Below are 72,089 nucleotides of genomic sequence, written 5' to 3'. Positions count from 1 at the left end.
TGACAACCGGGAGGAAGACTGAAGGTAGGAAGAAAGGTTGATGGATCATTATGCTATAAAAACCAACAGTTACAGCCTCAAACTTATTTCTCTTGTGAAAAATTGCATACCTCAAAATAAATCTAAAGGTAAACCAGATGCTATGCATTCTGGCCTATTTCCACACTTGACACAATATGTTGGCTTGTGTGAACCTGAGTATATGTCTGTGATCTAATCGATATGTGAATTGGAAGTTAGATAAGTCATTAAAAAGAAAGACTCCAAGTGACTGTCTCAAGCCACTCAAACACCTGCCTTACAGCAGGTAATTTGTCCATGATTAGAGTGTAAGAGCCTCTGTCTTCAATGATTTGGAGGAGATCCATAGCCACACTTTCTAAATGATTTTGTTAGTAATATATACAGCACCTTTCATAAGACTCAGAAGTCCTTTGTGACTTTAAAAATTAATACATCTAAGAATCATTCCATTCTATACTGCACTGAAACACAACTGCCTCAAGGGCTTCCTTCTCTTCAAATGAAAGACAGCATTTATTACTTTTTAAGAGACAGTGAGCAAAATTCACATTCAAAAATTACCAGAGAAGACTGACTTTGGGCATAAGTCCTTATCTGTTAAGACTTTGAGATGTCATACGGTAAAGACCTACACTGACAAGTGTCAAATCTAAATACTGGTTTTTCCTGTGAGTATGCCAGATCCTTTCCATACTCTTAAATATCCAATGATAGTAATTATTGGATAAATAAGTGTTGTTATTGTCAGTGAATAAGCAGAAAATTCAAGTATTTTCTATGTGAAGATACATTCATGAAAGTTGTGATAACTGCTTGCATTGCTTCCTGCCAAATGGTTGGGTACTAGTATTTAGTTACATCTAACTAGTCTAATTAGCATTAGCATGTTAGATATAGCAACTCAATAAAGAAATTCTAGAACACTTTTCCTGGCAACTCCTATCAAAAATCTTCTGTCACTTTCATACTGAATTTCAAGTCACTTTAATATCAAAAACTGTTATCCTATTTGGTCACATTCCCTCTTACAGCACAACTGTCCTTTGTGAATCAGTCCCTTTGATGGAATATATTCACCACAAAGCACCCTGTCACTCTAAAGAATGCACTGCGTGATAGTCCAGCCAATGTAATATCTAATTCAGTCAATTGGAACAATACTATTGGAGGCTATCTTACAATTATTTTGAGGGAGTGGAACACAAGAGGGAAATGAAGATTTATATTGAACTTCTTTGAAATTACATAGAATCTGAATATGCTGAATCTGCACAGATTCCTCTGAAACTCTTCAATTTTTTTCCAAAGTAAAACTGTAATTTCAACATCAATTATTTTTTGCTGCAAATTTAAGTCTTTCAGAAAATACTGTTGTGTTAATAGTATTATTTTATCTATAATAAGATGTTCAAAACCAGTTTGTAGTGGCTATTATTCGCTACTATCATAGATTTGTACCCACACAAATATTTTCAAATTTTCATTGAAAGAAAAACATTCATTCTTTTAGCTTTACTTGAAAGTCAAAATTTTCTGTAGGTAGGAAAAGAAGACCCATTTTTAATGCGTCCAGTTACCAATATATACAAAATATAAAAGTCTGCATAGAATTCAACAATTTAGAAAAGGTCTAGTCATCTTTTGTTGTTCCACAGAATTAACCTAGAGGATTAATGATGTAATTATTTAATTCTACATTTAAAGTTGATGGAGTAATTTGTAGAATGTGTAGAAGTGATCAGTGATATTTTACAGATGTTCCACTTCACGGGATTTTCCCATAAACAAATTTTGTTGCCGTGAGTATGAACGACCAAGAAATATAGTTGGCATGCATGTAGCTCTGGCTTGGCCCCAGCATGTTTGTGTGAGCACAGGTGCCACAGACAACACGCAAGAAAGTTACAGTTATGCTCAGAGCAACTTAGGGGACAAAGGACACATGTGCAGGAATCCCAGGCACATGAAAAATGTATTTTTTCTTTTAAAGATTCTAAATTTTGCCAACAATTGACATTAATGACCTATGCCCCTTCTAGGAATGACCCTCCCCACACCTCCCAGTGGTCAACATTTCAGGGATTACATCTTTTTTATTCTCTAGGAACTATTATACTGAAATAAATCAAAACAGACAACTTTAGAAATAAGTCTTAAGAACGTGACACCTTTGAGTCAGGCAAAGGTCCATCTTACCCAGTTTCCCATCATTTCATCTTTGATGGTGGTGAGTAACAGACATGGGCAACCTCTAAGTACCGAAGAATAGGGAATATATGAACAAATCTGTCTTCCACCTTTTAACAGTCAACCAAAGATAAATCAAGTTATTTCAAGAGAGATTTTACTAAGCAATAGCACCTCTTATAAAAATATATGCATCCATCTATCTTCATCCATTTAGAGTTACAGAATATATGCTGTTACATGCTAGGAATCAAAGAGTCATTTTTGATACAACTGTTACATATAATAACTGCAATTAAAAGCTTACCTCATTTCAAACTTTAAAGAAAGTAGTCTTAGAGAAGATAGTTGAAGGCTAGTGAGGGAGGAATGCAAATAATTTGTTCTGGAGTATTTAAATTCTTAAGACACTTCCAGAGTAAGCAAAGAAACAAACCTCCAAATCAAAAAAATAAACAGACAGAGCCTTTCCAGCTTGACAGTTGATATATTATAATTCAACTTTCCACTTATTTCTAGGACGTGTGTGCTACTCAGAGTTAATAGGGGAAAAGGGATATTTCCTGTGTTTCTAAAACACATTTTTCCAAGTACTTTGTGTAGTTTCCAGAAAACAAGGTATAAAATATTAAGCCAGTTACGCTGAAAACAAAAGCCTGCTGTTCTCTCACAGTACAAAGATGTGGCATGTTACACTGAGATTTGTTTGAGTGATGTCACCACATTTGTTTTGATGGGCTCTTATTAACTACTAAGTGGGAGGGAGGACTGTTTTTTTTGTTTTACAGAGGTCCACAGAGGCAATGGCATCTTATGCAAGCTGCCTTAAGAGGGTCAGACTTCTGATAATGTTTATAGTAATAAGTATTAAGCTTGACAAAGAAGTGTTGCAGCTTAAACAGACAAGCTTGCAAGACAAAAGATCTTACTGAGTTCTTAAGTAAAGCAGCCTATTACTGATAGACTAATGCTAGAAATTATGCTGAAACAGGTGTAATGAGTGGGAGATTCAAATGAATAAAGCTATTTGCTTGACACTTTTTGGGAGGGAAGGGATTTAAAGTAGTGATATGGTAATGATGTGATATATTTCTTATCTTCTGCACACATAAAACAGATTGTATTTGAATAATGTAGAATAGCTTTACTAGAGCTTCTGATCAAAAAGAGCAAGGACTGTATCACTCAGTTAGATCTTGTTTAGGATGCACTAATACTGTGAATGTTAGCTTTAATCTATATTATTTACATTGACTATGTATAAAGTGACAGACTGATTAATATGTGGTTGATCTTAAAGCCTTAAGTGATGCATGTCATGTTTATATCCAAGTTTCCCATTGATTAGTAGCAGTACATGCATTCTAATGTCTTTTTATGCTGTGTTCTGAGTTGGTAAATGCCCATACACATTGGCAGTGGGAAGCTGACTCTAAAATATTTTTCTCCCCTGAAGTCTTCTCTTCTGTTTTGAAATCCATTTTAAGACTTTTCTATTACAAATATAATAATCCTGGCTATTAGCTCTGCATTCAATCTTTTTAATTTTGCATAGAAAAGAATTTTTATTTTTTGATTAGATTTTCCCTTTCTAGGTCATAGATAGGTCTAAGTTACATTTGCCTTCAACAGATATCAGTAAAATAATTTATTTAAATATCTGGCTGAATTTAAAAGAAAAAAACCTTAATAATCAGATCAACCCCCCCCCTTAAATAATTACATTCAGGCTAATGTCTCTGCAAACTACAAATTTTTGTTTATACTTAATTAGTAAAAGTATATATGGAATAATCAAGATTTATATGAAGCCATACATGAAAACACCTAATTCTGAGACATGCAGAATGAAACATTACCTAGAAATGTAATTTTATCTCCTATTAAGGCGGAAATTTTTTCATCTTGAGTATATTTCAAGTTATTTCATAACAACAGTTGCTAGTTAAACCTGCTTAGAAAAATGGTTTCTTAGAACTGGTTTCTGATAAAGTCAAAATACACTCATGAATTTTCTACTTCACATATAATGGTTGCATATAAAACTATGGGTTGCTTTTTTCTGACTTTACTAATCCTTCTTAGTAGTTGGGAGTGTTACCTTTCATAAGGGGCAGATTTCTCTTAAAAGTATATATATACTATAAGTTCTCTTCATAAAAATTCCATAAGTTTATACTTGCAGTATATCAAGAAAATCTGCAATCTTCCTAAGTAGCCAGGGAAAAAGATGAGGAAGACCAACCCCACAATCCCTTGTTCCAAACTCTCATATCAGTTGGCAGAAACAGAGGAGTCACTACTTCAGCAGATGGGACCCAAGTTTCTGGAAGGGCTTTATTACAGCTTTACAGCACTGAAAAAATGGGTGCTGCAAACTGGCAGAGTGTTTACAGTAGCATTTTCCCTCTTAGTGTTGGACAGGATGACAATCACGTGAAATTTTAAGGGAAAAGATCCAAGTTAGACAACATTTTCTAAAGGGACCAATATGCTTAGTTGTTCAAAGCAATACCACTTAATTGTGCTTTGGAAAGTGTGAAAGTGCTTTGCTTCTGTTTCTCAGATGTCTTAAATTAGGCACCTAGACTAAGTAGCAACTTTGGAAAATCCTGGCCCTAAACCTTTGCCACCTTTTTCATTATTCAGAGCTATTGGCAACTATGTTCTCCCTCTCATCTGGTAAAACAATCCCTTAGAACAAATGATAGATACATTGTGATAGACTGAAAAGACTTCTTAGCTTGGGCAACTGATTTAACAGTTATATGTGCCAGAAACACAAGTATAATAAAAGGCTAAATTCAACACTCTCATTGCTTAGACTGTTGTTGGTAAATTATTTCACTATGTCATAACATGCTGGATTTAGTCATCTATTGTACTTTCCCACACACTTTTGGATTCAGCACAAATTTTTATTATGTAATACTGTTGGTAATAACAGAGGGAGAATAACATGGTTAGTGTACTTTCTTTTGATGAGAATTGCATATGTCTGCTCTTGTATGTTGTTTATTGTTAATTTAAGGTACACTGTTAAAAATCTCATGTATTTCTGTGTATTAATAATGTGCTAAACTAATTCATAAGTATTATTAAGTTTTTCCTCTTCCATTTTTGAATGCTGTATTGTGATAGTTGATTTTTATCAGTAGACAATGAAACAATAATTGTAGCAAATTGAGCAGAACATTTTGAAAAGTAAAGAAAAATACCTACATGTTATAAAAATCAGTATGAACTATTTTGTATATGCCTGTGCATATTATTTTGTACATTTTTTTCTATGCCTTTACATCTTGGTCTTGTTACAAAACTATGCAAGAAGACCTGTGACAGGTGTTTCTTTTCCAGTCATGTATTTGAGCATACTTTTGCTGCATTAACATCATTGCTCTCAAATCTTTGTCCATGAAAGTTCCTTCAAGATGACCACTGTTTTTAACATCATCTGTAGAGGGGATATTTGTTATTTCCTTGTTTAACTCTAGAATTCTGGTTTCATTTTGAGGGTGACAGTGTTCTTCCTGTTTAGAAAGATCTTAATTAGACTTACACCTGATTCACTTATCACATTCTTTTTCCTTGGATCTTATGGAAATACTGTGATTTCTTCTAATTTTGGTGCAAGGCTTGGTAGGTGGGTTGCAATCTGTAGTACAGTTTCCAGTTATCTGAGGAAGCAATTGAGTTTAAATGTGTGAACACTTTCCCTTATGTGGTTCATCTCTACTGCCTCCTTTAGTAGGAAGTATCAAAAGTAACCGATTGTCTGAAACTGATTTGCATTTGATGGGATTCAAGGTTTTCTTTTAAAACAAAGTTGAACTTTCCTGCAGGTTTTAAATATAGCTATTTGTGTTTGTTTTTTTTTCATGTTCCTTTCTGTTATACAAAGTCACTGATGATAACTTTGACTCCTGTTAATGCTGTTACTGTGTTATGCAGATGTTTCCTGGAATATCTCTTGGACAAATGATAGATTAACAGGAGTTCTCTTGAAGTATTATTTTCAAAACAGTATAATGAAAATATTCAGCCTGTTCTCTTTATCTGGTCTCACATGCAATGCAAGTACACAGGCTGATACACACCCTGTGAAGACCCTGTAGATTACGCTGTTTGGGTAGATAGCTTACAGCTCTTCCACACACGACTATTTCCGTACCAAAGATCTGTACTTATGCAGATCTTAGGATGATATTTCCCCCAATTGCAAGCACTGCAGAGTATACCCTATTGATACCAGCTTGTAATTAACTTGACATTTAAAAAGTGTAATGTAATCAGATATCTTGAAAAATATCAGAAAACACATTCTTAACTTTCTGTGCTTAGCTTGCTTTTTTGATTTTATTTTTGTTAGGCTTTTTATCAGGTTTAATGATTTGAAGACCTTTTTGCACTTATTATATAGAAACCTAGATTTGGAATACAAAGGACATGCTTTCCCCAAATAACTGATGCTAATGGCAAATTCTTATTATTCTTATCCTCTGCCATATCAGAGAGATAGTTTATTTGTACCTTTAATCAGTTTTGACTGTTTTAGATATTCTTTCAGACTTATTAAGGTAGCTTGGTATTATTATGACTGTCCTTTCCCTTATCCTGCGTTTTAACTTAAAAGGATATTGCATCACTGTTACAAAGTTGCTTCCCGTGCAGACATTCTTCAGTTGTACAGTATGCTTTTGTTTGCCTTTAAACATGATTATTTAAAATGTTTTTGGTGCTTTGTTCACTGTAGATTTCTTTAGCTACACGTGAATCAGTGGATGTCCAATTCAGATTAGAAATACATGCTTTTGTATCCATTTTTAAAAAATATATACTTGGTACCAAGGACACTTGTTGATATTGGATACATGTCTAGAGAAAAAAAATGTGAGAAACATGGTTTTAACGTATATGCATTGTGCCTTACTCAAACAAATACTTTCATTTGTCCTTTGAATATCTTACAGTTCTTGTTATTTAATGGCTTTTATAATATTAAATTTTCATCACTCAGTAATTTCTCTCATTTCAAATTTTATCCTATTATGATCCTATCAGAAGTCAAAGCATACCCATGCATCATTCGATTACTCTCCGTGCTCATTTTTCCTTTGGAAACAAAATGTCTCATTCAGCATACACAAATTTCCCCTATTTGCCTCAGTGAACTTAACATTGAAGATCTCTGCTCCAAAGATATCGTTGATTTTTTACCCTTGACTTTAAAAAAATTCAGCTTTTTTGGCCTGTCTCACCTCCAGCAAAGAACTACTTCATTAGGTCTTGCTAGTAATCTAGTCCCTGCAGTACTACTAGTTTCAGAGTCTGCAGATGGTATCTTTCTTGAATTATTCTGCAAGAAAGTTAGACGATTCCTTTTTATTATTCTTTGCTAAGCTTGTGGGAGCAGAGATAGATTTTTCTAACAGGCTTTTCATACAGGCACTGCACTATCACCTCAAGGCCAACAGAAAAAGAATAAGAAATAATTTGCTGTCTCTTTTTAGAGGAGGATAAATATTATATAACTGCATGAATACACTGCATTTACTCAAATTCTCAAAAAAAATTACTAAGGTGTTAATTAGAGAATACTGCCATTTCAAAATGCATTAGCAAACAATCCTTTCTTTAAGGTGTTTGATGGCAGATGAACATGAGAGGCAGCCATAGTTAAAGACAGAAACTGGTATTTCCAAAAGCTGTATTGGAAAACTACTTAAAACATGGTTTGTGAAAGAAAGAAAATTCTCAATTTCCTCTTATAGGTAGTTTATAAAAAAAGTGATTTTATAATTTGCTAATTCAAGAGCCTTATTAAGTATTTAGAGTTTTAATCTTAAAAGTATTATTAACACCTGTTCACACTCTTATTAATAGTATGTATCCTTCAAATTATCTGGAAGTGCAGCTTGTTTATACAAACGTTTTAAAATGATTCCTAGTTTCCTAGTCTACCATTGTATTTAGTACGATTTCCTAGTCTGAGCAAAGATCTTCCTCAAAAGCTTACTTCCTGCTAAAATAAATGGAGGTTTTTCAGAGAACATGGATTTTTTTTCCCCAAACTACAAGCAAGCCTCCTATGGGATGATCAGAAACATCAAACAATTAGAAATCCCCCACAACTGCAGGCAGTTATGCTTAGGTTCTGCTTCCAAATTGAAGGGTTTGGTTTTCTCATTTCATACCTGACAACAGCTTTAGTTTTACATGGCTCCACTGTAGTCACTAAATAAACATTTCAAGCATTGCCTGGCGCATCATCAAATCACAGAATAACTTAGGTTGGAAGGGACCTCTGGAGCTCATCTAGTCCAAACTCCCGCTCAAAGCAAGTCCAGCTAGAACAGGTTGTGCAGGGCCGTGTCCATTTGGGTTCTTACTGTCTCTGAGGACAGAGATGCCACAGCCTTTCTTGGCAACCTCTTCCCACCTGTTTGACCACCCTCACTTTTTTCTTATATCTAACTGGAATTTCCCGTATTCCAACTTGCATCTGTTGCCTCTTGTCCTATCACTGGGCACCTCTAAGCAGAGTCTGGCTCTGCTGTCTGTACTCTCCTGTTAGCTACCTGAATTCACCTGAATGCAGCAATAAGATCCCCGCTAAGCCTTTTCTTCTCAAGGCTGAGTAAACCCAGTTCTTGCAGCCTTCCATCAGGCATCATGTGCTTCAGTCCTCTCACCTCCTTGGTGGCCTCTGCTGGACTTGCCACAGTACATCTATGTCTTTGTTTAACTGGGGAGCCCAAACCTGGACACTGTACTCCAGATGTCTCACAACAGTCAAAATAGAGGGGAATAATCACCACTGGCTGAACTCCTGCTAATGCAGCCTTTGCTGTTCAACTTATTATCTACCAGGACACAGCAAAGCTGCTTTCTAGCCAGTCAGCACCCAGCATGTACTGCTGCACGGGACTGTTTCATCACAGATGCAGGACTTTGCGTTTGCCTTTGTTGGACTTCATAAGGTTCCCGTGAGCCCATTTCTCCAGCCTGCCAAGGTCCCTCTGAATAGCAGCCCAACCCTCTAGCATATCAACCACTTCCTGCAATTTGGCATCATCTGCATACCTTATGTGAGTGTACTCTGTCCCATTGTCCAGGTCAGTAATAAGACATTAAACAGCGGTGGCCCCAATATTGACCCTTAGAGATGCCACTAGTAACTGACGCTTTACATCTGCCCAAACATGTGCTAAGTAGGAAACAAAGTAATTCACAAACAGAAGTACATTCTCAAGTTAAATTCAAGGAATATGCTTTTAACGATAATTTGAAGTATAATAAGCCTTCTTCAAAAGGGATTTAAGGAAAGGAAATACCAACAGAAGCTTTGTGAAATGGTGAAAAACTGTGGGTTAAATATATCAGAGCTGCTGCTAAGTGGAACTGACAGAGCTGCTGGGATAGCTCAGTGACCTGATTAAGATAGTAGTGAGAAATCATGTTTTCTGTCCACTTCTACAGGATTTTATCATAAAATATTTTATTAACTTGGTACACATAGACACCTCTCTCTTAAAATAGATCTCAGATTGCCATGAGTTGAGGACTATATATAGATACCACTAAGTCCCATTACTTTTATGAAAGCAAATAGAGGAACATCCTCTTCAAAGGTGAAGAAACATTAAATATAATATAGTCACAGTGCAAGAAAAAAATACCGTAAACATTTCTGTCTCCAGAAATTTTCAGATGGTTACAACAAGTCATCATTAAAGTGAGAAGAGATCTTAGACTAACTTCTGGAGATATATAATTGTCTCTTTTACCCAACAGCATTTTCATTTATTCATTTACTCTCCATAAATTTGGTAAAAACCCCAAAGTTTGGAAGCAGCTTCTTTATTAGCTCATATTCTCAATAAGCTCAAATTGAAATCCCCTATTAAATCCCACATAGAAGCCTTTGTGTACCTTCTTAATATACCTTCTTAGAAATTGAACAAGTTTTCTAATTTCTATCCTTCCCTGTAACACTGAAAATGGAGTCTTTTAAGAATATATTTCATTAACATTTCCTTCTTTCATTTCAATTTCCAGTAAATAAGACACATAGGATTGTAAGAAAAGGAAGTGAAGACTATAATAAAGAGATCATGAGATACATATATATATATATATGTTTCAAATATATTCGTACATAAGAATACACAGTTTGTCTTAGTGAATTACTGTTAAATGGAGTGCTGTATTATTTTTACAGGGGAATGGCACCAACTTGGGATGCCAGAACGTGGCAATGTGGCAGTCTTTGCCACACTCTGTGTAAGTCACAGCAATGGGAAGAACAGTAGCAGAACAGAATGGTTGCTTGCATTGCAGCTGCTGAAACTCACAGTTTGGTGTCTAAGCAAAAGCTAGCTTTTGCTGGATGTTTGTGACTTTCAGCTGAAGCGGCTAAGGTACATGCAAGTTCTGACAACTGCTGTGAGAACAGGAACCTGTGGCAGAGGAGCGGGATCAGCAGTTGGAACAATCATATCAACGCACCGCGGCAAGGCTTGCCAGGGCTTGCATTTTAGCTCCCACAAACAGTTTATTCTCTCATGTAAGAAAGTGAGCTCCTACACCCTGTAGTCTTATTTGCAACCAAATTTCAACTACTTCTATCTGTCATTGGCACCTACCCTGCCATCTAAATCACATGTTAATGTACATTTTATTGTAATAGCTCAGCATCAATATTCTATGTAGCAATGAAGATATGTTGGTTATGCCTTTCAAATAATCCTCTTCCCTCAGCCTTTTATTTTCTGCCTTTTATGGCCAACTCTCACAGTTTTTCCTCTGTATAAAGTCTTTTCTTTCCCTCTGTGTATCTACGCTATGTAAAGAGCATAATTTCTTTCAACTATTTTACAGTTCCTTCCTTGTCCTTTCATTTATTTCATGTTCATCAGACCATGATATTTCATATATCATTTGCTTGAATCTCATGAATAGGATTGGAGTTTGAAAGCCAGCATAACTGCTATTGCTTTCCTAGTCCTCTCATTTTGCTTTTTCTTTCTAAAACTCTCACTTCACATTTCACTGTTTGCACTATATGCAGCCCAAAAAGAAAGCAGATTTCAGTCTTGGAAGGTTCAAAAACCCATTAGTGGAGTTAAAAAAAAAAAATCAGAAGAGACACACAGAGAAAAAGGAAGTTACTGTGGGAAGATTTGAAGAAGAGCTGTAAGAAGACATGCTAGAGAGGGGTACCTTCCTTTGCTTCCCAATCGTGTCTTACTGAATCTGTATTACAGCTTTTTTTTTTTTTTCTTTTTCTCTGCACATTGCTTGCAGTTTTGTAAATAATCAATAGCAGACAGTATGTGGAGAATGTAACACGAGAAGAAAATCCAGTCCATTTAATTATTTTGAATTTGCATGTCAAAACATTGTGTACATTATTTCAAAACACACAGTGAACAGTTCTCACAGCTCTGTGTAATAATGAACAGAGGAGAATAAATCTGTATCATCTTTAAATCTGCTGAAAACATGTTGCACTGTACACTACCAAAAGAAAGGGTTTTTTTTGTTTTTTTTTTGTTTTTTTTTTTAAATCACACTCTTTTCATGGATCGTGAGAAATTAAGAGCAGGATGGCAAAGGGTGTTTACACAGGCACTTAGCCAGGAAACACTGTGTTTTCCACAGATACAGTCATTTGGGGAGCACATCTCCTCTGATTTTTACAAGCTCTCTCTCTCTCTGTTCTCATACCCCTGCGATTATATCGAAAATTCTATCTGTAGGTGAGAAAACACACACAGCTCTGCACAATGTATTCAAATGCTGCCTCTTTCTTTTAGGTAAGTACTACCACACTGAGGCCATTTGTAGGAATTTTACAGAGCAAGATAAACAAATGCAAACCTCTTAAGGAAACACATGAACTGCAGGATGATTTCACTGTGAATCGTTACCAAAAATCTGCGTAAGAACAACACAGAAGAATGCACTATAAATCTTACGTGAAATGCAGTACTGCGTATTAGCAAGCTTCAGGGAAAACCTCATGAGATAGAAAGTCTTATTACTTTATTTCTGTGTGCTTTCCTGCATCTTAAGTTGCAGTTTAAGATCCCTTAGGATCATGTGAGGCTAGGTTATATATTAGAGAGCTGTGCTATAGTGCCGTGAGTGTGTAAGCCTAGCAGCTGGGTAATGTTATGGTTGCTGCTTTCCTGTGCTAAGCTGATTTACTTGTTTAAGGTCTGACCTCATCATCCTGTCAGTATGGATTCCCACCTATACAGTTAGCAGCAGCTTAGCATCGGCTTGAGGAGCTTGCAGTATATTAATCAGAAGAGAGAGAGAGAGAGAGAGCTACCGGTATTTGTTCTTTTGTTGTCTTTTCTTAAGAAGAGGAGTTGAAACACAAGAGATAACAAAGAATCCATTTCCTTTCTGAAAGAATAGGCTTTTGTCTTTTTTTTTTCCCCCCTCCTCTCTCTGAAAAAATGTCAGTATCTGGAAAGAAAGAGTTTGATGTGAAGCAGATCCTGAGGCTCCGCTGGAGGTGGTTTAGTCACCCCTCGCAAGGCTCCACCGGCACTGGAGGCTGCCATCAGCAGGAAGGATATGAGCATAGAGGGACACCGGTTCAGAACAGGTTGAAGAACCACTCTCGGGACAGAAATGGGCTGAAGAAAAACAGCAGTCCTGTCCACCACAATATACTGGCACCTGTGCCGGGTCCAAACCCGGTGCACCACCGATCTATTCAAACCTGGCATCAACAAAATCTCATAGAACAGCTTCGATCAAATGAGGATATTCCCAAAACAAGCACAGAGGAAAACTGTGTCAAAGAAGATTCAAAAACCACACAGGAATTGCAGATGATCACAGAGGAAAATTCAGATGAATCTACAGAGAGGTAGGAGTTTTAAAGTTTGCACTTTGAAAACCATACTTCTATCCAAGTTATTCCCTAAAACCACCTCTGTTTTCACCTAGAATTCCTTCTTGCGTTAAACTCACTTTATATATGTGCACACCCACACTCACATGAATAAAAACACATTCACATTAAAAAAAAAAAAAAGGAATATTGTCATGACCTTTTGATATCTTTGCTTAACATAGATCATTTCAGAACTATTCTCTAAAAATAAAATCTGTTTGTCAAATTTTCTCTATTACAGTTTACAGCATATTAATTTATTGACTTGATTTATTATGCATAAGCACAATGAAAAAGTGAGCCTTCTGAAATACTGTCCTCATTCTGACGTTATCAATGGGTACAACTTTGACAAATGGGAACTGCTGGAGATGCACAAGCTGTGTGGTTGCCATCAGTCTGTCAGATTTCTCACTGTCTTTTCTTACTGCCTTCTTGACAAATACAATTAACCTTGAACTAAGTGAAAAGGAGGCACCATTGCTTGATTTTTCAAAGGTTTATTTGAAATCATATTACTTTCACAGCTTGTTTAGCATACTAGGAGACAAATACTTTTTGCAAGGTCAGATAATAAAATATTACAGCTATGAGACCTTAAAGGTATAAGCACAAAAGATGAGCTATTTTTAAAAATGTTAACAAAGAGAACAAAAATATGAATACAAGGCATTTGATTAAACATGCCTTATGATTGTTTATGATTTTTTTCAAAATTGTTGTCAGTATTACTAGCTTGTATGGTAACAATTTTACTCCACCTTTATCCCACCTTAGACTCAAATTATGCATTTGTAATGTGATTATTTGCACCCATATGATGGGATTGCTATCTGTCTTTGGGAATAATTTAGGATATTTACATTGTACTTAAATACAAATCTATCTTACTTGAAGTTATAGTTTCTCTCAGTAAAACAAAGCTGACAGTTTGTGTATTTTTAGCAGTTGTTATTCTTCAAGTTGTGCATCTGGTATAGGGAACATCTGCAGTCTGAACAGCAGAAAATGCATTCCAAAACATCATTTTGAAAAGTTCTAGTAGTCAATTTGTACTACATAAATTCATTACAAAATAAAATTAATGAGGTAAGAATGTAATAGTTCTGTATGTTTACTACTGTACTGGTTTGTAATGAGTCAGAAACACACTCTTAGTATATTTTAAATGACAATACAAATTTCCTAAAAATATAAATTGGCAATTATAGGCACACATTAGAAAGAAAGCCAGTTTAATCTGAGGAAGATTAACGAACACTGAATTAACAAAATAACACTGTATCTATATCATGTAAAGAAGAAGAAAAAAGCATAATGCATTCAGTTTGGAAGGTATTAAGGTACTGTCTTCTAAAATAAGATGTGACATTTTTCTCCATCTATATATGGACTTTCTGCTAAGACCTCATGAAATTTTGTGCCTTCGTATTCATTCAAATCTAGGTTCTTCTCTTGAGTTGTTTAAATTTGCAGCTTTTTAGAAAAGTTTTGGGATGTATATATCTCATAAAGCATTGCTATATTCAAGTAAATGTATTTTTTGTAAAGTTATCAGTAGAAGCTTGTTATGCATGTTGTATGTTAAAGCCTATCATAAAGCATCTTAAAAGGTTAAATTTCTAAGAAATTCATTAAAAAGCAGTGAATTACTATGAGTTACACTATAAGTAAAATTTTATGTCAAGGAAATAAAATAGATCATTAAAGAAACCCTAGCTGAGCTATGTACCAAAAAAATTCTAAGTAAACCATCATTCTCCTCCCCTACAGCATCCAATGCAGGCCACACAAGAATTAATTTGTTTGGATAGGAATGAAATATAGGGCATGCTTTAGTCATAGCAAATAAAGAGAAGAAGCCTTACTTCTTCAGTAAAGGTTGCTGAATCTATTTTCATCTTTTTAGAACAATACCTCTTCTTGTACTTTTGAAATCATCCTTTTAAATCATACTGGGCCTGGTCCTTCTTTGAAAATTCCAGGTAGCCACAACTGATTTCAATCAATGGAGTCTGCAAGTGATTAACACCTCTGAAAAACCAGGCATTTACAGGATCACCTAACACCATCCTTCTACACTATTAAAGCCACAGCATAATGAACTTTACAATTATTGCAGCCATGTGTTCTTCCACATTCATTCCTGAGTACACCAAAGACAATCTCAAATAAACTTTGCTTTTATTCCATAAAAGAAATCATATCTTCAGACCACTCATCTTTAATCATGCCTGAGCTTACCTCTGCCTGAAGAAGCCCCATTTTTAGTTGGATGCCAAAGCAGCACAAAATGAGCACACTGCTATGTGAGTGCTTTGACATCAAAAATAGTGGTAAAGAATAGGAAATCATACAAATATCTCTATCACGAGCACACTATGAAAGCAATTTCTTTTAGCAGCCTAATGCTTCTTACCAGAAAGCTTTGGAAACAAGAAAACAATTTTCTTAATTTCTTCAGAAAACCTTGAGATGCCTTTTTTTAGAAACCTAGGAGTTATGCTTTCAGTGATGTAAATATAGCACACTGAGTTTTGATGAAATAAGGGTGGTTTACTAAGGAGGAAGCCTAAATGAGAAAGTTCCAAAAAATAGTTCCGTTATGAATATGCTATCATGAATACATTCACTTGATTCTGCTTTTTTAATCTTTGTTGGTACTCCAGTATCTGAAATAACTAAGGCAAGACTTAAAGAAATCCTTTCTATCAGTGAAAGGGATAAGTCTATTACATAATATGGACTCCCATCTGCACATAAGCTATATTTCAGGCATTTGTTGTTTTAATTCTGACAAACAGGCTTATTCCTGGATGATATCCCATGACACCCGACAAAGTAAATGAGAGCTTGAGTGCTCAAAACTCATTAGTTTTTTACTAATAGTAGCCAATGAAAATGTGACCAACCAATACCTGCTGGGTGCATAAAGAAAGATTGCTTATTGGCACAAGATTAAGTAAAACTGTGTCAGTATGCAAAGCATTGCAATCACATGACAAGTGAAAGTATGCAGTGGGGGCTCTTGGATTTGTGTGAACCTTATTTGACAGAAGTCTATAGTGGAAAATGGGCTATGCAAAAGAAAAACCTCAATTCCTAAGAATTTATGGATCAATCTCTAAAATTTCTTTAAGGATTTCTAAGTTCTCCAAAAATCATAAATAGTGAAAGGTCTCCCAGCATGTTTGGGGACCTTCTTATCAATTGTTACTAGGGGAACATCCTCAAGAGAGATCAGTTGATCTTCTGGAAGCATCTAAAATGATTGGTCTTACTGGTTATAAGGAAACAATTATTCTTATGAGAGTTTCATCTGTAGTTTTGAAAAAAGCCTAACAGTGGGAGACAATACCTTTCATTGACCTGGTCTGATTCTCATCAACCTACTGCTTGAATGAGGATTAGGATCTGTTCACAGGTGAAAAATGGAGAAAACAGCAAAATAAATAAAAGATCTTAGTATCTATTCAGTATTTGCACACTATTTCCCACTGTAAAACATTATGGTATTACTGGGCTGATAGTACAGCTAAACCTGCAGAGAATGGCCATGCAAATAAACAGCAAAAATGTTCAAAGATTTTCGGTTTGATTAAGATAGTAGGAGCTTAAGTGATCTCTGAAACAACGCATGGTAAATAAACTGTGAATTGCTACTGGTTGAGAAGCGATGATTGTGAATTTTGTGCACCTTAGATAGTCTGTTGGTGATCATCTTGGGTCTTCTCCGTCTTATCTGGAATCTGTTGAACTTTAATCTTCTCCATCATGGAGACCAAAATTCCTGAAAGTAGGCCTCATTTCTTTCAAAGAAAGTTTTCTGGCAGTGTTCCAGAGACATCAAAGAAAACTCTGAGGATTTGATTGCTGGATTTTGTTTACTGGTATAAAAAAACTTTGTTCTTGTGCATAATACACAAATACACACTTGTGCACACAAATGGAGAAAGCACTGATACCTCCTAAGAACAATAATCCTTGATATTGAATTATATTGATTACTTCTGTTGATTAAATTCTGGGCTCACAAGCATGTCTATATAAACCTCTTGTTTTTCTTTGTTTCTTTTAATATAGTATATAATAATTTGCATAAGTGTATGTATTATGCATTAGTCATATTTTATTTTGTTTCCCAAAATATTTCCTTACATTTATAGCATACAGCATATACCCACAGTTCTAGATATATCCTCTATTCTATATGACACCACTCACAACTGTTTAATTGAAGTATTTAGTGGAAACTCAGTTTTTGTAAATATGCACCCTATGCCTAGTATTTGCATTATGCTACATCGTCACATCAATTTAAGCATGCTTGCTGGGAAATATATTATGATTCTATTGGTGTAGTATTAAAAAAAGCCCAAGACCATGTGCGCTGGTAAAGTATGTCTACCTCTTTTTCTAGTTGCCCAAAGACAGATTTCAGGAATGAATGTAGCATCTGTCATATTTCTCTTATGCATTTTTCTGCTTGAAAAGTTGCTGACTCTAGTTTTGCTAAACATACATGCTTTCTAATTTTCCATATGAGAGAGAATATACTTCTAATTTGTTTTAGTGGAATCTTTCTATGCCATAATCCAAACAGTTGTTCATGATGTAGAAGGAGGAGTATCCTCTTAATTGAAGCAGTGCATTTTCTATAGTTTCTATTTATGAAGTTATATTATTTTGGTTTCCCTTGCCCTCTCTGACATACACATAAATGCACACATATATACACAACTGTTTCACATATTCCCTATAACAGGGGTTTCCCAGAGTTCTTTCATCTTTATTTCCAGTAGCAGATAATAGCCTTGGCTCACATTTTAGGGTGAAATAAAGGTATGTAAAAGAAAAAAAATACCCTTTTTATTGTTGCAGCATCCCAAGAGACTTGGAGAGACTGGAACACTGAAGAGGTGGAAATGAATAAATCAGTGAGCAGTGCCTGACCCCAATTTCTTGCCTATGCGATGCCATTTTTTTCTCAGCTGATGTGGCACAGGCCAACGGCACATGCGGTCATGTTTCCTTTTGCTGAGCGCTCTTTTGGGGAGAGTCATTACACTATGGCTTTGTCATGCCCTCTGAGGTTTATAACAGATATTCAGTGAATGTTAATGTTCAGTGCAACATGATGTCTGCTTTATTTTTCAATACAAAACTTCAGTTTCAAAAAATAAAAAGGGATAATTTCCCTGGTGGAAACAGAACATACGAATTATTCCATAAAACCATTGGTCAAAACAGATTTTTTTTTTCGCATTAAGACTACAGTTCTGTGTACCCAAATAAACAAAGTACTACGCCTGATTCATGAGAATGATTGAAAATGAATGACAATGCATCAGTTTTCCAATTTTACCTGGTATATGAATGTACCATGATGTATCCTTTGCAGAGAAGATGATAAAGGACTGCATGCAGAGTAGTACATCATGACAGTATTTCCCCCTCCTGAATAAGAAATCAGTCTTGTAAACTATGTCTGATGCCTAAGGTAAAAGTTTAGAAATGAGTATTCCATCTTTCAGTCTTTTTTCAGAAATCTTATGTTACAGAACTTCTATCATTTCCATTTCTTGTCTCCTGACACTCTCCAGGATGTCTGTCTACTTTTAGTGCTGTGGTCAGAACTGGATACATTCTGGTTAAAGCCTGACAATTCTGGAGTAGAGGGCAGGATTACTTACATATCATTCTGACTAAAATCCCATTTGAATATCCTATTTGGTGTTTTTTGTCAACAACATGATGTCATTGCTTATAGCTGGTTTGTGATTCATCATAGCTCCCCTAACCTTTACTGAAGCCCTGTTCCCTAAACCACCTGTACATTTTTGCACTTATTTATTCCTAAATATAGTTTCCTAAACATAGAAGAATCTGCATCCTCATGCATGCAACATAAAAAATTGAGTAACATACAAATCCAATAATATAAAAATAGTAGGGATTTCACTGAATTGTATGCCATGCATGGACTTTTTATGTATGTAACATTAGCTATAACTAGATAACCCTAGACCTAACAATGACTTCCAATAAGCATATTTTCAGTTAGGATATGATCACCTTGAAGAATATGATCAATATCATCCCAATGCACATGAAAGTCTGAAAAGTTGATGTGCATACTCTACCATTTAAAGGAAAGGCAACAATCCACGTTTTCTTTAGCTCCCGTCTCTCATGCACATGCTGACAGGAGATTGCACTATAGTAAGTTAGTGTTTATGTTTTATTTATACCTCTGTACTGCATAAAAGATATTTCATGCTTTAAATGGTGTATATGATCCAGTCCTACACAGATTCAATAGTATGCATATAACATTATGTGCAAGCATAACTTTTTCTTGCACTGTGTCCAAAAGTTACCATACATCCTCAGTATTTCTACATGAAATAAAATCAACTAAAGGATATTATTAAAGCATCTATATGTGATGATATAAGTAGTAACATTTTAATATTTTTCTACACTATTGCAATCTCACAACCATATTATACAAGAAAACAGAAGATCCAAAGAGAAAAGATCTGTTTCCAAATGTTTGATTGTCTACATTTTAATACACATTTCAGATTTTTTTATTTTTAAAACTTTCTCTTCACAAGAGCAGCCTGTCTATATACTCTGAGCCAGAACTTGCTTACTTATTTGCTTTAAAATTTACAACAATTAAATTCATATTCAGCAATATATTTTAAAAAGATGATTCTATGTCAGTCTACTATGGATTGCTGAAATGCTTCATTACTACCTCAGGGACAAGCAAAAACTAATTGTCTACTAAAGATGACCTTTAACTAAAGGTCAAAAAATGAATTTAAAACTGGGGACATTTAAAATGGGTCATAGATATTGTAGCTGATCTCTCTGAAGTGATGCTTTGTACAGGTCATGTGGCATTTCAATATTTTAAAGGAGTGAAAGAGAAGTTGGCAGCTGGGGAGCAGCGATGACGTTCTGGGCAGTGATGGTTGATGAACACCCTATTGGCATCAATGAGATGCTGCATCTGCTGGTGCCAGAGTTTACTTTAGCTTTACTTATGAATTGAACAATGCACATATAGCACATGGGGTAATTAGTAAAATTAAGCTGAATTTTAATAGCATTTTACTTTAATTCATTCTCAACTGGACAAAAAATACAGGTGAGAGTAACCAGGAAAGTTTTCCTTTGATATCCAATGTTTACTAAGTGTGGAAACATTGGGAAGTTACAGTAAGTGGCATCTGATGCAGAATTAAAATTTAAGAGCGGATTTACCTTTTTCATAGAAGTGGATAACGTGCAAGGAGGCAAAGGACTTTTTAGGTGAAGGGGGAATGTAATGAACAATGTTGAATAAAGTTATTCAGACAAAATAAACGCTGTTGCCTCATACAAAGGCTCCTAGTACAGAAATTAGAATCAATATGGCTCAAATGCATCCTCAGCAGATTTTATTTCTACTTTGTCCTTCTACAGTGACATCTTGTGATGAACTTGAAAGGGCAAAAACTACGCGAAATTAAAGTGGGCTGAAAGAGTTATTAAAGACTAAAGGAAGAAATTGGTTTGCATTTTGAAATGCATTTTATGTTTAGTTTCTGGATGGAGTAGATATTTATCCAAAACAATCTTTTTCATAACTACAAAAATAGAATCATAGAATAATTTAAAACTGAAAGGACCTCTGAATGTCATATAGTCTAACACCTCCTCTTAAAGCAAGCTACGGTGAGAAATAATATGACTTATAAAAGCACAGAATATTTTACAGGCTTATATTTAACATGCACAGCTGTCATAAATGAAGTATCACAGGCAAGGGAGAAAACCTACCATTTAATACTAATTTAAGAAACTATGACCATTCTACCCATTTCAAAACAATTTCTTTATGATTCAATTATCTTCTCATTTCCACGTGGCTTGCTCTTAGCAAAGACAGGTGTTAAATTACTTTTTAAAGAGTTATTAGTTTTTAAAATCATTTCTTAATGTCTCCAGAAAGAAGTTAAGGATATGATTAAACACATGTGACATGCAGAGCAGTAAGACTGTTTTTACAGACATACTGAGCATATGCAATTTTGAAATCAACAGGAAATTGCATGATTGCTCAAGCATTTTTTAAAAAAGGGAAGAGACATGGGCTTAATTTGAAAGCTACCACTAGAAAGGACTTTGAAAGAAAAGGACAGTTTATTTTCACAATTGTTTTGTGTCTGAATTGTTTGCTTCTGAACTATATGAAATACTGTGACCAATGAGGAATATTACTAAAATCTTTCATGTTTAAAGAAATACAGGGATATGTTTGTTATAGTCAAACAGCTAGAGTAAGCCTAATACATACCAATTTGATTTGGCTCCTTTCATTCTGCTAGAAAAAATTAATGATACTATATTTAGAGAATGACCATTTCAGGTGATTTGATGAAGAATATGGCTTGTTTATAATAACTGCAGGTATATGGGCCAAATGAATGCAAATATCATGCTAAGGTACTATCCAGATTCACAAAATGATCTTAAGGGAAGTACAGGGAGTAAACATAAAAAATAATCTAGAAACAAAAATGATAACAAAATTTCTTCCTGTGAGGAGTCAGACTCCACCTCAGCTATGCTGGCAGGAGAACTTGTCACTCAGCTCTGCCAATGAATCTTCTTCCAGTGCGCTCCCTCCTCCCCTTTGCCAGGAAATGCTCTGTTAGTCAAAACACAGTTCAAAGCTAATTAAAACAGCTAGAACAAGATCTTACAACCTGGCTCTTCCTAAGAATTGTGCCTGTGCAACAATAGTTTGCATAAAACATCTTCCATTTAATTCTTGTAACAGTTCTCCTTCTATACTATGAGTCAGGATATTTCACTAAAAATCTGTCTACTGCTCATAAGTAAAAAGGAAGATAACTAAAGGTATTTAAAGCAATACCCTACCTTGTAGCTGTTACTTCATTTGAGGTTTAAATATATGATACAGTATTTAAATGACTACAGTTTTAAAAGGTTTGTCAAGAAATAGGTTACTGTATCCTCATATTGTGTTCTACAGTTGCATGAGATGGCCTTATTTAGAAATGAAACAATATATGATGTTTCCTTCATCATTTGCTGAACTAAAACCCATTTAGACTAAACAAACATATTCATTGGAAAAGAGAGCAATGAATGACATGCAATTCCTTTTTCGGTTTTCCTATGTATATTTTGAAAAAGTTTGGGCAAGAATCTAGAGATCTTACCTATATATTAATATTCGATTTAATCAAATTCAAGCTCTGTCAGCCACCTTTTAATTTTTTAAATATATGACTTTATGACTAGTTGCATTAGGATCTGAAATTCATGATCCATGGGTTCTATTTCAGAAATAAACTCAGAGGAATCACTTAGTCTCTTGGTATCATAGTTTACTCATATCCCAGAATCACAGAATAATTGGGGTTGGAAGGGGCTGCTAGAGATCATCTGGTCCAACCCTCCTACTCAAGCAGGGTCACCCAGAGCAGGTTGCCCAGGACCATGTCCAGTCAGGTTTTGAATATCTCCAAGGATGGAGACTCCACAGCCTCTCTGGGGACCTACTCCAGCGTTCACCCACCCTCAAGGTAAAGATGTGCTTTATTGTGCTCAATGGAATTTCCTGTGTTTCTGTTTGTGCCCTTTGCCTCTCTTCCTGTGAGGGTGTTAAAGATAGGTCATGTTAGAAATAAGTATTTGATATCTGCTTCCTAGGGACAGAATAAGAACTGATCAACCATAATTTTCTGCAAAGTGCTACTAAAATGCAAAACAATACATGTATGTTGTGACTGATGCAGTGTACTATATAGCTGCATGGCTTTTCTGCTTATAACAATAATTATCACAAAAATCAAAGGTTACTACTTTAACTAAAAGTTTTCTGTTACAACAAGCAGATGCAAACACCAGTATAGTTACTACAAAATGTTTTGAATGACCAACGTAGATGGGATACATTAGAGAAAATGGACAGGCACTGTCATGATTTGCTATGCTTTGGTTTACCTGATAAATTAGAAGTCAAAAGGGAGGCATTCTTGCAAGACTTGAGTATTTTCAAGCCTGTTCATTTTAATAAAGGTGGAGAAAATGAAGAACTTTTTGGAACTGGGCAATATACCTTGATTTAAATGGAAATCATGTGCAAACCACTAAGAAATCCTAGGAGTTGTAGAAAAGCTATTTTAAGCTATTACATATGATTGCGTTGCTAGGGAAACCTCTTTTACAGTGTTCACTTAGCACAGATGCGTAGGAAAGCTCTGGGTCTCTATGTCATATCATTTTAGAATGCTTTAGAATGTGAAGAAACAGAGATGCACATGTACGCATATGCAGAGAGGACAAAAATACCTCCACGGTTTTATCTTAGTCATGTTCTATGTCTTCACTAGAAGTTTTTCCATTTCTGCCATGGCCACCGTGATAAAGCAAAAGCTTTGCAATTAAAAACTTCTGTTTCCAGATGAGGATGTTTGTTCAAATATTACCTTTGGTTTTGATCCATTTGAGTTCACATTTTAAATAATCATCTGTTTGGGACAAAAGACTTGCCTTTGTTCTATATTTAATGTAGTGAATGTGGCAGGAATAAGTCGAGATCTGGTGGTGCCATTTCTGGCCCACTGTTTTGACAGATGCGGCTTGTCAAAGCATGTTGTGTAGCCTGCTCTATGCAGACTCTATTGGACATGTTCTGCATTCTCCCTTTACCTCCTTACTACCCATGGAGCTGACAAACTGTGTGGCAGTCTACCATGCAGTCTATCGTGATTAGAGACCAGCCCGTCTCTCTGTTGAGCAGACAAAAGGGCTCAGGTCTTTTCCACCAACACCTCTTCCAGGGTATACATTAACTATTCCAACCTCTTCCCAGCTGTGGGTAAAGTTAGCTCCAAGCAAAGGTATAGCCTTTTCTTTTTCAGAGAGCTACAGCTCCGGAAATCTAGAAAACAAAGGATTTAAATGATTGAGAAATAATTCATTTTTCAAATCCTATAATATTTCAGTCTCTTGACTTTTAGTGACCTTCTTTATAATTTGTGGAATTGCTTATTATTACTATATAGCATTATTTACTGTTGGTGCAGATCCAACTACAAAGAACGTGCATTCTCACTCTGTCTATACAAGCAAGGTACTTCAAAATGGTAGTAATACAATTCATGAATTCAGCTATGTGCATCGCAACCCCCTTGCAGGCTGGGCCTGCAAATCCATGCAGAATCATATTTTGTGATACAGTCACATCACAGGTATATAGCTAGTCCTAAGAGTATGCTGTGAACTCAGGAAACAGCATTTGAAAGGTTTTTTATTGGACCATATGGCATGCCAGTAACCAGTGTTTTGAGTACTGGAGTTCTAAGAGATCTTGAAAGATTTACTTACAAGTTAAGAATGGTTTTTAGTTTGAACCTTCCTCAAAAAACCCCCCAGAAAATAAAATCTACCAGAAAATTGAGCTCATCTAAGAATGTCCTCACACCATTATGCGCTATTAAAGGTTCTTTGGTATTATTTGTTCAATTTAGAATATAAAGAGTAAAGCAAAAAGACACTTGCTGTTAAAGAAGATCATGAAGATCTTAACTGAACTGAAAATGTTATACTGTTTGGAATTACATTTATAATGGATATCTATTGAAGTAACCAAACATTAATAAGTATAGAACCCAAACATGCCACTGTTGCCTATTTGTGAACTATAGTGATATTAAAATATTGCTGGATAACAGAAGAGAAAGAAAGAGATACCAGGTTAGACATCTGTAGATTCTTAGAATCACCAAAATAAGTTTAGGCTAGGTTAGGAATAGGCAGGAATTGATTCTCACTATAAAGTAATCTAATTGGAGTAATGAAAATCATCATTTAATTTGGACATCATACCACAGTACTACATCAGCTTTAATTCAAAACATAGGTAAACATTGAACCATGATTGTAAGAGTTTTAAGTCAAACATAAATAAGTATCTTTTAGCACAATACTTTGTTAAAAGCATTTAAGGATGGAAATGTTTGTTCTGAGTCATGATTTTTAGTTTCACATAGGGCATTCATAGAAGACTGACTCCAGTCTATCCAGCTGATCATTCATCTTACAGAAAACCACATGTAAAGCTAGAAATTCCCTTCTATGCCATTACTTACAAAAAAATCACACTTCTTCTGCATGCAAGTTCAGTGGCTTAGAATGGACTTTTGAACTTTCTGTCTGAGATGCTTGACCTAGTAAAATCATTCAGCAGTATAGCCAGTTCAGTCTCTGGATATATCTTGTCACAGGAGATTTACAAACTGTCTAAGACAGCTTCCTGGGAAGTTACAGCCTTGCAACCATGCAGGAGTCAGACTGTTCAATCGGAACAGAATGAAGGCAGTGAGAGAAGGACACAAAGAAACAAGGTTGTTAGACTAATTTTTTGTCTTTGTTTGTTTTTTTCATTCAGTGAAAGGTTCCCACATTCATCTATAAAGAAATTTAGAGTGGCTTTCAGCTATAATATGCCAATAAAGTTGCTCAGCCTGAAGCTCCCATGAGATGCCTCAAAACAAGAGAGCTCAAAACGTGCTTCTCACTTCCTCTTCAGAGAAATTCAATATGTAGCTCAATTACTAGTTAGCTGTTTAAATTAGAGCTTCGTTACACTGTTTCACTTAGGTTACAGTGAATTCAAACCCGAATTAACAAAAGCGCGAAGTCAGGACCAGAAGCACAGTGTAGCCTGCTTAGGCAGTAAAGTGGTAACGCTCTTATATATTTACTAATATTCTCTGGACTGACTTTTATTTGGACATCTGGAAGTATTTCCTTATATATTTTAAACAAAATATCATGTTAATACCTAATTGTGCGTTTTCATGAGTTTTTTTCTTTTAAGTCTCTACAATTCATAATATATCCTTTGTGTCCCATATGTCAAACAATTAAATAAAAAGGCCTTTATTTCATTTCTGCTGGCTACCACTGTTACATTTCATAAATCAGTTGATGGTAAACACTTCACAACTTTTTTTTTAATCTTTCCTAATAAGTGACATTCAATCATAACCATATTTAAAAATAATTTTGAAAAAAATATAGCTGAAAAGTGGAATTTCTAATTTCTAAATTTCTAACTTTCTCATCTGTTACTTTTTTCTTCTATAAGTTGTTGTCATCTTTTTGATTATCCTAAACTCCATATATTCTCTCTTGAAAGCAAGAGTAGCTTGCAATATAGAATATTTGGCTCAAAAGGAGAAAGACTTGCAGTATATGAAGGAGATCTGTCCACTCATGGCGAGGTAGAAAGGGTCTTGACCCTACAAATACTGTTTTGAGTTTGCCTGTTCAATTTAATGAATCAATATTTCTCATTGAATTTGAAGGGAACATCAATTTCTTCAATAAAGAGGTGTTCAATAGGTAGTGTCCAGAAAAAAGCGAGCAAAAAACGCTGACCTGCACTTAAAACACTTTACTAATACTTATTTTATTTTCTCTCTGGTGGAAAAATGGTGAACAGGAACATAATAGAATATATATTATGACAAAGATTACACCACTAACAGCAGCTTCTCCAGGTCATAAGAGAAAACTGTGTGAGAAACTGAGCAACCTCTCAAGAGGTCGTGATAGTTTCCAAAGAGGAGAGTATCTCTTCAACAGCTTTAATCAATTGTCTTAAATCAGTTCTCGGTTCTCTTAACTTCTCTGAGGCTAAAAAATTTAACCTCAGAAAAATGTTGAAGTTAGAGGAGCTCAGCTTTCTGTGGCTGAGACTGTTCCATATACCTGATTTTCTTTCCCATGATACCCCAGTGGTAGAGCAGCACACACCTTGGCAATGCTTCTCAAAATTTAGCCAATCTTGTTTCACACAGTTAGAACTTTGCCTAGGATCCTCAATTCTGCTCTGCATTTTTAATGTTTCATTCCATATCTTGAGTACATATATTAAAATTAAGTTCTTTCAAAAACATTTCAAAATGAAAAAATATTGTTCCTAATTCTATATAAACGAGTATTGCACTTTTTTTTCCTCCCCTTGATAAATTTTTTCTGGGCAACCTTTAAAAAATTAGCTGGTAAACAGATACGTGTTTACAAAAAAGATATTTAAAGCCTTTTTTCTCTCCAAACCAGAGATTTGGAATCCCCATTAAATATACTATTATCACTTTCGAGTTTTTCAAATTACTAAGTGTTGCAGGATCACAGGATAATTCAGGTTGGACAAGACCTCAGCAGGTCTCTAGCCCAGCTCAAAGCAAGGTCAGCTGTGAGATCAGATCAGGTTCTTCAGAGCTTTACCCAGTCTGGTCCTGGAAACCTCGAAGGATGGAGACTGCACAACCTCTCTGGGCATTTTGTAAAGCTGATTAAAATGAAGAAGCACTGTGACTGGTGAACGGACTTAAGGTGTAGATTAATCTTGGGACTACATTTTCGCTGAAACAATGTAAAGCAATCTAAATAATCAATTCCATTTTCAGGAGTCAGAAAACAAATCGAAGCAAAGATTTGTCTTTTCTATAAAGATTAGCTATGCTAGCATATTATCATATGCTTCATTCTGTTGTTACTATATTACAACGTCAGCAAGAGAAGTGATACATATTTTATTGAATAAATGATAAAATTGCTCTGTTAGTTTTTATAAGGTCATATTATAATGTGATTTTGCCTCCCTCCACCCTAGAATAGTGAATACTACAGGCACCTCAAGGAAACTATTCCAAAAAAGAAAATATAAGGAAATGCCATCCCCTGAACAAAACACTCTCTACTTCTCTTTGAATTGGGCAATACTACCCTTCAATTAATGTACGGAATAACTGTGCATACAGTCCTCTTCTCAGCAGCCATTTCTTAAGCTCCTTTCTGAAGCATAACACTAGCTCTTTGACCTTTTTCTAAAGTGGGGCCCTACTGAAATCTGTCAGCTGCAAGTCTATTCTGTGGATTTCCAACTTTATAACAAGTGTGTTTTAAAACTTGAAACTACAACTCAAGGATTACTATTAATAAGGAAAATTCTGATCACCTAACTTTTTTAATTCAGTATTTGTCTATCATTACTCCTATTTTAAAGTTCTAGCAGCTGACTAATATGTAGTACTAGTACCTTAGCATTCTTCAATAAACACAAATAAAAATAATCTAATTTGGTTATTGCCAACGCATTTTTACACTCTGAATCACTTAGATCATACATCTAATTTTCTTCAAAATCTGCACATACATTCAAAATAGAGTATTGTAATTTTTAGGCTTTGATGACAACCTGGGCCAAAATATACATTACAGAGTTTAGATCTTAGTTATTATTATATACTTTCTAAGAAGGAAAAATATGACCTCACTAAAATAAACCCTCATTCTTTTTCACATATAAGCTGGACTTATGTTTCAGGATGGGTAAGCAATCTTATGCTAATAAGTATGAAATACCTTTCCAGTGACTTCCTGTAAGAAGGTTTTTGTGGTCTTATTTACATATCTATAAAACTACGGTATGCAATTGATTTGGATGGATCAATTCATTTCAAATTGTAGTATAAGCCTTGCCAGCAATTAAGAATGTGCTTTCCTTTCCTAAAATACCCTTTAATGGCTGTTACAGTTTATAATTAAGAATACCTTTTTGTTTGTTTTAATAGTCTCTCTTAAATTGTTTCAAAATATACACTATTTTCAGCTACAGGACTTAAAAATAAAGCTTTCAATATGGAAACGTTCACTAGTTCTTGAATCTTCCATGTCTTTGCATCAAGAATAAAAAAGATAATGCAACAGGATTACAGGTTATTCCCTGACACCATTGCTACTATGACAACAATGTATAATTACCACAGGACATAACAACCTTCTATATAAAACAGCACCTCACTCTACAGAAAAAAAGGTGTGTCAGCACATCTCCCTCCTCATCCTGATTAACCAAAATCTCCTCCAGACACTCCTTTGTTGATTCCCCTGTCAACTGTTTCTGTACCTTTATGTCCATATTTCATTAGGGACCTTAAAAAAAGAAAAAAAATCTTAGACATAATGGTACTATAAGCAATATTTTCTGCAGTTCATATCAATTTCATTTGTGCTTTTCAATTTCTTTGTATTTTTACTTTGATTTCAAATACTACTTTTTATTTAGATTTCATAAACTTCTTATTCCATTTCTTTTAAAGTGAGCTGAGGTTGAAGCAGAGAAAAGCTTGCTGGAGCAGCTATCACTGTTCTGCCAAGATAAATGCCACCAACAGCATCAGCAGTACATATTTTCTTAAAACATGTTGTCAGAATTACAGTGTTAAATACACTTGATATTGTCGAATAAAAGTAGACCTAATAGCATATCTGTAAAGATTATAAAGGTAATTCTCTTTTACGTTACAAAGAAGCTATGGACTCATGTATGATAGAGATATCTTTAATAAACAATTATAAGTAGCCATCTTTGAAAAGCTACTTTTCTGAGGAAGAATACTAAATGTTCAGTCAGCACTCATTTCTGACATTAGAAAAAATGCATATAATACTTAATGAATACTAGGATATTTGTCAGACATTTAAAAAGTGAAAGTCAGTGGCCAAGGACAAAAGCAGAGATAAAGCACAATAGTTTACATAATTTATAACATTAACAATTCTTTCCAGTGCATGTGGGAGGGAATTCAGTGTATGCTGTCTTGATTGTGCTGACCTGAAAGCATATCCACTCACTGGAGCCAGATACAAATACAACTGGTCCTTTTCAGACCTGAGTTCCAGTTACATTTTCAGACACAGAAAAGCAGAGGAAGATAACTTGTTGGAGAATACTTTCATATCAGGGTGTCTGAACCAATGACCCCATACAAATATTTGGTTATGAGAGAGGGAAACACTCTCCGAGTATAATTACATGTTTAAGAGGAAGGAATTAGCCATAGATAAAATTATGTAGCTAATAAAAACTTAGCTTCTTTACAGCACAGAAAACTTAAGTCTACCTCTCTCAAATGTGTTTTTGAACTCTGAGGCTGACCATACTTGTTCACACACATTCTCTTTCTCTCTCGTCTAATAAATTTCTAATTAAGACAAGCAAAGTGGAAAAGTTCAAATAGAAAAAGTCCGAGGATCCCAGCCTGAAACAACCTCAGGTTTGTAGTAAGGACACTCACGCTAAAGAAGTAGCTGATTTTGGTTTTAGTCACTTCCTTGGTGAATTCTCCATTAATCCTGAGCTTAGATTAGAAGAGAGTAATAAACATTCCTCTCTTCATGCTTTGGAGAGAAAGAAAATCAACACTGTCTTTGAGTCTGATCTGTTAAGTATTCTTACAGTACACATATTTAACAAGGCACATTGGTTAAGTAGGTTAAGAATCATGCAGGTTTTTTTTCCTATTTCAGTAGCATATAGCCTTGAATGAGGCATGCAGAAGATCATCTACTTCAGATCTTGGGTGAGAACATGCTTTTGGAACATGCCTATAGAATTTTACGTGACTGGGGAAGTGTATTATTGAACCTCAAATTTAAAACTGTGGTGCCATCAGGCTTAGAGAACAGCTGAGAGGGGATTATCATGTTTTCCCATTTAAGCAAAGCCTAAGTCTTGGTAGTGCATAGCTAAAATCTAAACAGGTATAAGCAGAAAAGAAAAAGATGCAAAAGATGAAATGGCCATGGCAAGTGCAGGAATAGAGCCCCTTTGCCTTTGATCAAGTACCAAAAAAAAAGTGAAACTCATGTACTAGGGTAATATAGTATTGCTTTGGGTTTTACAGATCTCTCAGCTTTACTTGTATCTGATTAGCTGCAGCTCTCAAAGAGATAGGAGCAAGGATGCTTGCTATTGAGAATTCGTTTTTCTCTGACCTTTCAAAAATCTGTTAGGTGGAGATGGAACTGCTTCATGTTCATGTTTTCTTGTACTTTCATCTTTACCCAGGTGCCCTAAGCCCCCCCTTTTTTCCACTTTTGCCAATGTAAAATATTTTAACATGTCCTCTTCCCTGCAGCCTCTCAAATCCAGAGCCATTTGAAAGGTACTCAATGAAATAAGAAATATGGACTTAATATTAATAAAAAAAATTTGTTGCCATTTGCTTGTATTTGTTTTTTATGTGTTCTCTAAATAAATGAGCCACAAACTCATGTCCAGCATTTAGTCATTACTTTTCATTTTGTATATTTTGATGATTTGAGATAGTTTTAGATAGTTCTGGTCACTTCATTTTTTGCTCTTTAGAAAGATGCTATTAAATTAACTAACAATATTATCATTAGCTACCAGAAAGTTGAGCAACAAGTAAACAGCCTCACTGAATTTCTCCTTCAATGACTTTTAATTGCCCTTCAACATAATCATGTAATACAAAAATTGGATCATGCTGTGCCAGAATGACTGCAGAATTCTTCTTGTGCTACTGGAGTCTGTCTTAATCAAGACAAAGAAATTTTCCTCATGGTACACATTATATTATGCGTCTTACATGGTGAATTTTAATGTATAATTACTTGTTATTGCTTTTCTAGCCTGTCTTATGAAAAATGGATATAAATTAAAAATATAATTTTGTTCTAAAAGTAATTATACAATAATATGCCAGACATGTAATATGAGCTATACAGGGAAATACTTTCTCGTTCTGCAGGAAATGGTTAAATCAGTGTTAGTGATTAAGCCAGCTGGATTAGAGAATGATAAGCTTTTGGCTGTTACAGTAAATAATTACTACAGGCCATATTCATCACTGTTATAGATAACATCATGTCTAATGTCTTCAAATTCTATGAAGTTGCTCCTGTCTACATCAGTAGTTAACCTGGTATTTTCTAATCAAACTCTTAAATTAGTTCAAAAACATTTATTGATAACAGTGTAAGTGTAAGGGTAATTGATTTTATTACTAATGAATAATAGTTACAGATCAATATTCAATTTCTGCATTGTAATTTCCCTGTCCTTATGTAGTATCTGACTAACCTTGTGTAGTATGACGATATTTATAAAGGAATGATATGCAGATTTTGTATCTGATTAATTCTGAAATAATTTTCAGCAGCTGCTTGTAATTTCTACTTTAAATACCTACTTTAAAACATTCTATATGTGAATAGTAAGGTGATACCTTTTGTATACATGCACACAAAGCATAAAAAACAAACTCAAGCAACATTTATGATTAGAGAAAAAAAGGCACATGGATTTTGGAGATAAGTAGTTCCCAATACATTTGGGATTGTCAAAAGAAAGATGGTAATCTATATTACCCCATCTTTTATACCTGTAACATTTTACTTAGTTATTATTCTCCATTACATAATAATGTAAATGAATACTATGTTAATTATCCTGGAGGAAAATGTTCTTGAACGATGATTTGAGATATCATTAATTTAAATGATTTGTCTGAGAGACTCCCTGCATCTTTTGAATATAGATACCTATCTATTATAAAAAACACTAACGAATGTTCAGCCAGTCTGCTCTCTAGGCTGATTAGATGTTGCTAGAGCTCCAATTTTTTGGGAAGTATTTCATGGTACAGAAATAAGTGTTTTAAGAACATAATCATGCCATTATAGTATTTATGGTAAAGTTTCATATTTAGGTTTGTCTAAATCAGGAAGAGAAACATTATTTTAAATGAAAATCCCTACTATATTACAAATTTTAACACTGACAGGCACAGGTTACTGCGTAATCCCATAGCCACTTGACAGGGGGGAAAAAATTGCTAATTATAGTTACTGCAACCCTTTTGGTGAATTCAGCACTTTGTACTGGCTGGCTAAGAACCTCTGAGCTCAGCCTATGAATATCTACGAATATCTAATAGCGCACTCCAGGCGTTCACTCAGAGCTGTGGATTTTGCTCCCGAGGGGCTGTACTCCACCCCTGCGTCCCCCTGGGCATGCAGCGTGGGGTGCCGCATGCAAAGCCCACGGAGGGCAACGCACTCGCTCCACTGCCTTACCAGCCCACCTTTCCGAGAAGCGGCGGCCAGGTGGCTCCTCATTTTAAATTCTCTTGAAGTTTCTGAATGGGTCTGGGACAAAATGCGGTTTTTCAAAACTGAGCCCCGAAAATCAGGAACAAAATCCCAGCCTTATATACAGACTCTTGAATAAGCATTTCTCTAATGGTGTGATTTTCAAATGTTTTGTCCTGAGCAGTTAAATGAAAACAATTTACATAATACTATAGTGCAACCAAAGAAGATCCAAATCATGCTTTCTGCTTTTACGCAGTAAGAAACTACAGAAACTGTTTAAAATTTACATAGGAATATCCCATTTCTTAATTATCTGTATACAGCAAATTGTGCTGTATAAAATTCTATTGCAGACTCAAGATTTCAATAAAGGAACGCATGAAGCTTTCAACAAACTGTATTCTTAGTAGCAAAATCTTAACTGTGGGAGTACACATGCTAATAAGAACAATCTGCACTGCAGTAAGCCTGCAAATTAACTTTATAATTAATCTTCTCTGTAAAAAAATAAATATACAATTTCCAAATGAAAACAACTTATGTAGGGAGAGTGTTTGGATCCAGCCCTCTCTGTAACATGAATTCACGATGCGGCCACAGCTGACACCAGCATAAGGGGCTGTACAGCGCTCATGGGCTCTGCAGTTTAACTGAAGCCAGTTTGCCAGTGGAATCACCCCACCAAATAAATGCCATTCGCAGAAGAATTTAAAACATCCTAACCCGTATTTGTCCTGATACTAATCACAATGACATTCATTTGTACATCATCCTGTCTGGGGGGAAAGCAAAACTCAAAACAGCTACAGTATTTTGGCTACCATGTACAGTGGTATGCCAAAGTTCTTATGTATAATGATATGCACATTTGTACTTATGATCTCAAACGGGAAGTTATTTTAACTAATTCCAACCAAGAAAAATGGCAGGTTTATGTTAATACTAGCAATAAAAAATTATCAAAAACAGGCAGCTGATAGCTCCAAGTTCTAAAGGAACTGTCAGGTTAAACTTTCAATTTAGGCTAAAAGTCAGCAGTCTCTCCATTAACTTACATAATTATACGTATAATGCTCTGTCAGGTATGATTCAAATCAGTAGGAGTTATATCATGGAAATCAGGAAGCATATGTAATATATAGCCTAGATAAGGTAATGAGTGCCAAGAACGCTACATTTTCAGAGAGAGGCCTCAAAATAAGGACTGATGACAATATTTAAGTTTTTTATTTTATTCTATTAATACTTGTCTTATCAAATTCATTTTTGCATTTAAGAGCCATAATTACCACCTATGACATAATGATAATACTGTTAAAAGACTTGGCACTTTGTTGACTTTTTAAAACCACCTTCTGTCCCCACTCTGTCAGTGGTGGTGGCAGCACATGTCATCTCACGCAGACCTTTCCCTATTAAAGACACCTGCGTCATGGGCTGGATCTGATCGCCCCAGTAGGTAAATTTCCAGAAGAAGCATAGTTACATTTTCCTTAATTCACTGTAAAAAAATTCAAGTTTACAGTGGTTTTAATATTTCTGCCCATCAGTCATTTCAATCAGTCATTTTTTTCTTTTCATCATTTTGTTTTATTCCATTGCATGTTAATCTTGCTACCGCAGCAGTCATAGATGTATAATACAATTTTCCTTACTCTTTTGGATTTACTAATCAAATTCTTTCACCAATACCTTAAAAACCGGAACATAATTATTAGCTGTTATATTTAAAACAATAAATAATAAAGAAGACAATTGAAGCAGAAATTATAAGGCTGTGGTTGGGACAATTACTCAAGTGGCATAATAGTCTCAGCAAGCAGTTAGTACAGGTGCATCAACTGTATCATCACTTTATGCTGGGTTCAGTGTATAGTGAATGCTTCCTAACTGAAACATATACCTTCTTTATTTCTCAGCCAACTGATATGGGGTACCTCTAACAGATGCTGTAGTCCTAAGATTTGGCACAGGAAAACAGCATGTCTCAATCTCCTGCCCCATAACCTATGCTCAACAGAAAGAGGGTCAGAGCTCAAGCAGCTGGATAAGAGAAGGCCTGCCTGTGTGGGGGCTGACTGCAGTTTTCTTGAATAAGCAGAAAGAAATGAGAGAAAAAAAAGGATGACTTGCACTGTAAACATTGCTGCACAAACAAACTGAACTGATGAACTTGCAGTCTTGTCGCAAGCCTTGTCACTTCTAAAGCACATCCAGAGCAGCACATAGCCTAAGTCACACTTGCGTTTTCAGCTATGGCGAAGTCCTTAGGATGTCTAATGATATTTCTAAATGGTATCTAGTTTGCTGCTAGTGGATGGTATGGTCTGCAGTTCAGTGGTAAGGTAGTCCAAAATCTGTAATTGACAGTAACTGAACTGTTCCTTTGTTAAACTGAATTTCACAAATATTAAAGCAGGTTAAATAGGTATATTCAACAAGTATTCAACAGAAAAGTAGTTGCTGTAAAAATATAAGTAATAGCCTTATCAAGTATAATAAAATTAAAATGTTACATTTTATCATATGGTTTTCATGCAATATTATCCTTCTAAGCTTCCTTATGATCAAGCTTTGTTTTTCTTTTTTGGCCACAGACACACTTAAGGAAGTACTTGAAAGATTATATTGAATTTTAAAAAGGATATGGTAAATAAATGGCACATGTTTTATCACATTTTAATTAATTAATTAATGAGAAAAAGGAATTTATCCTTTATAGAATGATTACTGAAGATTTCTGTTTTGATTAATGAAGAGTACTTTATGAAGACAGAAAATGATTTTCACATAATTCAGAATTTCTAAGAATTGAAGAAAACAGGCCTAGAATGAACTGCAAAACTCATCATGTCCATTCCCCCTACCTAAAAAAAAAAAAAAAAGTTTTACTCCCTAACACCATTTTTCCTTGGGATCTAGTATAATCTAGCTGTTACCTAGCCTGTCATTTCTTATCCTGTATTTCATTCAGTTGATTACTCACAAGGGTGAGTAGATCTTTGAAAAGGAAAAATATGTATAAAGTTCAGTAAAGACAAGCACAAAGATGGCATTCTGAATTTAAATTCTGTTCCCCAAAACCTTGCAACCTGTTATTATGTATGAATATAAAAATTATACCCAATTTCTATCCTTTACTTTTATATAATAAATATATTGAGCAGCATCAGAAGCAGAATATATTACAATGGAATGGATTGAAAACAGCTTCTGTCTTGGAAAGTGATTCCCTGATAAATTTTCAAGTTTGACTATACAGGCTGTTCATCTTTCTCATATTAATTTCAGTTAAAACATGCTATTCTGGCTTGATTTCGAAAACATCATGTGAATAGTGTCAGAAATCATCCAAAAGTCAAGATGACTTCTGACATCTAATTTTTCTCTCCCAGTAAGCTATGTTATCTTGTCATAAAAAGAAATTGGTATGACATGCTTTGTTCTGAACAGCCGTGTTGGCTGGTAGTTATCTCCTTGTTATCATCTAGATGCTTAACATTTTTTGATTATTTGTTCAAGTAATTTTTCAGTGTGTTTGTTCCATAATTTCCTGTTTCTTCTTTTTACTTTTTAAAAAATGGGTACCATATTTTCACCATCTTTCATATATTCTTACAGGAAAACTCTGAAATTATTTCAGTTAGCTCTCTACCTAAGATGAAGGTCACCTAGCTCAGCTACCTTGAAATCATTGAAGTAGAGATTTCTCTCAGCTGTCTCTAGCCTAATCTGAGTTATCAAGCCATATTACTAGTGCTAATGGTGTTAACATAACTCGCTATCCTAGTGAATCAACCCTAATGTAAAGATGACATTAAGCAGTTTGGAGTTCTGATTCTTCAGTATGATTCATTAGTAATTTTCCCTCATGACTGAGTAGAAAACTGTGTCCTTGCTCTTCATGGAACAAATGTACTTCTGAAACTTCTATTACTCAATATTCTTCAGATTTTGTTTGTCCAATAGAAAAAATAATTCTCCATCCTGTATGTTTCCTTTCTGAGTAGGTCTCAGTGAACTAACCTGAGTTTTCAACATGTTAAACCATACCCCATAGAACAACATATGATGGATAGACATATTCAAATAGTACATTTGCAACTACCTTGGCTATCTTTGTGCTACAGTCCACAGGATCCTCTACTATATTTCAGCCCTTAAGCACCTTTAACCTCTATCTTCTATAGTTCACTTAATTTTTTCCTCCTGAGTATTTGGCAGGTCAACATTTGAGTTCTCTGCATATCAGTTGTAGTCATACACTAAGGAAAATACATAAAATTTTTATCTTTGAATTTAATTTATCACTTCCTTAATATATTATAGTCACAATTTTGAATCAACTACTGAAGATAAACCAGCAATTGTAACATAAATATTAACAAAGTTAATGGAACTTTTTTTTTTTTTTTTTTGCTTCCAGTATTTTTCAGTCTCTCAGGAGCTTCATGTTTGAAATAATTAATCATAATACTGTTAGTGGTATTTCTGCTGTAGATAAAGGTCACTCTAAAAACATGTGAAAAAAATACCCAGGATTGAACAAAATTTTTAGACTTTAATCCTTTTGTGAATCTTTGCAGCTTGAGAATGATTGCTCTGCCCACAAATATATACACTATGGAAATTATCTATTTCAAGAAACTGTTACTGTGCCTTTGCAATAGGGGTAACTGAGTTTTATTTTGGTTGGTTTCTACAGATATTAAGGTCAAGTGCAATGTAAAAACGTACATACTATTTAACAATACTTAAACTGGATGTAACAAACCTGACACAAGATGTTTTTGAAAAAATAATCCACAATATTTTATGGCTTCGATTTATGTAACAGAAAAGTGGGGGAAAAGAATCAAAAGGAAAAATGATGAGAGGATAAAGTGAAAATAGGCAGAACTGAACTTTATTTTATTAACCATTATCTGAGATACAGAAAGATAAATCATGGAAGTATGAATGCAAGACCTTGTTATATTTATTCCAAAGTTTCAAAGTTTTCAAACTTCATTTTCTCAAAATATGAAAGAAAGTCTAAGAGGTAAATGACAAAATATGAATGTTACAGACTATGAATTTGGTATCAAATAGTTGATGCAAAACTAATCAGCATGTAATCCAATTTTGCAGCTTCTTCATATTCAGTAGAGAGCACTGAAGGAAAACAAATGAAAAAGTATAGTCACTAAACTAACCGAGACAAATTAATTTTTGTAAGCTGTAAACTGCAAAGGATACACATTATAGATGGACTTGCCTTGCCCCTTCGTTTCTTTAAAAAGGAAAATGCATTTAAAATTGTAGCAAAGAGGTTCAAAGAAAGCTAGAGATTTTATTGTACTGATTTGCTATATCTTAATGTATTTTCAGATAATAATATCTGTTTGAAATTACCCAGACAGAAAAACACGTGCATATGCTGCACACACGCAGAGTAAGTTTGAGGGTCTGGGACGCAACAGGCTGGCTGTACTCATGCTCCTCAGGTGATGGTGATGTGTGTATGCACCTCAGGGCTGATGTACCTCAGTTATACCAGAACTAATGTGTCTGTGTAGACCATAAATCATCTTACACACCTGGGGAGCCTGGCAGAGCCAGGCCCACATGATTGCTTTGTACTCTGTTTCATTTGAAGGAAATCAAATACACTGGTGATCTGAAAGCCTTCAACACATCATTGCCCAAAAGATGCCACACTCCAAAAGGCTGTGGGATTTCTGTAAATGCAATGCAAAAATCCAAAGACCTTCGTTGTGACTGGAGAAGACTTTCAGATGGAAAAAAAAGGATGTCTGGAAAAACCCAGATGCATGACAGTCATACCAACCCTGATATTGTTCTGTACTATTCGGAAAAGCACTGATGTACAATAATTCACTTGTAATGCAGAGGGAACTGAAAACTCTCTACTGTGTCTCAATTCAATGCTACATATAATTTGATTTCTAATTATCCCCCTTGAATCCTGATTATCTATTTGAAGATGTATGATTCTTAAAAATATATGATCTAATTTATCTTAATTTTCTAACAATACTATTAAGTGACAACCTGATTTACCCATTTTTTATTTCTGTATTTTCTGAAATAAATGTTCAGTTGTGTCCATAATCTGAACTTCTGCTAAACTTTAATACTTTTCTTTAACTTGATGAAGGGGTGTAATCTCTTCTAAACATTTATGCATATGCATTAACGTTATCAAAGCCAACTGGTATATTTAGTCAACCAACTTCCATTGGGCACAAAAAGTCCTGGAGGTTTCTGCAGAGCATTGGTGACAACTTCTTGACACAGGTGGTGGAGGAACCAACAAGGAGAGGTGTGCTGCTGGACCTCGTACTAACAAACAAAGAAGGACTGGTGGAAGATGTGAAGGTTGGGGACAGCCTTGGCTGCAGTGACCATGAGATGGTGGAGTTCAGGATCCTGCGAGGAGGAAGCAGGGCACTAAGTAGGATCGCAACCCTGGACTTCAGGAGAGCAAACTTTGGCCTCTTCAGGGACATTCTTGGAGGAATCCCATGGGTCAAGGCCCTAGAAGGAAGAGGCGTTCAAGAGAGCTGGTTAATATTCAAACATCACTTCCTCCAGGCTCAAGAGTGGTGCATCCCTATGAGTAGGAAGTCAAGCAAAGGAGGTAGGAGACCTGCATGGATGCGCAAGGAGCTCCTGGCAAAACTCAACCAGAAGAAGGAAGTGTACAGAAAGCGGAAAGGGCGACAGGCCACTTGGGAGGAATATAGGAATGTTGTCAGAGTATGCAGGGATGCGACGAGGAAGGCTAGGCCCATTTGGAATTAAATCTGGCTAGAGATGTCAAGGACAGCAAGAAGGGCTTCTTCAAATACATCAGTAGCAAGAGGAAGACTAGGGAAAATGTGGGCCCTTTGCTGAATGGGGTGGGTGCCCTGGTGACGAAGTATGCAGAGAAGGCAGAGTTACTGAATGCCTTCTTTGCTTCAGTCTTTACTGCTGAGGCCAGCCCTCAGGAACCCCCAATCCTGGAGGCAAGAGAGAAAGTCTGGAGAAAGGAAGACTTTCCCTTGGGCGAGGAGGATCAGGTTAGAGATCATTTAGGCAAACTTCACACCCACAAATCCATGGGCCCTGATGGGATGCACCCACGAGTGCTGAGGGAGCTGGCGGACGTTATTGCACAGCCACTCTCCATCATCTTTGAAAGGTCATGGAGAACAGGAGAGGTGCCTGAAGACTGGAAGAAAGCCAATGTCACCCCAGTCTTCAAAAAGGGCAAGAAGGAGGACCCAGGGAACTACAGGCCAGTCAGCCTCACCTCCATCCCTGGAAAGGTGATGGAGCAGCTCATCCTGGAGGCCATCTCCAAGCATGTGGAGGACAAGAAGGTGATCAGGAGTAGTCAGCATGGCTTCACCAAGGGGAAATCATGCTTAACCAATCTGATAGCCTTCTATGATGGAATGACTGGCTGGGTAGATGAGGGGAGAGCAGTGGATGTTGTCTACCTTGACTTCAGCAAGGCTTTTGACACTGTCTCCCATAACATCCTCATAGACAAGCTCAGGAAGTGTGGGCTAGATGAGTGGACAGTGAGGTGGATTGAGAACTGGCTGAATGGCAGAGCTCAGAGAGTTGTGATCAGCAGTGCAGTCTAGTTGGAGGCCTGTAGCTAGCGGTGTCCCCCAGGGGTCAGTACTGGGTCCAGTCTTGTTCAACTTCTTCATCAATGACCTGGATGAAGGGACAGAGTGCACCCTCAGCAAGTTTGCTGATGATACCAAACTGGGAGGAGTGGCTGATACCCCAGAGGGCTGTGCTGCCATTCAGAGAGACCTGGACAGGCTGGAGAGGTGGGCAGAGAGGAACCTCATGAAGTTCAACAAAGGGAAGTGCAGGGTCCTGCACCTAGTGAGGAATAACCCCTTGCCCCAGTACAGGTTGGGGGTTGACCTGCTGGAAAGCAGCTCTGCCGAGAAGGACCTGGGAGTGCTGGTGGACATGAAGTTAAGCATGAGCCAGCGATGTGCCCTTGTGGCCAAGAAGGCCAATGGTATCCTGGGGTGCATCAGGAACAGTGTTGCCAGCAGGTCGAGGGAGGTGATTCTCCCCCTCTACTCAGCCCTGGTGAGGCCACATCTGGAGTACTGTGTCCAGTTCTGGGCTCCCCAGTACAAGAGGGATGTGGCACTACTGGAGCAAGTCCAGCGAAGGGCTACAAAGATGATTAGGGGACTGGAACATCTCTCTTATGAGGAAAGACTGAGAGAGCTGGGCCTGTTTAGCCAAGAGAAGGCTGAGAGGAGATCTTATTAACGTGTACAAGTATCTGAAGGGAGGGTGTCGAGAGGATGGGACCAGACTCTTTTCAGTGGTGCCGAGCGACAGGACGCGAGGCAATGGGCACAAACTGAAACACAGACAGTTCCATCTGAACATGAGGAAATACTTTTTCACTGTGAGGGTGACAGAGCACTGGAACAGGTTGCCCAGAGAGGTTGTGGAGTCTCTATTTCTGGAGATATTCAAAACGCGCCTGGATGCGATCCTGTGCAAGGTGCTCTAGGTGACCCTGCTTGAGCAGGGGGGTTGGACTAGATGATCTCCAGAGGTCCCTTCCAACCTCAGCGATTCTGTGATTCTGTGATTCTGTTTCCTAGCTGGCCTTGGAAATTTGAAAAACAGGTGCTTTACATTTTAATAATATGTAATATTAAATTGAGAAAACATTTTTCTAAAAAATTCTTTAATAATTAAGTGTTGTAGATTGCAGCATTTTCAAGATATGTGATATCACATATATCAACAAATTTATTACTACTTTACTAAAAACAGTTGACAATAAGAAATATTTTTATAAGAAAATAACAAAAAGATTTAAATCTGTGACATAATCCATATTAAAAAGGTAGTAAGGAATGATGTTTTTAAAAAAACATAGTGACATCAAAAGAAATCATATATATAGTTTTTATGTGTATTTATAGCTGGGATAGTTAAAAGAAGTATGGAGTGGGAGGAATACATTTGTATTCTACACTTCCGTGAAAAATCAGAAAAATCTGTTTGTCTTTATTATTTGCATTCAGATTCTGAAGGCAATATAATGTGCTGATTTCATCAGCTTTTTGGTTTGATACTCTGTCTGGAATTATACGGTCCTTGCCAGGCTGTCTTCTAATTCATTCCTATTCGGTAATGCAATTCAAAGTACAAAGTAAAGCACAGAGACTATGAAGAAAAACAGAAATATAAATAAGACCTAAAGACTTGTAGCATCCAAAACTTTATACTACAAGATGCTTTAGATATTAGTATCACAGGAATAGCTTTGCTTTTTGTGTTTCGTGGTCAGGAGGCTGCATTTAGGACTAGTCAGTGCTATGCAATCTGTGCATAGTTGACATAAAACTGATAGGAAGTAGAAAACTCAGTAGAGCCAGCTCCGTATAACATTTTGTTGTTCATTGACATTAGAATTTGCATGCAACCTTGTGAAGGAAAACTTGCAGATAACAAACAGAAACAAATGGAAAAAGGCATAGTAAGACCAGGATCATAAAAGCTAGATATTTTTAATCATTTCTGTTATGTCACTTGAACAAAAATTATATGATGAGCATAATCAGAATTTATAATGCTACAGTAATTACACGGCCTCTTTCCCTCACAGGTTATCAACAACTAGCAGTTCACTACTTGGAATGAATACCAATGGCTCAGATGAATATTTCCAATCTACAAACCATGCAGAGCAAACTTTCCGCAAAATGGAAAATTACCTCCAGCAGAAACAGCTGTGTGACGTTCTCCTCATAGCTGGAGACCAAAAGATTCCAGCTCACAGGTACATTTCCCATTATTGTTTACAAGGCTTCAAAGCCTGAAATTTCCAAATGCTATGATAATTTATGCTTGCCCTGTCTAGCTATGAATGAATGGTTACTATAATTAGCACATCAACTAACAGAATAAAGTAATGTGATCAGAATTTCATATTCATTATTTCAGGTAGAAAGAAACTCAAATATGAACCACTGATATTGCCCGTCCTCTCTTCTTGCTGCTGTCAAACTATAGACAGCAGTGAAGCAAAACTGCACAAACAAGCACTCTGAAAATTAGATTACTAATTACCCTTTTAACTTTATTACTCACTACTGTAAGATTTAAGTCCTATACTAAAGATAATGTTTCTTTTACACACACAATTTATTATATAATAATACTGAATTTCATGCTTGCTATTGAGATTATGAAGTAATTTGCATTCCTCCTAAAATGCTTCTATTTCAAGGTTGGTCCTCAGTGCAGTGTCTGATTATTTTGCTGCAATGTTTACTAATGATGTGCGTGAAGCAAAACAAGAAGAGATCAAAATGGAGGGTGTAGACCCAGATGCGCTGAAAGCTTTGGTGCGCTATGCCTACACAGGTAATTCTTCCTCCCTAAACTACATTTGTTTTGTTAAGGAAGATAAAAAACTATTAAATGCGTACATAATTTTCACTTCTTCCATTTCATACATTCCATACATTTCTTAAATATAGGCATAGATCATGCATATTTAATGCATACCTTTCTCTAAAGATGATGAATAAATATTACTTAATAAATATGTTCTGATAAAATAATCCTTATTTTGAAGGCAGATAATAACAGATACCTGATGTTCACATAACTTATTGCAGAAGATATACAGAAATATAAACATATAAATCCATTATTAGGACATCATCTTCCTCTAACTAGATAAAAATTATTTTAGCAATTTAAATGAGAGAAGATGATATTTTGCTGGTTGCTCACTGTGTGTATTGAAAGAGAGAAGGGTATTATGAACCATCCTGTCATGAATAGCCATAGAAATGGTTTGGCTGGGTGGCAGGAATATGATCACACCTAAGAATAGAACAACTTTTAGGATGAGAAAGTGCCACCACATTTTAGATGTGTTTATTAGTTCTCTTTAAAAATTACAGAGATTTTATCCTAATGAAATTAAAATATTTTATTTTAATACCAAAAAATAATGTCTATATTTTTTCCCTAATTTCTTTTCTTCCATTTTCAAAGTTTACCCCTGTGCTTGCTGGATTGCTTAATGCTTGAACCAATAGCCAAAAAGACCAAATCAGAGAACTCCAAAATGCCTTTCAGCTGCTCTATAATGAGCAGAGAAAAATGCTGTAGAACATAGCTGTTATGTTAGTATATATTGCAATTAAAAATACCCAGATCATTCAAACCTGTGCAGATTCTGGAAGCCTGCAGGTTCTGGTGTTTGGCAAGACACTCTATCCAGATGGCAGCTACTCCAGCCAGGAAAGTAAAAGAGAAACTCCCTTCCTGCCACCAAACTATGTAGTTCTGCAAAAAATGCCCACATCTCGAAAGGAGAGAATTACTCCTCCAGAATGTAACAACTCCTAACTGACCAGAATAACAACCTTCTGAATTTATGAACATTTGCTAGGTAAACTGTTCTATCCGCTCATTTAATGTCTAATAACAATAACATTCCCTAGTTCTTTCACCATCTGATGTCCCATGCAAGGCATTGCTTGCTTGCTTGCTTTTGAATGAAATAACTCTCCACAACACCCATATTGAGACAGAGAGGTTGGAAGAAGTATCATAGGTATCTATTTATGTCTTTATAGTAATTTAAAAGGTGTTAGTATTAAAAAAAAATTCAAAGAAAATCAAAGACCCAATATATTTACTATATTGCTATTAGCAAAAACGTGAAAAATAGATTTCCTTCACTTGCTAAGTAAGGCACTTCAGAAATCTAGTCTACTGCGTAAAGAGATAAATCTCCAGAAAGACAAGCAATCTGCAAATCAGATTGGAAACAGAAGTTTCTACACACCAAATAGACTCCTCTTATGTTTGTGGGTACAAACAAGGGGATAATCACAGGCTTGAGGCTGCATAACATCTGTAAAGAGGTGATATTATTGCACTGAATTAGCATATATTACCCGAGGAAATGGATTAGTACAAGCACAAAGAAGCTGGGTGGTGGGCTACTTATTATCTGCATGTATGTCAAAATCATCCTGCTTGACTAAATTTCTATTCTTTCAGTTTGTTTATATAAGGTATGAAGCAAATGGGATTGTTCTAAGTTAAGACTGCTGAACTCTGGAAAACTGAATTTTCCCACTGTCTCTGTCACAGGTTTTCATGGGGTAGTAACCAAGCCTCTTAAGTGGGTGCTACTATTTTCTGGGTAATGAAATACAAGCGTGACTTTCAGAGGAGATAAGAGCTATAACTTTGAGAATTGTTTACATATTCCATGGAAATAAATCAGAAGTGAACTTTGGACAAGAAACCTCTTAGAGTGCTACTCTGATGACAATTTTGACTGTAATCTCTCAATATCATGATTCCCCATCTGTTAAATGGAGATGGTGTATATCATCTGTTCACAGAGGAAGCTGGAAAAGAAATTAATGCTTCTGAGGCAATTGGGTATTGTGATGATGAACCTACTTGTAAAATGCATTCATAAAATAAAAAATCACAGTTCTTTTTTCAGAAAAGGATTTAAATGCTGTGTATCAGCTGGGGAATTAAGCTATACACTGAACAACTAAGATGGCAGATCTCATTAAATGAACACCTTCTAGTCTATCCAATGAACATTATGAAGTTCTCACATCTTATAATTATTTCATTAAAAATTTAGATGGATAAGTAGAGAAGATGGACGAAATCAGGTTTCCTGTGTACACTGACTGTTAGCATTTCCTAGCTTTTGATACCGAACTTCTTGTGCGTAATAGAAATTTATGATATATATTTTAAATTCACATATGATTTCTGTGAAAGGTTTTCACCTAATCATACCTTTCTCCTTATTTCACTTTTCTAAGCAAAATCAGATCTAACAGTATCTGAGTTCCAATAAAAGATGTTCTAATCATTATATTCAAAATCTACCAAACATGTAAGCCTGTTAAAAAAATCTATTTAAAGAATCCTTCATCAAAAAAGGAAAATGAATTTCTGGAGCACAGGAACATTCTTTGCATTTTTTTTAGAGGAGAAAAACATTGGGGAGTGGGAAGATTTCAAGTAAATACAGATACAAAGATAATGACTGAAAACTTGTATTTTTTCTCTGTACAAACTGCATAGGTATTCTAGAGTTAAAGGAAGACACTATAGAAAGTTTGCTAGCTGCAGCTTGTCTTCTCCAGCTCTCTCAGGTCATTGAGGTATGTTGTAACTTCCTGATGAAGCAGCTCCATCCTTCAAACTGCCTCGGGATTCGCTCTTTCGGAGATGCTCAGGGCTGTACAGAGCTCCTGAAGGTGGCACATACATACACTATGGTAAGATAAATAATCTAACTGCTTTGAAATTATAATGCTAACAGCAGGTGTAAATACTCTCCTGGAAAACATCTGGGCTTTAGTGAAGCAGAGTCAGCTGAGCTGGGCTCATGACTGCTGCGCTCCCCAGACTGATACCGTGTGTGTTTGTCATGCGCTGGCAGTGGGGGATCTGCACAATCTGTAACCCTGGGACATATGTGCCCAGCTCATTCTCCAAGGGGAAATTTAAGAACTGTGACTGATATTAAAGTATTGGAAGCAGAGAAAAGAACACTAGAAAACCAAATATTCAGTTCTGTTTTTTCCTCTTTTGAAATTTTGCCATGTAGAAGGGGAATAGTATTGAACTTAGATATGCAGTATGATCTGTACACATTTCTTCCAAAAAATGTAATGGGGCCTTAAACTGACTAACGTCAAAAAAAAACCATCAATGGCTCGTTCTTGCTGGTTTTGATTCAACACAAAGAAAATTCTAAATCTGATTTTAAGGTGAGGTGCACAAAAAAACAGCCAAAATAAAGAATGTATAGGAAAGATTTGAAATATTGAAAAGAAGCACATCTCTGACTTGAGCATAATCCTCCTCTGGCTCAAAGCAAGAAATGAATATTCAGAGCGTGGGAAACAGAGAAGCAAGAGAGCTTGCTGTGAAACCAAATCAAGGGATAAATATTCAGGGCAACAAGATGTGCTATAACAACTTTAAACACAAAAAGAATAGCAACTGCTACAGCTAAATAGATATAAAAAGAGCCACTTGTGAGGAGACACATGGCAGCTTTATACTTTATATAAGTGCAGTATGTCAAAAGTGGTTTAGAGGCTTCATAACACCGAGAGAATTGTGGCAATAGAGTGCACACTGCCACATGCTGAAGTAAACGAGGGCCATGTGCAGATTGAGGGCACTGTCTGTGCTCCTGCCTGTCATACTAACGAATGGTTTGTTTGGTGGCAGTCTAGATTCCTTTTATATTTTAAAGTTTGCCAATGGGCATTTAAGATAGAGGTTCACGCAGGCTCTGTATAGTATCGTCCTTCCTGCTCCATACAGTTTTACACTCTGGACCAATAACAGGAGCTTTCCCTCTTATTGTCTCTTTTCTCCCAGTGTCATCAGCCCAAGCAGACATTAGCTTTAACCATGCTTTAAAATTCACAGTCCAGACTTCCACAAAACAGATAAAGTAATGTGATTATTGACATTAAACAATGAAAGGACTTCTTTGGTTAGATTTTTTAGCCATTTGAACTCTCCACCCTTCTTCCCCAAGAATTAGATTTTGACTATTTTTTAAATGAAAGCCATATCTTTGTGTCACATATAAATGCAAATTGGACCTTTAAAAACATTGTCAAATATACATGTCTCTATGCTAGCCTTCCTGAAAACAAGTAGGAGCACTTCCACCTCTAGAACCAACTCCTGTGTCTTGCATGCAACAGAGTGATGATGTTGCAATGAAAGAGCAGGAGCTTGCACATTGTAAAACTGTCCACCAAGTTTTCAGCTACTGACAACTTAGACAAAGAAAAGGAAATCTATACCTCTTTGAAATAACTTTAAAGCCATTTCTTTTAAATTCCTGAACTGTTTTTTCAAAAGACTTTAGAGAATAAGAGCTCATAACAATGCATACACACACGTGTTGTGGAACAGGATAAATAAAACATTCTGTTTTGTTTCATGTCAAGCTCAACCACTTGAAAATGTGCACCTTAGGGGAACAACTATAAAGTTATATTGTAAATATAGAGACCATACAAATGAACTAGTAGTTTAAACATTTTCAGAAGATAATCAACTATAAACAACACATCCATTCAATAAAAACAAACACACTGGCGACCTTCCCATTCAATTACTTTAGTCATTGATGCAAAGTATTAACAGTTTCCTGCCTAGTATCTTTTCATGCAGATAAAGCCTGTTCTGATAAACATCTTGAGCTATATTTGTAACTAAATGTGGATTGGCCTTCCTGTTCCTATTCTCTGGATGTCAGAAAATATTAAAGCAGGATGTACATTACGGAGCAAAATTAACATCACCTTCCATCACTTCTATATTTATATCCATGGTACTCTTGAAAAGAGCCACGGAAAGTTAAGAGACTGCTGAAAACAAGTAATACAAATATCAGCTACTAAAATGTCTTCATCTGCCCTATTTCAATCTGGTTTTCAAGTAAGATATATTACTTTCTGGTATGTAGATGGAAATTAATATTTCAAATACAGACATACATCCCTAAATACATTGCTTTGCAAATAAATTATAAAAACAGCTTTGTTAATGAAATTTTTTTCCTTTGGAATTACTAGCGCAAGGAAGCATACCTTAATATTGCCAAAAAGTACTGTTAGAAATACCGTTAGCAAAGTGAGCTTAATTTCCCTTGCTATATTTTCTGCTACTGATAGTGGAGACATACAGTCAATACTTGGCATAATTATTGTGAAAGAATTCCAGGGTTTGAATCTAATTTGTTTAAGACTGTGGAATCTGATCATAGCACAATTTATACAGTTCATTTGAATGTCCACTTGGCATTCTTAGGATATACTTTATATCTTCAAATTGTTTTTCTATTATGCTGCAGTCTTAAGATCATACTGATGGACAAAACTGCTAGCGGCAAATCCCTGAGACACGACATACTGACAAATACACCTGCAAGTAGGTTAATGAGAAGACGATCATAGTTCTTCAGTACTGCAATACTAAGGCAACAAAGAACAACAAAAATCTCCCTTAAATGGTAGATGGGATTTCCCACACGGTAGTAAATCTCAGGTGATGTAAAGCCAGACAGAGAATTATGAATCACTTGTTCCCAGTCTTCCTTTGCCCAGTATAGCCTGCCTCAGTCTAGGGAAGGAGAAAATAAAGCAGAATGCTTTGCAGTTCACCATTCCCAGATCAGCCAAGAGAACCGTTCTCACAGTATTGAAACAGACAGTGAAGCTTTACACAAACTTGTGTAAGTCACACAAGGATTCACTGTGTGATGGAGATTTTTATTTTATTAGTTTCTATGGGAAAGCTATAAATCAGATGTATGAAATATTTACCTCTAAATTAATAAATGAAAGGTGCTGTTATTAACATCAAATACACTAACTTGAACAGCAATTAGACAAGGACAAATAGTTCATTTTTTGTGTTCAGTACTCACAAAAACAGGAAATAATTGTAGCTAATTGTCCTAAGCCGCAAGCATTTACTAAGCAGACAATGTAAAATAATCTTTAAAAAGCTCTGATAGTGAACAGTAAATTCACCATTATTGTTTTCTTGTAGCCACTCTTACTAATCAACACAATACTAGTCTACCTTGTTAGTAATTTTATATACAGTTTGGGAAAGTACAAAAATCAGTTGTAGTTCTACTTCTTTGAAACAAAATTTTAAGATATTCCAAAGCATTTCTTGGAAAACCATTTTCAATCCTGAATCCTGCCTGCAAGTACTAGACTTATCAGGTCATAGACTTCTGCGAATGAGATCTTTTCTGCATTCCTTCCCCACTTTTTCCTCTGAAACTTTCCATATCTGTGCTTGAATGCACTGCCCTGAAAATTTTGACTACACAAATGACTACGTTATTTCCTGTGCTCTGTGGCAATGTATCAAGGCTGGATCACTGCAACACTTTACTTAGTACTGATGTAGAAAGGTGACTCCCATGAGGTTTTAGGCCAACCCAAATCTTCGTGTTTGTCACTTAAAAGATGTATGACAGAGCTGTTTAAATATTTGTAATTTTCTTAAAAGCTCTTGAATATAAACGGAAAAAAATCCTGTGTGTGATCCTTTGGTGAGTTCCTGTGGTATCCATGCTCACAGAAAAGTGAGAGCTTTTGGAAGGAGCCGAGGAGCTGTCAGTTGGAAGGAAAGTCTAGGGATAGACTAAAGTCAGTCTGCTGCTACTTCGGATATCAAAATCTGAGACTAAGTAGAAGTCTAAAATTCTATATGTTAAGCCAGGCAAATAACACCCACCCATTTACCGGGGAATGTCCATGGGCCCACTCTGGACTGCAGACATTCTCTGTTACTGCAAATCCTTGGCATCAGTGAGTAAGAGTTTAAATAAAAGTAGTACTTCCATTAAAGAACATGTACTATTTTTAAAGAAGAGTGAACTACTTATAGCACCTAACTCTAAATTGTCTCTGTACACCAGATAAGAAAGGTTAATGGACAATCTCAGAAATGCTCTGCATGATATGCCATTGGAATCTCATTTGTATTTTCCATTTAAAAATATTTCTTTCTCTTTTAATAGTTTTTCTCTAAACCTTTCAGGTTTATGCTTGAATAAATGAAGAAGCCAGCCAGATTATATTCAGTAATCTTTAGAATATGTATGGCTTTTCCCTATCCTCTAGAATGGAACAGAAATGCAGAAAAACCTATGTTATCTAAGAAAATGTTATTTCAAGGTGTGAAAATCATGAATGGATTGAAACCTTTTTCTTTCCAGGAACATTTCACAGAAGTAATAAAAAACCAGGAATTTCTTTTACTTCCTGCTAATGAAATTGCAAAGCTCCTGTCTAGTGATGACATCAATGTTCCAGATGAAGAAGCCATATTCCAGGCGTTAATGATGTGGGTGAGGCATGATTTGCAAAACAGGCAACGAGACCTAGGCATGCTTCTCTCTTATATTAGACTGCCTCTACTTCCGCCCCAGGTATGAAAGTGAATGGTTAACAGGGAACTGGACTACTAACAGATATGCTTCCCTCAAGCACCATTTAGGTAGAGAACAAATTTCTTCACAAAAGTTCTGGTTTGGGGCTTTTTAAAAATTATATTGTAAACTGTGTAGTAAGTATGTTTATTATTTGTAAAAATGAATTAAAAAAAATCCCACAATGATAACGTAGTTACTGGGATCAGAATTACTTCTATAAAAATATCAGTTTAACAGAGTCTCAAAAGTGCAGAGTGTTTCTTTGTTGGGTAGCATTTTTTCCTCTAATACCACAGCAACTTAGATACTATGTAAAGACATTTATTTAGTCTTACCAAACTGCAGGATGTATGAGGCACAATACTTAAAAAACATGTCTTTATCACCATAAAAGTAGACAAAAAGAGCATTATCTAGATTATTCCTGACCGTTCTGACTATTGGCATTACATGCTCTTTACCATTGAAAGAGACACTTCATCAGATACAGATATTTCCAGAGACAGATATACAGTTTACAGTAAGCTGACATTGTCATATCTGTGTGATACAAGATCTGTGTATCCCATCTGAAATGCTTACACCAATAGCAACATTGTCAGGACACTAAAACTGCTTGGTGGATCTCTATGAATGAAGTAGCAAGTACACAATTTTGGGTTGTGTCAAAATGTTGGACACATTTCATTTTAAACACACACTTTATTTAATATATTCTGATATTAGCAGAGACATCCAGTATTAGGTATTAGATTTGCTTATACTCACGTCAAAAGGAGATTTGCATTCAACTTCAAAAAGAACAATACCATGTTTGTAATTTTAACCTTTTCTAAAGGTTAGAACCAACTTTTCAGAAAAAATAAAGCAAAGAGATAATATTTAAAGACTTTTTTCTTACCTTTATGTTGTTTCACTTGCATTAAAAGAAAACAGAGCAAACCTAAGGTGAGAAGTGAACTGAAAATAAATGTTTCTAGCTACAAATGTTTTAATTACTAGACTGCCTACAACTTTTAAAGATCTAAATATAAATAACACCATTACTTTTCATTTCTTAGTTACTAGCCGATCTAGAAAATAGTCCAATGTTTGCAGATGACCTAGAGTGTCAGAAACTTCTTATGGAGGCTATGAAGTACCACCTCCTACCAGAAAGACGGTCCATGATGCAGAGTCCTCGAACTAAGCCTAGAAAGTCTACAGTAGGTGCACTTTATGCTGTAGGAGGTATGGATGCCACTAAAGGTGAGTTTGGAAATTTGTTTGTGTTACAGAAACCTGTTCAGTTCAACTTTACAAATCAGAAGAAAAAAAATTAATACTTGAAATACCTCAAGACACTTTTACTGTCATTTTAGAATCCTGTACCCCATTTTTGGATAAGAGCTAGGAGGCTGAAAAATTTTTAGAGAGGAGGGAAATAAAACCAAAAGCATTAATGAACTTTTAAAAAGTGTTAGCTAAAGCTTATCGATCCTTAACATAAAATTTCAGTTAGAAAGCTTTTCACTTTTTCATGACTGCAACAGTATGTGTACCTTTTTTCAGTACTGCATATACTTATTTTCAGGTTTGTAGTTAAAAGTTAAATGTTATAAATGCATGCCAGTTTTTATCATTTGATTTTCACAGCTGCAACCAGTTTCAGAATGACATGTAGACCAACAAAATAAGTGAAATGCCCCAAAGTACTTTCTTTTTTACACTTTGGACTCTGTAGTAATTTACTATGGACATTTTTTTTTTTTTTAATAATTTGATAGCATTTTTGTAAGTTATAAACAGAAAAAAGAAACAGAGATCTAAATAACAACTTTACAAATTACACTATTCTATTTAGCGAGCAGGATGTTAACATATTTTCTACAGAAACCTTAACCTCAGATCCACAGCCTGGTGCAATACAAACAACTGTAATATTGTTAAAGTCTAGTGACTTGCTGAACTGTATTACATTTTAGCTCTGTGAGTTTGCTATTAATAGAATCACAAAGAAGTTAATCCATTTCATGTTTTGCAAAATATTGCTAATGACTGATGTTTCCTATAGGAGAAATCTTGAACTGCTACCTTTCTATGTCTCCGTTATCAAATCAAATGCAAAATATACATTCACCACTATAACAATATGAAGGGAAAACACAGGCTCAACCCTAGGGCAGTTTCACAAAATGAAGTTTAACAGTAGCAATTACTGTAGTTTCATTGGCAATATTAATTATTTATGAATTATATAAATTGGCCAAGAACTAAAAGTTAACTTTAAACTAATTATTACCAAAACAATAACAAAATTTCTTAGTTCATTTTCTCAGTAAAGGTTATACAGAGAAAGGGCTATTTCAGTGAACATCTGGGCTTCCTCTTGGTGCCTCTTTTACTTATTACCTTGGAATAAAGCCAATTGTTTGAACTTTTGCCTTTTGATGGTTAAGAAGAACAGCACTTCCTCTCCTTCCTGCTGTCCCGTTACATATCTGACTCATCCCGTTACATCTCTGACTCATACCTTGAGCCTGTACTGGACTGTAAGATAAGGCAACACCACCTGAGAAACTACAGAAATCATGAGGCCCTGGAAGAACAGATCTGTGAAGGGAGTAACCACCACCCCTGGCAATACCATGCTTTACATGCTTTATGTGATAAAGAAAACTCAAACTCTCAGGGAGCACCAGGCTGGGTTTTGTGCTTATCTCAGGTGGTACGTGAAGTCAAATCTCAAGTTAGAATGATCAAAAGAAGATCAAAGAACCACTTCTGGTCTAGTGTTTTGAAAAACGTGCATGTGCCTAAACCACATTAACTTTAGAAACCTACTTTCAAGCCCCTGTAAAAATTACAGCCTACAGGGTATGAACACACTATATGCCTTAATGTATTTTTCCTGTTTTTCAGTTAGTACATGAGATACTTCTTTTGAAGCTGAGAATTTTGGGAAACTCATACATTAGCATAAAATAAATGAGAAGGAATCAAAGCAAAGAATAGCAGACTAACCACATGGGAAAAAAAAAAAAAAAAGAAAAGAAATCCAGTTGCTCGGAATAAAAAAAGATAGGAGAGGGGAAAAAGTAGAATTTCTTCCTTTTATTGTTGGTGGATCAGGTAGTTTATTTCACAGTCAATGCATTTAGAAAGGCATGTAGATCAGATACAGAAAACAGAAAAGAAGAAATCATTAAGTTCTTATTTCACTAAATTTATTAAGTATAGCAGTTGACCTATTTCAGACTCTGCTTAGGAAAACATCTCCAAAGCAAATGCTACCTTTCTTTTCTGTTTCATTTCATGGTCGTTTTGCTGTTGTGAACAATTCTTTACTCACTTAACTGCCTTTGGAGTACTCAAAATGCTACTTCTCTATTCTCAAATTCCAGTTAAGGAACAGGCAGGAAATAAGTTCTGTTTTTCTCATCTGGATGCCTTCAGAAAAACTGAAGCCGCGCTACAGGGTGCTCTGTATGTGTCAGTGGCAATTTTGTCCTGCCTACCTGGTTGTTAGTCAGCCAGCTCCCAGTGGTGCTAAATCAGCTCTCACAGGAGCAATTGCTGCTGCTGAGTGACTGACAGGAAGGAGCCAGTGCATGGAAAAGTGCTAGTTTTGAATGGCAGGGAGTTATGGCATGAGCCATATGGATAGCTGCAGTAAAAACATTACTAAAAGTTCAGCGACATGAAAAAATTGAAAACACAGCTTATATATTGCAGCAGAGAAATAGCTATTGCAAGGGCTCTGCAAAGATAAACCTCAGGGAAGCTGCCTATGGGAAGCAAGTGTATACATGCACACAACTCAGCCTTCTCCCTGCCTCCATCATAGAAAGAAAGGCATCAAAACTGTTCATGAGGATGCAACTTAAGCCTTAAGACAGACACATACATTCATACATTTTTAGTTTTTAACAGTGCTAATGGTTTAAGCACAAGCACGGTTAAGGAATATATTGCTGTGATGAACTGTATTCATAAAGAATGAAAAAAAATAACAGATTTAACTTATCTCCAAAATTTTCAGTGTTAAAAAAATTTGTTGACATCTAATTCTGCATCTTCTTGCCCTCAGTTTATTCTCATGTGTTTGGCAATCATATATGCATGAAATGAATGAAGCTTTCTCACTAGGTTCACACTTTGTAACTGAAGTTCTCAAGGAGCAGCAAAAAAAGTCCAGATACAGAATTTCAAAGCTGATCAGTTTAATAATGTTTTGGGGTGGACCAACTACTTACTGCTGGGCACTGATCCGTTCACAGCTATCTCATATTGCTTAAGTTTGGATAATAATTATATTTTAACAGGCACCACTACAATTGAAAAATACGACCTTAGGACTAATAGCTGGGTACAAATTGGCACCATGAATGGTAGACGATTACAGTTTGGAGTTGCAGTAATTGACAACAAACTCTATATTGTGGGAGGCAGAGATGGTCTGAAAACTTCTAATATTGTTGAATGTTTCAACCCTATCACCAAAGTTTGGACTATAATGCCACCTATGTCAACGCACAGACATGGCCTAGGTAAGAGGTGTTTTTCTTTGAAAATACCTTGTATCGTGTACAGATTAATTTTGATTGACACAAACACTGCTGACATTACGTTCTTAAAGCATTTAATAACATGCAACAATATCTGTAGAAATATTTTCCAAGAGAGAATGATATTTATTAACGTTCACTTAACTAGCGTTAGCCTTCCAGAGCTAATTTTGCCATTAAAAAATTGCAAAATATAAGCAGCAGAGAAAACAATCAACTCTAAATCAAATTTGCTGGTCAAGAGATAAGTTTGCAAGAGAGTAACAGCCTGATCTTCCGTTTTTGAAAAAGATGACTTATGGATACCTAACAGCTCTGAAAAACAGACCATAGAATAACTGACACTGAAGAAAAGATTGCTATAAGGGAATAAGTACACCTTCACTAATTTTAATGTTGTCATTACAAGAAATTTTACAGAGCTCTGCCACAGCTTATTATCTATGGATCTATACTGCCCTATAATCAATATTATTCACAGCGGATGAAAAATATGAATATGAAATCAAGAGTTTCTTTTTGGAACTATAAAAAATAAGGAAAAGTTTAAATTTGGGAGACCATATAAGTGGGATTAAGATGATTTCTGAATCATTTATATAGTATAGTTGTTATGAAAAAGGCTGGCTTCTCTTATGCTTATAGAAAAAGGTATTAAATGAAATCATTCTTAAGTTCAAAGGACATAGAATATTTTTATTTTAATGAATAATATAAAAAGACTGATGGAGAGTTATTCACTTGGTTTGCGGCCTATTACCTTTTGCACCACTTGGTCTTATTTAAAAGAATAGTGTAGGGTTTTTACCTGCTAGTCTGTCAAATTCATAAAAACAAATAGAGGTAGTAAAGGAAAAGAATAAAAAAAATTTAAAATAATTAATTAATTCTTATCCAAGCTTGTAGGATTACCAGCTGCAGAGACGAAATTCTACCCAAGAAGCAGGTCGCAATTTGAGTGCCCAAAGTTAGGCTTCTAACTGTGTATCAGCCTGATTTGCAAAGCTGCCTTATACCTACAGCTCCTATTAGGTTCAGCATGAGTTTGGGAGGAGTTAGAACTTTTGAAAAAATCTGGCCGTTTAGCCTGAAAAAATCACCTGAAAGGATAGATTTAGAAAACTAACTTTTAAGCAGTCAGATTCAAACATTTTGCCTTACTGGCAAAGCTAGCAAACAACAACAGGGGCAGCAGCAGCTCACAAAATAGGAGGCGCAAGAATAGATACAAGTCAGCTCTTATCCTAAAGTGTGCTCCACTTACAGGCATTAAAATGTTACGGTACTTTTACAAATAAGGACAGCAACCCACTCAGCTTAAGCTTCATGCTGGAGTGACTACAGAGTTTCAGCTAGATCAGAGCACAGGATTTAGAGAGTTACTTTGGACAAATATTTTCATTGCTTGGCTCAAACTTTGCTTTTCTTTAAAAGAATAGCACTGCTTCACGTGTATGGGCTCAACATTGATTCAGAACAGAGTCAACAGAAGTGGAGGAGATAAAAACCCCAAAAGAGAACATCACAAATAAAGCAGCTTTCCTCTGATCTTTTGGCAAAAGATAATGCTTATTCAGAAAAATACTATATACAAAGTATTTTGTGTATGTATGTTTATTCTGCTCAGTAACAAGGCAGCTTTTAGATACTGAAATTGCTTATCTGTGTACAGGGAATTAAAGTATGAAGTTAATCCATTATCAGTCACTGAAATTATTAGATACTGTAATTTGTCCTTAATTCTATCTTTTAAGGAGTAGCAATGCTTGAAGGACCCATGTATGCTGTTGGTGGCCATGATGGATGGAGTTATCTCAATACGGTAGAAAGATGGGATCCCCAAGCACGTCAATGGAATTATGTTGCTAGCATGTCAACTCCAAGAAGCACTGTAGGAGTTGCAGCATTAAATAGCAAGTATGTGAACAGGAAAAACTCTCTTGTTTGTTTTTCATTTGCTTCCTTGCTTGCTTACTTTTGCTTAGATAACAATATACTTGTTAAAATATTCTTTTCAATCATATAGTAACTTACCACCTCAAAAAAACAAATAGAAGTTGTAATGTGCAAAAATAAGAAAGAAAAGCTTTTACTCTGTTGTGCAGTAAATTGTTCGCAAATTTGCAGTCATATTTTAAACATATTTCAGGTCTCCAAAGTTATGGCAATTTGGAAATATTCTAATACACATACCAGAATTTTACATGGAATATAACTCACGGGCATTTAGATCAACTTCTTTTTAAACAGTGTTCTAAGTTTACTTTACATTTTTAAATCAATATGCCTAAGGAAGCACAATTTGAAAGAACTTTTACAGAAACAAAGTCATTCTTCTGTCATTTTACACCCTCTGCATGCATCTACAACCTTGACAAGTTCATAGTCAAGAATAATTTTTAAAAGTCAGAAGATATATGGTATGTTCAATCAAAGGAAGGCAAGTTTAATAATCAGGCATGGAATAAACAGCCTTCTCTAAGTATTAACCTACCCATTTTTATTCTATGCCTCATCTATCCCTTGAATAAACTGAGGTCATGTCTTCATTGTACACTGTAAATTCTTTTCCAGACAAGATTTTTAAAATTTACTTAAGCATCCTCCTAAGACCCTAAAGCCACCCAACATCTTTGTATGGGAACAGACGCATGTATGAAACTAGTGCACAACCTGTATTTTACCTGTAAAATGAGGTGGGCTATACCTTATTTTATGTTCTTATTTGGTAATTGCTGTATTTCAGCATGAGGAAGAGCAATTCACAAATTAATGCTTAATGTTCCCCTTGTTCAGCAAGACAGTCTGGTCCTGAAAATACAAGAGCCTGGTAAAATGACCCAGGTTATGTTGGAGACATGGCCTGAGTCAAACTACCTTCTTAGTTAACTCCATGGAAGCCTCTTGGTAATGACAGTTTGTAGGGGCTGGGAGGGATACAGACGGTTGTACGCAGAGCACTGCATCTGGCCTGAAACCTTATCACAGGCTTCCCTGTTTGCTTCTTAAATTCCAGCGGGTTATGAAAGAGGAAGATAATGGAGCAGTAACAAAGATGTCAACAAAGATATTTGCAGATGTAAAAATTCCTCGCATACAGGAGGAATCAGGATATTGCATTCAAACATCACGTGATTTTAATCAGTAAGTCTGAAGTTTGAGGGAAGGAGAACTATCTGTTCAAGTCCCTGTCATATCTCAGAGGAAATGTTCTCAGCATAACCTTCACCAGAAACTCCTGTTGGTACCTTCCACAGTGACATGCAGGAAACCACTTTGTCAAAGAGGAAATCCAGCCTGATCCTGACTCTGTTCTCAGTCGCTCCTGATACAGGCTGTCTCCAAGCTGACTGAAATCATGTCTGTTAGTTTTGTGATGTAATCTCTGGCATAACGGGGGAAGCTGAGATCAAATGTCCTTCATTCAGCATTACTGCTGTGGGTTAACCTAGGTGAATACTCCTACTTTTCCCCTTTCCCTAAGTTGCACTATATTTTTTATAGTAGCACTACTGAAACCAGAATTGTTAGTTATTCAGTCCCACCAGAAAATACTTTGAGTTTTGTTAGAAACAACACTTTTTGACCAATGAAATGCCTAATGAAAACATCTGTCAATATGGGTATATTTGTTCTTTTCCTTGGAGAACGGAAAAAGATTTTTTTTTTTTAGACGACTCTGCTATGTTTCTAGATACATTGTGGAAAACAAAAAACCCCAACCAATCTGTTCACATATTCAGTTATTTCCTCTCTCTGTGAAAGCTGTGTAAACAAGTAGACTGTAGCTAAGAGCAAGATGAGAAAAGAAAACAAAACAAATCATCAAGCTTTGTATGGGCTGAGCAACAAACTGCACAGAGTTCAAGTCTATCTCCAACTCACAAACATTAAAAGACAGGGCTAGAAATCTTGTATTACTCTCTCACTGGCCAAGAATTTTCATGTTAAATTATGTATCAGAGGGATCTGAAAACTCTTCCAGTCACAGGAGAAAACCAGGCACCTCTCAAGCACAATCCTGCTTTGTTTTGGGCATCTTACTCAGGGAACAACTCATCTTGTCCAAAGTATCTTATTAGTTGCACTAAGTAAATTCAATTCCATAGCAGTAAGTAACAGTGAGGGTCTGAAAGGCACGTGAAAAATTGACGCACTCAACATCTAAAACAGTTCTGCTATTACATCCTGTGTACATACTCTAGCAGCATCAAGATAGTTTGAAATACAAAAGAAATTCACACTTTGTAAAATTCATTGACAAAAAGCCACAAAAAACTCCATGGTTCTTAATGTGGATTTTCACCATTTTTTCTAACATATTTTTCCAACACCAGCTGGTTTGAACCCCTACAAACATACCACCCAGCTGAGAAAGAACTGTGTATGTATGTAAGTGTCCTTAGGTTGAACTTCAGAAAAGATGACATGATATGACATGACATGACATATCTGTGCAGTAACTTTTGTCCTGCAGATTTTCTCAAATACAAACACTGAGCAAATAATGTCAAAAGTATATTAATTGTGGTTTTGATATATTATGAAGTTCCTTATGGTTCTTTTACATGTTAATAGCATAGGAAAATTGCTTAACAATGCCATACTAAGATGTCAAGTACTCAATAAGTAAGTCACAGGGAAAACCACCCCTATGTTTTAAACTTTAGTGCTTTTCAATTAAATTCCATCCACAGCTCACATTTAAAGAAACTGATAAGCATTTTTAATCTTTTCTTACGTGACTGCTTGAAAATTTGCACTGCAAAATGAAGAAAATAACTTCCTTGTATAGTATGCAAAACCTATTGTGCAAAGAAAGTTCCAGAGCACAGCTTTAGATAGCAAACACTAGGCATAATGAGAATGTTAGTGCTTTGAATAAAGTTAACCAAATAAAATTCTTATTAAAATGAGAGGCTAAAGACTGAAATTTCGTTTGTCTTCCTGTGGGTAATTATTCCAGACTGTATGCTGTTGGTGGACGGGATGGGAGCTCCTGCTTAAAATCCATGGAATGTTTCGACCCGCACACAAACAAGTGGAGCATATGTGCTTCAATGTCGAAGAGAAGGGGAGGCGTTGGCGTTGCAACGTACAATGGCTTTTTATATGCTGTGGGAGGTCATGATGCACCTGCTTCCAACCACTGCTCTCGACTTTCCGACTGTGTAGAAAGGTAAGTGTTTTTTGTTTTTTTTCACATTCCAGGAAATATAAAATAATTTATTGCAACGTCAAAATTGAGTACTCCAAAAGTGAAAACTATAAGTTCGGAACATACTTCATTTCTAGAAAAGTACACTGAATGTACTTTTCATGTTGCCAGAAACACTTTAGTTGGTAGGTTAATGGACATCTTTCAGACCTTTACAGGACTGTTACAGGATCTGACAATTTTAAAATGTGTAGCTGCAGAACACATTTTTTTCCTGCTACTTCAATAAGTTTAATTTTCTTATTCAATAAGACCCCAAAGATTTAAGTCTGAATTAAAAAATATACTTGAGTATTTTCTAAACAGTAATTCAACTTGAAAAATAAATGTTCTGAAGTATCAGCTTGTTTTCCTTCTTGTTCTCCAGTCCCTAGCATGAAGAGCTGGGAGAAACCAAAGCGAAATCACAAAATGCTCATTTCATTTGTCAATATGTTTCTTCCAGAATTTTTTATCTTGCCTACTTTGTTATTTTTCAATAGTGCAATGTAGCCCTAGCAGAAGCCTGTGCATCATTTAAATCCAAATCCAAAATCAAATCTGCAAAACTCAACACTTATTCTCCTGCATCAACTTTGAACAATGGGGAAAATAAGAAACCTCTTGGCTTTATATCCATTTCCAGAAGAAACTACCTTTTAAAATGAAGATACAGTTTATCTGATCCTTATTTAATCCCATTTTTGTATTCTCCACTGACGAGCATAGTCTCTTAAGAAAATGCAAATACTAGACATTTCTTTTTAAAAATACAGGTATTGTGTACCGAAAGCTGCTTTGTTTCTGTGTTGGCACGTGCTACAATGTAGGGGGATGGGAGAATACTCCAGCCCTGCGGAAAAGGAGGCGTACTGACTCATCAGCTGTTTAATGGCCTACTGGTGCAAGGACTACTCTTATGTGGTTTGGGGGACGAAAAAGGAGGACTGGGCGAGCATTCAGATCCCACTTGTGAATAACACAATGGTTAAGTTTTGCTTGCAGTTAGATGGTGTAAAGCTAGGACTGCAGTGGAATTCATTTGAATTTATATTGGAGACTGGCTGAATACATATTGTTGGAGTAAAATGAACACTGATATAAAATATTGCCACACATTTTGTCTTAGAACTTTTATCAACCATATGAGATATTTTAGCTTATTTTGCAGTGAAATTTACTTAAAATCTTAGTTCTGATGAGAAAATAAAATAAAAATCTTTATGAAGAAAAAGGAGTAAACTGAAATTTACTTTAACTTTGCTGATCGACTGCTGTCACACTATCATTCCCTCAGTCTCCATTTATGTTCAAAACATACTGATTGTATAATCTAATAGAACCGAGAGACTGTAATCATAAAGTGAAAATGTGGACATTTTAAATGTGCTTGAAAATCCCTCTAGTGGCTAAATAAAATATTGAATCATGTTACTCATAATTCTCTGTACTGGTTCATGGTGTAAGCTGAACTACAATACAGGAGGAAAGAAGAAATATAAGTTACTTAAATTTGAAATATTATGTGTTTCTATTTTCCAACAAATTTTTCTAATTTTGATCATAAAACATCCTAGATACGATCCTAAAACAGATGCTTGGACAACAGTGGCACCCTTAAGCGTACCTCGTGATGCTGTTGGAATTTGCCCTCTGGGGGACAGATTATATGCTGTTGGAGGCTATGATGGCCATACGTACCTGGATACTGTGGAGTCCTATGATGCTCAAAATAATGAATGGACAGAGGTAATTACATATAAGAAATCTATAGTGGACAGAGCAATAATGATTATGTTGCAAAATTAGTACTGCTTTTCTGAAAAATATAACATTGGAATGTGGTAATAGCATAGTTTCCAATGTATAAAAATAAGGTATGTATAAATGTATAAAATCACCCATCTTACTTAATAACTGTTAGAAGATTTTCAGACTAAAGGATGGAGACAATGCATGGGTAAGTAAATCAGGTTAAACAAATTATTTTGTAATGGAGGAGTCACATTTTCAGACTTATGCATCTAGCTCTGATGTGCGAATGAGGGGCTAGAGGCTTTGTGCAATGACAGGAGAGATGGGCTGAGCTAGCTAAACACAGAGCCTGGGGCTCCCAAATGTCAGTGTGTCACCTATTCATTGCCAAGCCAGACATCCAGGCTCTTCAGAAACAACGTTAAACTTAAAGGAAAACTGAGCAATAAAGGCATAAAACATGCAGCTGGTGTGGCCAATCAGCTGTAATACTGTACAATAACTTAAATAGGTTTTTGAATTAGTTTCAATTAAAAAAAAGAATTAAAAACCGTTTTTTCCCTCTATTTTGGCATGAAATGATGTTTGCGTATTTAGTAATATGAGCCACAAGAAGTCAAAATACACTTTTTAAAACTTCTGCTTGAATTTGGCAAGCCCGTTGTTCGAACTGGCATACCTTTGTCAGCAATGCCCTCTACTGGGTGCACTTTAAGTTTGTGTGGAGTTAGGACCATCACCACTGAGATCAAGGGAAAACTCAAGATCCTTTTGTAGCTGCACAGTCCCTGTTTTTGAAATACAAGATATGAAATTCTTTTACAGCAGCTAAAAGCAACAGCGCTAGCCTACATTCTTGTAATTCTCAATAGCTGCAAAAGTCTTTTTTCCAAAAAGCAAAAATCCTATTTTCAGAGTTCTGGTTAAATCTAATTGTACTTTTTACTTTCTAGCAGTACATTAGTTTGGATAAACAAATTGCTTCCCTTTTAGTCTGCAAGTAGTTTCTTCTAGTCCTGTCCATAAGAGCCTACTAAAAATGTTTCCTCTCTTTTTTCTAGGAAGTTCCTGTCAATATTGGAAGGGCTGGTGCATGTGTTGTCGTTGTGAAGTTGCCATGATGACTATATGTATCGCGAAACTAAAGCTTGAGTACAGTTCCATGAAGACTGAGTTGGAGGATAAAAAACATTTCCAGAAGGCAGTACGAACCATATACATCTTAGCAGCTTGCCATTATAGAGAATACTTATCTCTGAGCCTTTATGCTTTTAGAGCACAAAACTGGAGTCTTCCTGCATTGCAAAAATCAGAGAATTTTGCATAAGTGAATTATTATTTTATTATGCTTAATACATAGCAATTCAATAATATGTTTGAATGGTTCAAGTTTGTTACAAAAGTTCTTCTGTTATTTATAAAATGCTACAGGAAAGTGATAAATGTGTATAAGATTTCATATCCTTTTTTCTTTTATATGTCAACAGCAATGCTAATGTTTGTAAAAAGAGGTTTTATATTTGTAGTAAATGAAAATGGGTAAGAGAGAAACACCTTCAACAGAGAACTGCACAGAAGGAAATATTGGTCAATAAATATCATTGACAACAGAATATTTGCTGCAGAAGTAACTTCACTTCCATATTCAGAAATTGACTTTCAAATAATTGTGTAATAAATTAAATCTGAGAAGCATAGAATTTGGTTGCTGTTCAACCTCCAACATTGCTAGTGCTATGACAGAATATCCATTTTTAGCAATATACTCAACTGAATTCTGCAAGTTAAAAAATAGTAGGACTAAGGTGTCTTTGTTTCACTAAGTAAGCGCCAACAGAAAGAAATCTCCTTTGTCAAAACACAATGCTAATATTATTTGCAGTCATTTTCACAGTGCATTGAAATGTGATATTTTAATGCTGATCAGAGTGTCAGGTTATTCATGGATTCATCTTTGCCCACTAACCATCTGTCAGTACATGTTAAACCAGTTTGGTTATTCTTAGAATAATCACTGCACATTAAAATTTTAAAATATTCATATAATTACATTCCTTGAGTATAACTTACATAATTAAAATTTTATATCATATTGATATGACAATCTTTGACCTCAGCTGAAGATTACCAGCTTTCTCTCATGTACAGTAGAAAATATGGTAAGCAAAGAACATGTGCACTGTGTAACAGTATATACCAATACTATACGCATGTTTATGTTTTATTTGAAATTATGAGAATGCTAAGAACGAAGAATAAACAGGAAAAGAATCACTAGAAAAACCACACATAATATTCCACATGCATGATATTTCTTTTTGTGTGCCAATTTTTATGAGGGTTTTGACATGTTTTGCTTTAATTTCATTTTTAAAAATTTCAGATACTGAAAGTGTATTTTAGGAATGGAATGTATGTAAGATATACTCTATGCTGTAAAGCACGCTATTTGGACATTATCTGCTTTAGCCTTTGATATGTCATTGTTATGTCAGTAAAAGAAAATTCAGGACAAACAGATGAAAATTCTCTGAAAATGTCATGACTATATCATGAATATTCCTGATAGAATATTGTATTTTCAGAATTCAGCAATATGCTATTTTTTAAAAAATTATACTGTCAATTGCATTGAACACCTTCAAAGGGGAAATCTCATGAGCATATTTACAAAAAGAAAAAACATTTTTAAATTTAAAAAGCAATTAAAATTATGTTTATACATGGCATGCCACATTCAAATAAATTTTACTTTCTCTGCTAAGAAAAATCTAGATTATTTTAACAACTCTGTGATTTTTATTGTACATCTTTTCAAAGAATAGAAAGCACAGAAGTATCTCGCTCATTTCTATACTCTCAGATCACAAAAGATCCTGTCTTAGTCTCCTCACTGCATCCGGTCCACATAAACCAAAAATTACCTTCCTTCCCATATTTAAATCTTGTTAGGTAAGTTCATCTCTTTTCTTTCTCCAAGACAAAAATAATTACCAGTACTGTCATGTTGGGATCCCCTTTCCATGAAACAGGCTCTCGTACTCCGCTCCCCAGCAACCTGGGCTGTCTGCCTGCAGAAGGCTGAAAGTACGGTACCTTTTAAGAGGTTTCTTTTGGGGCCATAACATTTAACCTATGAAAAACACCAGTTTACCAGCTTAAAATCACCTTCATTAAGTTGTGAGTTTCTGGATCAATGCATAAATTTCTTACTAGCTTGGTGGGTCAGAACACAAACTCTATTTCAGAACTTTTTGCATCTTGAGTTAGTTTTTGTGGGGAAAAAAAAAACAACAACAACCAAAGAGACAATCAAATGCGAGACAAACCCTAAACCAGCCACGGGGGCACTGGTTAGAGAATTCACATCAGAGGATGGACACGCAGGTTATTTGTCAGCAAATCCATAATCAGAAACAATGGCACCTGGGCTACTCACCAAGCCTGACAGCACATCTGCATAATAAAGTAAGTGTGCACGTGACGCAGATATTAATTTAATCTCTCTCTCTTCCTAGTGCTATAGGAAACCTGTTTGAACACCGACCTGGAACACGTTTTCACAGTAAATATCAAAACATTAAAAATAAATATACTGACATTTCCCCCCTGCTTCACTTGTGCAACAGCCATGTGTATTCTTTTGTATGAATAAATACCAGGCAGAGCAGAGGGAGAGTGTCACTACTGCTTATCCTTCAGGCTCTAAGCTGTGCTTTTCTCATGTTCTCCTATAACAACATGTCACTGTTTCCAGTAACCAGTATAACCTCATTTATTCTATTACTGGTTGGAAAGCATTGATATTGCATATCCATTTTTAAAGCTCTAAAACACAAATTATACAAAGAATACACAGACAATGTCAAAAGATGGGCAAGAGGGACAGGTCAAAGTTAATACCGATAAACTGGCAACACAAATGTGTCTTTCCCATAGATCCTTTGCACTGAATTAGAAGTTTTCTTAGGGGTAAGAGGCGGCACAAAATCTCAAGTGAGAGAGAGCGCACAAGAGTCCTTAGCTAGTAGAGTATAATTTACAAAATAGAAAGGCACATCTAACACTTAATGAAGTCTACAGTTAAAAGTGAAAATGAAGACTTAAGCATAGAAAAGGTCAGTTTTGAATAACACAAACTGTAGATGAGTATCTTAATGCAAACACACAGGACCTGCCTTTGAGAGCTGTATGGCTTGCAAATGTTATGACTGCAGGGATGACACAAAATTCCCCTACCTTTGTCCTGTCCTTCAGTTTGCATTACAAAACACCTGCTTTTAATAGCAAGTGCACTGTATATTTAAAATTAAGTTTTATAGTTATTTTTAAAATGAGGCATTATAAATACAATTTTATTAAAAGCTTTATCAGTAAACTAGACATGAGAGGCTTAGGAAAAACACTAAATATAAGCAACCCACTAAAAAAAACCCTTTAAATATACTACCATTTGCATAGTTTAATAAAGTCTCAAAAACAGCATTAGAAGAAAATTACACTTCCTATACTTCTTTACCACTACAGATACTGTGTCATGAAGTTTGCTTATTTTAAAATAAAATAAGGAAGAAAAACTGTAGCATTCATTTATCTTGTAGCATGCAGCCACATTTATCAGTTTGATAAATTCAGTAGCTCTTCCTGCAATGAACCATAACCACTGATATATAGTATGTGAAGTGAATATTTGCAGGTGCATATTATGTGATGAGACGATGTCAGTAAGGTATGAGACCTTACCCCATGACCTCGTTATTGTCTCATGTCACTGAAAATCTGTGACTTACTATTCCAAATGTGTTTTTCCTGAATGTGGTCTATCCATTTCTACAGCAAGGCCACGGTAACTAGTATGATTTCTAGATTTTAAGCCTAAGAAAATATGTTATAATAAAAACAACACAAAGATAAGGGTGAGGAGAAATGGGAAAATATAGAAAGGGTATGAAACAGAGGAAAATCAGAGAGCAATTTGAATGATACCTTATAGATAGAAGTAATGAGCATAGGGAAGAATGGAGTTAAAAACTGGATGTGGAGACGTAATTCTGCACATACACCCTTTTCCTGAGTGAAAACTCAAACTTCAAGCTTTGTCTGAAGGCAGGATATTGAGAGGCATGCTATTATGGTACCATGGAAAGCTGAAGGGATGAAGTATCTGTTTCTCCGCACAAAGTATTTTTATGTGCAACCGTGCAATCGGCAGTTGGGGTTCTCCCCAGTCGGTGTCCACCACCATCTCTCTCTCTCAGCTGGGAAACTTCAACACACAAGTCCTGTGTAACTCACCCTGATGTAGGCTTGGTGAGAGGAGGAAGTCAGCCATAATCCAGCACGCCCTCTTCTCACCCCTCTCCAAAAAAATTTTGATCATTTTTTTCCTAATTTTGTAATTATCAATGAATAAGATACTATTCAGACACATGTATGGAGGAAATCCTAAATTAATCAATAATCACTCTCCCTTTCTAAGATCTTTTTCAGTGAATAGAAGCCAAAATATGGTGTTAAACTCTTTGCTACAGCAATACATATTCATTGCAAAAAAAGCCTTCTGTGGCTAGCAGAAGTTTGGAACTGTTGATATGAAAGTCTGTTTCAACTTGTGAAGAATAAGAGCAATATAACATACTGGCATCCTGAATTATTTTTAGAATAATCTATTTTAGGGTGAAATGACGATGAGGCTTACTGTGAACTTAAAATCATAAGTGGTGGGAAAAAAATCAAAATAAAATCTGAACAGATACTTGTATTCAAGCAGTAAAATGGCACAACTAAATTTCCTTGGATTAAGGAAAGCAGTTCTTCAGTGTTTTTAGAACTGGCCTTTTTTTTCTTCCATAGAAGTAGAAGCTAGTAGTTAATAGTGTCTCATAGTAGCTCAGTAGTGAAAAATCATGTGAAAGGAAAGTAGCAATTAGCAGTAGGAAATTGGACACCTAGCAAGAAGATGGAAAAAAGCAAATTGGAGAGAATTTGGATATGGTAGACACTATTAGGTGATAAAGAAACCTAGAAATATCTTCTGATGAGGTGTCATCCCTTCACATCTCCTCTGTTCCTTTAACAAACATGAGTAGGTGTAATAGTTGCATTGCTTCTTTGCTTATTAAATCTCATGACAGCAGCATGCACAACACACTACAAGGTTCAGGAGGAAGTGACCCTCTCATCTCTGGCCATGTGCTGCTCTGCTTCTTTACCATAACTCTCACTGGCAGAATGATTGCTATTTGTGCTATTTCTCTTCCGCCCCAATCACTGTGTTTTCTTTAAGCCCAGACCCTTAAATCACCTTTTAACTTTTTGGATTGGGAGATAATATCTCCAAGACCTGGTGCAGCAATGATATTTTATATAATATAAAACTTGGAAAACAATGTTTGGAAGGTAGGGAAACTCACTTACCACTTGAAAATTGTTCTGGGAAACACTAAAGGCCCATCTAATCCACAGTGATGTCTCTATCAGAGACCAGTAGTAGATACTTAGGCAAAGAGTGTAAGAAACAACTAGTATGGAAAAATGTCCTCCCTGACATAACTTTTCAGATTGTTATTATCAGGTATTTGGAGACTTCTGTAATCACTAAGCACTGTTGTGTTTCATAGTTACTGATGAAATTGTCCTTCACTAATTTACTGGGTCATTTGTTCTGGTCTCTGCAGCATCCTGCAGCAATGAATTTTACTATGTAATTATAGGCTTCATGAAAAAAGGTTTGTACACTTATTTTAAACCTGCTACTGAGAATGTATTTGGGTACTCCAAAATAACATTTATCTAAGACACCCTGCTCAATCTACCTTTGGTAGTTATAGGCCTATATTACTGAAGCATTCATCTTCATAACACATCTGTAAGGTAGGAAAGCATTACTATCTCTATTTACAAGTGGCACAAAGAAAATAAATGACTTCCCTGATGCCATATAGGAAAAATACCTTAAAGGAAGGATTTGGGCCCAAATATTTCAACTCCCAAATTAGTCACTAGGTTGTTCCTCCTTTCGGACAGCAAGCAGTATGTCTGATCAAAGATTCATAGAAATTCACAGCCTATTAGAGCTACCCAGTCAGCTAAATTCATTCTGCCACCTTCTCTTGTTTCTGCCTTCTTGGTTAAGGAACTTACAAAACCAGCGTTTCTATAGTACATGCTGGACTGGTTGGAGAGATGATAAATCCTTTAACATAAAAGGGAATAATTGGTTACTGGTATCTGGTAGGAATTGGAAGGGTGATGTCATCAAAGGGAATCAACGAAGATTTTAGGTGAGGTTAATCCTACCTCTTCTATGTGTGTATTTCTGTACATGTTTCTCACATGATGTCATTTTTTTCTTTCCACCTGACCCCAGACTCATTCAGTGATGGGGCAGATGATGCTAAGTGGGTAAAGCATGTTTTTCAGTGCTTGAGCTTCAGTATCAGCAAAATCCTGCACTGAAATTAGCTCTTCATAGCCTTTTCTGTGACACTTGATACTGTAAAAATTGCATGCCGAATAAAACACAATGACTTTACTTGTACAATGCCCCTATGATTCAAAGAGGGAAAATTTCATTTTATTGATTAGAATTCATTCCTGAAGAGATTAAACCCAGCTTTTGCATCACTCACCTCTGACCTGGAGTATTTCTAAGAGTTTGCACACTCAGAGCACCTGCAGTTGACATTTGAGCCTCACCTCTTGTTTTCTCTCCCTTCTTATACAGAAAGGAGGAATTTTATCAGAACAGAAATCCTTTCACTTCCATTTCCCCTCACAAAGATCAAGGTCCTCTTTTTTCACAGGAAAACTATATTTGTTTTATCCTGAGGATCTCTGTTGACCTCATCCCTTGCCAAAGGAAGCTGACAACAAAACACTACATAAAACCATTCCCTATTTTCAATACGGCTCCACTATATCATTCACACACAGATGCATTAACGGTTCTGCACCTTCTAGTCCTTATGCCCACATCTCTGAAGCCTTTTTTTCTCCATGGCAATTCTACATAAACAAAGAGAATTAACAGCTCTGTTTTCTCACACATGAATAATCATGTTTACAGAGATAGCACTTGAGTTCACGTTATCAAGATTTTTACAAGCCAACCATACAAGACTAAGAAGGAAAAATAGCTTCTGGTTATTACTTGAACAAATCAAATAGGAAAAGCTGTCCAGGAATGATCTTTTAAATATGGTAGTTAAATATATGCTTATAAAATATGTTAGTTTCTTAATAATAGAAAAGCTATATGTGAAGGTGTGTCTGTCTGAAGCAGGAAGTATGATCCTGACACTTCCAGGATCCTTCCTCCTTTTTGGCAAGAAAATAAATACATTTTAGTCAAATTTACTTTCAGAAAAGTCTCCAGTTACAGAAAGATTGTTTTGAAAGTACTGTAAGTTTTAACCCAAATTAGCATCACATTTTGAAAGTTACAAACCAAAGTTTTGAGGAGCAGAGAATGGAGTCAGCCTAGGAAAATTCCAGGCAGGACTGCCTGAAACTGGAGAAAGAGCAAACATACCCAACTGTGTGACTGTAGGAAGTCTGGCTCTCCCTGGCAGGATTGCCCCATCTTATTTTAACCCTCAGTCACCTTCTTTCAGCTGTAATTATGGTGGCATTCCCTGACCCACTGGAGAAGCAAACACACTAACACATTAAAACGCTCTGGGTTAAGCAAGGTCTATGTTAGGCTCCTGGTTTTGTGGGGCTGGTGCCGGAGAGGGAGGCTGCAGCCAGGGCCAGAGGGGCCACTGGTGAGCACGGGCGGCAGGAGCCCGAGGCCGGTCGGAGCCCGAGGCCGGTCGCCTACAGCGTTTCAAGGAGCACAGCTGTAGTCGCAGAGGGAAACGTACTCAGGCACGCAGCCCAGAATAAATACTCATATTTTCCTCTTCATCAGATGTGGACATAAAATATACGGGGAAAGAAACCTTTTGCTATATAGGTGAAATAATAAATCTTGGACTTCATCTGAGTTATGAGATAACGTTCTATTACTAGATTATTGCTCTGTCTCCTTTCCATATATAAACTTAGCAATTTTCAGGGAAGAAGAAATTCTCCCTTTCCCTGAACAAACTTCACAACTGAAATCAAGTATATTTCAATAAATTACAAAAACTAGTAAAAGTCACAAATATCAACAGAACTCTAAATTTAACTGTCGTCCTTTCAAACTGGAAACTTCTCTGCTCTCCTTCCTTTGACAGTGAAGCATTCTTCAGAAAAACTGTGTGACTAAAGAATGTGACTGATGTATATGCATTATCAGAATAACATATATGCATTAGAATAATAATATACATTATTATCATATGTAATGCATATAACTGCATTATTAGAATACTGCATTGGTAAGGCTTTGGTCTTGATAACGAAAGTTTTCTCTTTTCTTCTGCA

General features: G+C 35.8%; 1 protein-coding gene across 1 annotated transcript; it reads left to right on the top strand.

Annotated features, from left to right (window-relative positions):
* The first annotated feature begins 12,481 nt into the window (after positions 1-12,481).
* On the top strand, positions 12,482-65,429 carry KLHL4 (kelch like family member 4). Its single transcript, XM_013946354.2, has 11 exons — positions 12,482-13,099; positions 42,789-42,962; positions 43,413-43,549; positions 46,268-46,464; positions 50,961-51,173; positions 52,238-52,424; positions 55,481-55,705; positions 57,478-57,640; positions 60,690-60,902; positions 62,498-62,669; positions 63,737-65,429. Exons 1-11 carry the CDS (start codon positions 12,681-12,683, stop codon positions 63,794-63,796), a joined length of 2,160 nt encoding a protein of 719 aa, XP_013801808.1. The 5' UTR covers positions 12,482-12,680; the 3' UTR covers positions 63,797-65,429.
* The last annotated feature ends 6,660 nt before the right edge of the window (positions 65,430-72,089 follow it).

Source organism: Apteryx mantelli, chromosome 13 (genome assembly GCF_036417845.1).
Source record: "Apteryx mantelli isolate bAptMan1 chromosome 13, bAptMan1.hap1, whole genome shotgun sequence".
NCBI lineage: Eukaryota > Metazoa > Chordata > Aves > Apterygiformes > Apterygidae > Apteryx > Apteryx mantelli.
Note: the sequence above shows the minus strand (reverse complement) of the source record. Positions and strands in the feature narration are given on the sequence as shown.

Excerpts from the sequence above, each read along its gene's own strand:
- KLHL4 (XM_013946354.2), top strand. The coding sequence starts at position 12,681 with ATGTCAGTATCTGGAAAGAAAGAGTTTGATGTGAAGCAGATCCTGAGG. Across the intron at positions 42,963-43,412 it reads CAAAAGATTCCAGCTCACAG|GTTGGTCCTCAGTGCAGTGT; the intron begins GTACATTTCCCA and ends TTCTATTTCAAG. Across the intron at positions 60,903-62,497 it reads CTTTCCGACTGTGTAGAAAG|ATACGATCCTAAAACAGATG; the intron begins GTAAGTGTTTTT and ends AAAACATCCTAG.